At 46.9% G+C, this 68,970-nt stretch overlaps 1 protein-coding gene, 1 long non-coding RNA gene and 1 pseudogene across 2 annotated transcripts; all 3 read right to left on the minus strand.

Annotated features, from left to right (window-relative positions):
* Nucleotides 1-13,771: 13,771 nt before the first annotated feature.
* LOC148140054 (E3 ubiquitin-protein ligase TRIM39-like) lies at nt 13,772-19,271 on the minus strand (annotated as a pseudogene).
* A 1,503-nt stretch (nt 19,272-20,774) lies between these two features.
* On the minus strand, nt 20,775-22,186 carry LOC148140055 (uncharacterized). Its single transcript, XR_015752946.1, has 4 exons — nt 21,920-22,186; nt 21,594-21,827; nt 20,998-21,020; nt 20,775-20,897 (listed from the first exon to the last, which is right to left on the minus strand). It is a non-coding gene; the product is annotated as an uncharacterized LOC148140055 (long non-coding RNA).
* Nucleotides 22,187-46,831: 24,645 nt separating this feature from the next.
* LOC148140056 (zinc-binding protein A33-like) lies at nt 46,832-56,285 on the minus strand. Its single transcript, XM_087979234.1, has 6 exons — nt 55,653-56,285; nt 55,467-55,562; nt 55,143-55,376; nt 54,018-54,040; nt 53,817-53,920; nt 46,832-47,552 (listed from the first exon to the last, which is right to left on the minus strand). The coding sequence occupies exons 1-6, from the start codon at nt 56,061-56,063 to the stop codon at nt 47,032-47,034; spliced, it is 1,389 nt and encodes a 462-aa protein (XP_087835360.1). The 5' UTR covers nt 56,064-56,285; the 3' UTR covers nt 46,832-47,031.
* Nucleotides 56,286-68,970: the final 12,685 nt, after the last annotated feature.

Here is a 68,970-nt window from a genome sequence, read left to right on the forward strand (position 1 = left end):
AAACTTCCATCAAATGGCTCTCCTTGACCACATCTTGCCCCTCCTGGATTTTTTTCAGTAGTATCCCTACCAATCATGTGAGACTCACTGGTCTGTAATTCCCGGGTTAATCTCTGACAACCTTCTTGAAAGGTGGAACCACCTTAGCTAATCTCCAGTACACCGGCATCTTCTCTGTGGCCCAAGAGGAATGCAACATTGGGGATCAGAGCCCCTGTAATTTCCTCCCTGCTTCTCACAGCAACCTCAGATATATCTTGTCTGGACCTGGGAATCGTCCACTGTCAAAGAATCTGCTTTACCTCCTCCACCCCCCCACCACCCTCCCCCCCCCACCCCCACCCCGCCCCAGCCCATGTAAATCTGCTCATAGGACCTCTTCCCAAATTCTGTATCAACATGCTTCTTCTCCCAAGTGAAGTCAGAAGTGAAGTATTCATTTAATACCCTACCAATGTCCTTTGGCTCTACACATAGAGTGGCTGCTTGGTCCCAAATGTGTCTTCTTTCCCTGGTTGTCTTACTGCATAGAAATGTGAGGTAACATATTATAGCCGAAGAAGTGTGGAGAGACAAAACAGGCTCAATGGTACAACTTTGAGGAGAGTACAGCAGCAGAAGGACCTTGGGGGTCATGTGGACGTTTCTCTGAAAGTTGCCAGGCAAGTTGAAACATTTGTTCACGCAACTTGTGGGATCCTTTGGTTTATAAATAGAGGAACAGAGCATAAAAGCAAGGACGTGATGTAACACTTCTACAAATCATTGGTCAGATCACATTTAGAGTATTGTGTTCAGTTCTGGGCACCTAATTTAAGAAAGGATGTTAAAGTCGTGGAGAGTTCAAAGGCAATCTACTACGGAATGAGGGATTTTACGAGTGAAGGAAAAGTTTAGTGAAATTGGTCTTCTCCTTGACGCAGAGAAGGTGAAGAGGTAACCTTTTTGTTGGGTGTTCAAAATAATAAACAACTTCCACAGGGTTTAGGAGGATATTCTGTTTCCACTGGATGGAAGAGAGAGAGATGGAGGACTACGGAGACAGGGCTGAAGATTGGAATTAACTGCTTATCCCTTTTGGAGTCAGTGAAGACATGTGATTCAAATGGCCTGCTTCTGTACTGTAATATCCTACAATCTAAGGTATGTGTGGAGAACTGATGTGTGTGTGTGTGTGTGTGTAGCTCTGTGTCTGTGTGTGTACATGTGTGTAAGCTTTTGTGTGTGTTGGGGGGACGTGAATATATGGGGAAGAGTGAGTTGGGGGAACGATGTATGTATGTCTGACCCAGTTCAGTTTCTTGTCAATGTTAACATCCAGGATATTGTGGTGATGGTGATGAATTGCATTACCATGGATGTCAGGGCTGATGTATAGATTCTGTCTTGTTGGAGATGCTCACTGCTTGTCACTTTTTTGGGCATGATCATTACTTGTCACTCATCAGTGTTAATATTGTCTGGTTTTGCTGTATCTGACCATGAACTGCGTCTCGATCGGAGTGGTTGCAAATGGTGCCAGAAATTGTGCAATCATCAACAAACTGCCCCGTCTCTGGCATGAATGAGAGGGAACGTTCCCAACGAACAAGCTGCAGATCGTTGAGCGTACGACACAGGAATGAGGAGCTGATGTTGTGATGGCCAGTGATGGGAATGTTTGAGCTCAAAATAATCACAGCTATTCTCAAATGTGTTCAGTACAATTCCAACCAGTGGAAAACTTCTCCTGATTCCAGTCTGACTGAGGCTTCTTGGTGTCACACTCGGTCATATGCTGCCTTGATGGCAATGACATTCAAGGCCATATTAATCCAGGTTTCTTGATAATTGAGTACCTAAATATACTTTTTGATATTTGCATACATAACAATTTAAATTATAAATTATAATCAGCACAAAGGTACTTATCTGACTTTTATTAGGTTTAATAGCCCACCATTTCTGTCCACATTGGAAACAGTAAAAGGATGTTGGATTTTTCAATGGACCAGACACCATCTGTTAGTGACAGCTGATAACCAGTTTCATCACTAATCCTGTAAATATTAAACAGTTTATCATGAATTCACCGCAAAGACTCACCAGAGTAATTTCATCAATTTTCAATCCTTTTCAAGAAAGTGCATGTCTTACCTCCTCTTTCAAGATGCTTCCTCCTGAAATAAAAATAAACACAAATCTGAGTTGACAGAGACTGACTGTCCACATCCAGAAAGCAGCAAATACACTCACATTAACACTAGCTGCTAAGTTATAGTTTTTAAGACAACTAATTAATGGTGTGTGAGTGTCACTGGCTCAGCCAGCATTTATTGCCCATCCTCAAGATGGACAAGGGAGAGCCAGTGGATATAGCGTACCTGGACTTTCAGAAAGCCTTTGAAAAGATCCCACATAGGAGATTAGTGAGCAAAATTAAGGCACATAGTATTGGGCGCAATGTACTGACTTGGATTGAAAATTGGCTGAATGACAGGAAGCAAAGAGTAGTGATAAACAGGTCTCTTTCGGTGACCAGTGGGGTATCACAAGGTTCGGTGCTGGGACCACAGCTGTTTATAATATACATCAACAATATAGATGAAGGCATTAAAAGTAATATTAGCAAATTTGCTGATGACACAAAGCTGGGTGGCAGGGTGAAATGTGAGGAGATATCATGAGAATACATTGTGACTTGGATAGGTTAGGTGAGTGGATGGATGCATGGCAGATTCAGTTTAATGTGGATAAATTTATGGTGGCAATAACAGAAAGGCAGATTACTATCTAAATGGAGTCAAGTTAGGTAAAGGGGAAGTATAACGAGATCTCGGTGTTCTTGTGCATCAGTCAATGAAAGCAAGCATGCAGGTACAGCAGGCAGTGAAGAAAGCTAATAGCATGCTTGCCTTCATAACAATAGGAATTGAGCCTTAAGGATATTTAAAGATTCTAATCCACTGCCTTCTGAGAAAGGGAATTCCAAAGACTCACAACCCTAAGAGAAAAAAACTGTTTCCTCATCTCTGTCTGAAATGTGCACTCTTTTGTTTTAAACTCTGAGTCCTAATTCTAGATTCTTCCACAAGAGGAAACAACCTTTCAACATTCGCATGATCAAGTCCACTCATGGATTTACATTTCAGTTAAGCGCATCAGCACTCTGAACTTCAGAAAATACAGGCCTGTACATCAGGTCCTCATGCAGCAATCACTCGTTCCAGTTGTTATTCATGTAAACCATTTCTGATCTGTTTCTAATGCATTAACATCCCTCTCTGAGTACAGTGGCCAATAATGTAAACAATGCCCAAGATGCAGCTTCACCAATGTCCTGGGTAACTGAACCTCCTCTTGCATTCAACTCCCCTCACAATAAATCATAACATGCTATTAACTTTCCTGATTACTTCGGGGTTGTACCTGAGTTTCGCCCTTCTGTGTTTCATGAATAAGGACACCCAGAACTCACTGCATCTCTTTGCAAACTCTCATCATTTAGATAATATGCTTTTTTTAATGCTTCCTGCAAAAATGGACGATTTCACACTTTCCCAAATTCTACTCCATTTGTCAGATCTCTGTCCCTTCACTTAACATTTCCATATACTATATCAGCTCCTTCACAACTCACTTTCCTACCTATCTTTGTGTCATCAGTAAAGTTAGCTAACAGGCCTTTCATCCTTTCATTTAAACCATTCACACAAATTGTAATGTACTGAGGCTCCAGCACCATCTCCTGTAGCACATCTCTTGTGACATCCTGCCAGTCTGAAAAAAAACCCATTTACTTCTATTCCCTGTTTCCTGTAAGATAACCAATTTCTTATCAATCGCAACAAGTTACACCCTACACTGTGAACTTCTATTTTCTATAATAACCTTTGATGTAGCCCGGCTCAAATTCTGGAAATTTAGTTACAATAATTTACGAGTTCTCTTTTCCCTGGAACACAAGTACTTCTTCAAAGAACTCCAATACTTTAACTTGACATCCTTTTGGCTCACTTAACGCACCTGCTTGAACATAAGCAATTTCATTCAAATGCAAGATCTTTTCAATCCTGGAAGTCCTGTCAAAGTTCTTGACGGACTTTGGACCCTGAGCAAGTATTGCCTCAGATTTAAAATTAACATCTTTGTTAGTAACTCCGTCCATGGCCTTGTCCATTCCCTATCTCTGTCACCTCCAATCACATCAACCCCTGAGTTTCTCTCATTCTGGCCTCTTTGGTTTCCCTGGGTTCAATTATTCCACCAGTGGCGTCCATGATTTTGTGTGAATCTCTGAAATTCCGATCCGAAACCTCTTCTCTATTCCTGTCCTTTCTAATGACCCTTTATGCTTGGGTGTCAAATATTTCTTCTTGAAACTATCTGATTTATCTCAGGACATTTTATTGCATTAAGCGTGTTACAACGGTATTGAGGAATATAATTAAACGGGAGTGTATAGACAGTGTAATTTGCTCAAACTGAAAAATCTATTAGTTCTTGGCTTTAGTAGTGGAGGCAGGACGGATTGAAACAATAGGTTCTCTAAAGCTCTCGCTCTCGCTTCGCCGGGTCCTCCAAGCTCATCCCTCGTTCACTCCCATTGGTTGGAGGACCAGCCCGTGACTGCAGATAGAGCGGTTTCAAAGGCAGAAGGCATTATGGTTATTCCATGAGCCATTAGCGATTGTTTTACCTGCAGCTGTACCTGATTTGAGGAAATGGTTGGAAAATGGGAATGCAGAATAGCGAAGCTAAAAGTCAATCTTCAACGAACACCATTCTGCATTTCTGAAGTTCTTGGCCAATCTAGGCAATCCATCTCATCCAATTAATCTGTAAAAGAACAATTCTTTTTCTCTCTGTAACCAGAGCACTGGAGAAACAGCAGCTGTGGCAGCACTTGGAGAGAGATTAAAAATGGGCCCAGAAACCATTTGTCAGAACTGAAATTTCCCTTTGCAATTGTCATTCTGCTCCAGTTCGTAGCTTGATCAGAATTCGATAATAAAGGCGATTTGTATTACCCAGATCTCCACGACAGGTAGAAAATCATCTATCTTCATGAGCAGAGATCCTTTGACGTTCCAATATTTTGAATTTCACATCCCATCACTCTGTGCAATCTGCCAGTCTGATCACAGCTCTCTGCGCTTCTGCTATTTAAAGACTTTACAGTCTCAAGTTTTCAACATTGAATTCGAAACCTTGAGAAACCGATCACACATTGTATATTCTCCATATTTCTTCTGCTCTCCCTGCACCTTCTATTGATATTCAGCGAACATTCCATATTCATGCCAGGAACTGTGATTGAATCTGGAGAACTGGTACAGATTGCAACTATATTTAAATACACTCCCGACTGCTCACGAGCTCGATAATTAATCGCAGTTCCAGGCAGAAATGACAGATGAAGTTGGGAACTGAATTATTAATAAAGATTATGTCATGTGTTGGCATTGCAGAACCAAGAAATTCTTCGAATATTTCAAATCTGAAAAATTTGAATTTCAAATTAAATGTTACAGACAGTCAACAAGTTGTCTGACACACAAGATTACTAAATGAATGGAAGAGATTACCTGGTTAAACAGGGTGACAGGGTCAACTGAAGAACGTGATAATCATTTTGATCAGACTCTAAAAGAGCATTGTTAACCTAATGACACAGGAACTTCCTCCACTCTGAAGACCCTCTGAGCTCCCTGCAGTTCTCCAATTCCCCTTCCTATACACACTTGCCAAATCCCTTCTCAGGCACTATGCTTACCATTATTTGTAGCCATGATTTGCAGGTACCAATTTTGGACTGGAGTGTACAAAGACAATCACCCGATGAAGGAGCAGTGCTCCAAAAGCTAGTGCTTCAAAACAAACCTATTGGACTATAACCTGGTGTTGGGTATTTTTTACCATTATTGGTGCCTTTATTTCCAGCTGCCAAGGAGTCAAGCTTCGGAATTAATTCCCAAAATCTCTCCAACCTTCTTTAAGATGTGCAAGATAAAATATACCTCTTCAAGTCAATGTTTCAAGCATCTGCGAGGCACTTTGGGTGGATTAATATGTGAAAGTAAAACAAAGAACTGCAGATGTTGGTTATCTGGAACAAGACGAGATGCCGAATTTCTCCACGTTTTCTGTTTTTGCATATTCTGTTAAAGTTTGTATGTAAGTGCAAGATATTGCGTTATGCTGAGAGGAACAGATGTTCTGAATTTTCAGACCATGACGACCACAGAGATTTTCAGACTGGCAATTTAAAGCAGCCATTTAACTTTCAATCAGGATTAGATCCTTGTTCGATCCTAATCTCTGATTTGACAACTTCGTTGTGCTGGCTAACTCTAACTCCAGTTGCAAAGGAATTTGTGTTCCAGGTCTGGGAGCTGTGAACCATGTCGGAGGCCGCCTGAGACACATTCCTTCCTCACTCCTGGAGCTGAGGACCAGCTGGTGAACGTGGAAACACTGCGCATGCTCAAGATTATTTCAAGTTTTTGTCTCGAACCAGATCACCTCGGGCCAGGGGGTGATTGACGGCAGACCCGGACAATAGAAAGAGAGGTGGCGTTCGGAGTACCCAGAGGGAGCGGTTCTCCAACCAATCGGAGTGAACGAGAGGCGTGACTACAGGGCGAATCTTGATCTTCCTCCCGCTGGAGTTTGCGCACAGACGCAGTGTTGCTGTGAGGTGTGTTTGTAGCTGTGTTGAACGGGCGATTAGTGCAGAAGAAGTGGGAGGAACTTTAACAATAGATGCCATGACAGCTCAGATAGTACATTGAAGGTGTGAGGTTAAAGTCTGTCTGTCTGTGTCCCAATGTTCAGACTGATTCTATTTCTAAAGAAGAGATTTACAGAATCTTACAGGGATTCATGCAGTTTTTGAGCAAACTAAAATGTAATTGTAAGAAAAGAAAATATCGACTGGGAGGTTCCGTAAACAACTTGTGTACAAGTGTGCTTCCAGATTTGAACTTCCTTCTCCCGCTTTTACAGCAAACGGAAAAAACCGGCCGCGGGCCTCAGATGATGAGGTTACTGCCACCATCTTTATTGGGGGCAATGATCTGCGGGTCTGGAGGATAATATTCACCGTTCTCTAAGGGAAGGTATGGCAGGGTATATGCGTAGCCTGCCTTTGTCACTGCAAACTCAAACCAAAATAAATGTTTGTCTATTGTGTCAGTGGTGGACTTTCTCATTTTTTTAATGTTTCCCGTTTTCCAGCTGTTCCTTCACCTGCGAGTAACCTCTCCCAATCAGCTTTTGAAAGTTCTTTGAAAGCCTAATACCGTCAAAATTAACCTTATCCAATTTAGAAATGCATCTTTTAGATCAGGAATATCATCTTTCATCACTATTTTAAAACTAATAGACTTATGATCATTGACCCCAAAGTGCTCCCCACACGCACCTCAGTCACTTGCCGAGCCTTATTTCCGATGAAAAGGTCAAGTCTTGTTCCTTCTCGAGTCAGTACATCCACATGCTGAATAAGAACATTTTCTTGTATACACAAAACATTCCTCTCCATCCAAGCCCTTAACATAATGATAGTTCCAGTCTATGTTTGGAAAGTTAAAATCCCCTACCATTAACATCCTATTATTCTTATCGATATCTGAGATCTCCTTTCAAAATGACTTCTGAATTTCCTGCTGACTTTTGTGGGACCTGTAAGACAATCCCAATAAGGTGATCAGACCCTTTGTTATTTCTCAATTCTACCTAAATAACTTCACTCAACATATTCCCAGGAATACTCTCACTATCTACAGTACATATTCTGTTATCAGTAACCAAACATGTCACTCTGCACACCTCCCCCCACCCCCCTCACACACACACACACACACACACACACCCACCCCTCTCCTTCCTTCACATGAGCATCTATATACCCTGGAACATGAAGTTGCCAGTCCTGCCATTCCTGGTATGGTATCTCAGTGCCATATTCACAACTATTTCTGGTATCATGCTGTTATTTTAAATGATTGATCCATTCGAATTTTTATTTAGAAAATGGCTGCCAGCATGGAGTCCTAATTAAGCACCTGGAAGATTCTCTGGAACATCTAGGAACTATCAGAGGAGCCACGACCACTTTGCATGTCGAGTAGGAAGCAATTTCATGATTCTGCAAGGCCTGAGTGAGTGCCATTTGCCTTCTGTGCAAGAGTAGAAGCAGAAATCAGGGGGCTGGAAATTGAAGAAATCGTAAACCAGTCCAGTTTGCAGGATGGGCTGTGTCAGTCTTAACAATTGTGAAGCTCGAAAGATCAGATCAGTTTTGTGGGGATTTTAAGCAAATGATAAACTGCTTCTCACAGCTGGATAAATACCCAGTCTCTCACATAGAGAATTTATACACAAAGCTGGTGAGGATGGGGGTGGGTGCTGCTTCTGTCCTTCACAAAGCTGGACATGCTTACATTTATGGTAAAATGGGGATTCCCAGAAGTATGCTACAATTAATACCCATAAGGGTCTGTATTAATATGTGAGACTGCCATTTGGGGTGTCATAAGCCTGTGCCTTTTTTTTAGCAGACCCTAGAGTACATTTTACAAGGTCTATTCTAGGTTGCCATTTATCTGGATGCGATGCTAATAACAGGGAAGAACAATAAAGAGGACTTACATAACTTGGACGTAAACTGTAAACATTTCCCCAAGGCACGCATATGCCTTAGAAAAGAAAATTGTATGTTTCAGGCACCCCAACTACCTACTTGGGCTGCAAAGTTGACAAGACTGTGTTACAGCCATTGGAAGGAAAAGTGAGAGTAATCAAAGGTGCCTCAAATCACATCCCTGTACTGGAGTTTCAGTCTTTCCTTGATTGATGAGTGATTACAGAAATTTCATATGTAATCTGGACTCCATTCTTCTCCTCTTACATCTGGCATTGAAAGAGGTCAGCCTTAGAAATGGTCTCATAGTCAAGAGTATCCTTTAGGGAAGAGAATAAACAGCTATCATCAACTAAGGGGTGTTGGTAGCCTATGATCCCAAACAAGATCTGGTGTGATGCTACCTCTTCCACCAGATCTTGAATTTGACACTATTGGGGTAGTGTGGCTCACAGATTGGTTCAATGGATAGGAACAGCCAATAGCCCATGCTTCCTGGACGTTAGCTGATAAGAGTGCAAATAGACCCAGATAGAGAACAAAGGTTTGGCAGTCTTCTTTGGTGTGAGAAAGTTCCACTGATACCTTTAAGGACGTAAATTTGTGACAGTAATGAACCAAAACTCCTTGCTTGGGCTATTCAAAGAGGAAAAGACCACATTTGCCTTGGCTTCAGGTCAAATTCAGCAGTGGGCTGTCATTCTAAATGCATATAATTACAGTTGGAACACCATTCAGGAAGCCAAGTAGCAAAAGCAAATGCATTGAGCTGTCTCCCACTGTCAGATATACCAGCAACGGTGCCACCACTGGAAGAGTTTGTTCTGGTTTTAAGCTTTCTGGACACCCTTCCAGTCACCACTGAAAATACCTGACTGTGCACGCAAAAAGATCTGGTGCTGTCAAAATTAGAACAGCTGGTATTGATGGAGGCAACAAAAGTGCCACAACAACCTGAATTGAAACCTTTCTAGACCCAGTGAGACCAGATCACCTGAGTGGATGGCATTTTATTATGGGGAGCAAGGGTGATTGTCCCAAGCAAAGGCTGAACTCCATCAGGGTCACCTAGGGGTGTCCAAAATGAAGATGTTGGTGAAAAGTGATGTCTGGTGGTCAGGATTAAATGCAGAGCAAGCCACATTAGTGGGCAGTTCCCAGAATGCCAACAAGGACAAAAAGTACCACCAGCAGCTCCATCATATTTGTGGGAATGGCTTAGACTCAGTTACACATTGAGTACACAAGTCCTTTCATGGCCTTAATGTTCTTAGTCATTGTGGATGTCCATTTGAAATATTTGGATGTGCATAGAGTTTAACTGTCGATGATGGGAACAATGGTAGAAAAGCTGTGAGAACTTTTTGCAGTACATGGGCTCCTGGAAGTGCTGGTCACAGACATCGGGCCATCATTTATCAGTTGGGAATTTGAGTATTTCCTAAAGTTTACTTAGATTTAGATTAGATTACTTACAGTGTGGTAACAGGCCCTTCAGCCCAAAAGTCCACACCAACCCACCACTACAGGAAATTTAGCATGTCAAATTCAAACTGCACATCTTTGGAGGAAACCAGAACACCCGAAGGAATGTGCAAACTCCACACAGAGAGTCACCTGAGGCAGGAATTGAACCCAGGTCTCTGGCACTGTGAGGCTGCAGTGCTAACCACTGTGCCACCCATAAGTTGAATGGCTTTTGATATGTAAAGTCAGCTCCATACTATCCATTGTTCAGTGGTCTGGCAGAAAGAGCAGTCCAAACATTGAAAGCAGACTTGAAGAAACAACATATAGTTTCACTAGAAACCAAACTGTCCCGATTCCTGTTATAGGACCAACCCTCATACAACTACAGGGATAGCTCCAGCAGAGTTGTTAATGGGAAAAAGACTCTCCAGCAGGTTAAATCTGATCTCCCCAGATCTGAGTTGAAGGGTGAAATGGCATCGGGAACACTAATGCCAGTCACAAGACTCCTCTAAATAAGAGAGGCAGTTTACTTCAGGGGATGAAATTTGGTGCTGAAACCACTGAAATGGCCCTGTGTGGGTAAGAGTTAATGCAAGGTCAGGTTCCATGTTGTACAAAGTTTGGGTAGATAAGGAAGTTCTGAACAAGCACCTGGACCACATGAAAGCTGCAAACTTACACGACAGATCCAACAAGGCTATCCCTCCATCTAATTCCAAAGAAGTCTTGGCATTTGAGATGGCCATGGTGGATATTGCAACCTTGATGTCTTTACCACCTGAAGGATCATAGAATTCCTATAGCATGGAAACAGGCCATTCGGCCCAACAAGTCCACACCAACCCTCCAAAGGGCATTCCACCTAGACCCATCCCCATACCCTATCTCTGTAATCCTGCTTTTCCCATGCTATGGGCAATTTAGCATGGCAAATCCACCTTACTGTTAACCTGGTCCAATCAGGGATCCCTAGATGATAGATATAATTCGAAGTTCTTCTGATCCTGGGCCTGACCAAACTGGCCAGAAACAGGTCCAGGCAACGGGCCGTGGAGGGGGTCGTTAGGGCCGACTGCCTGCCCCTCTTCTGCGGTTACATTAGAGCCCGGGTGTCCTTGGAGAAGGAGCACGTGGTGTCCACCAACACCCTGGAGTTGTTCAGGGAGAGGTGGGCACCGGAAGGGAGTGGAGTGCATTATTTCCCCCTCCAACTCTATTTTGATTTAATCCCTGCCCTCCCCTTCACTGTTTGATCACACAGCATTGCCCTTTGATGTGAAGGGCACTGCTTGTCACTGGCCACTCGGGTGTTTTCCTAACTTCCTGGTGGTGGGGATTGAATAAAGATTCGTGCATCTTGTGTCTTTCACTGTATCTCACACCTGCACACACACAACATGGGTGCTGGGGAAAAAATAAGCAATACCGCAGTTAGGCAGTATGTGGGGGTTTAAAAAAAACAGGAGTGTCAGACATCCTGTTCACTCAGAAAAAAAATAAATAAACAGAAGTTCTTCTGATCCTGGGCCTGACCAAACTGGCCAGAAATAGGTCCAGGCAGCGGGCCGTGAAGGGGGTCGTTAGGGCCAACTGCCTGCTCCTCTTCTGCGACTACGTTAGAGCTTGGGTGTCTCTGGAGAAGGATGATGCGGTGTCCACCAACACCCTTGCACTGTTCAGGGAGAGGCGGTTGCCGCAGGGAGTGGAGTGTATTATTTCCCCGTCCAATTCTATTTTGATTTAATCCCTGCCCTCCCCTTCACTGTTTGATCACACTGCATTGCCCTTTGATGTGAATGGCACTGCTTGTCACAGGCCACTCGGGTGTTTCCATTCTTCCTGGTGGTGGAAATTTGAATAAAGGTTCGTACACCTTGTGTCTTTCACTGTATCTCACATCTGCATACACACAACATGGGTTCTGGGGAAAATATAAGCACTACCACAGAAAGAAAAGAAAAAAAGAGAACAAAAAACAGAAGTGTCAGGGGTGTGCTCACTCTAAGAGCTGCCTAAAAAAAACTAAAAAAAACATGAGTGTCAGGCATCCTGCTCACTCTGACAGCTGGCTCTGAGGTAGTTGGAGCTGCATCAAGGTAAAAGAAAAACAAGGAGTGTCAGAGATTCTGGCGCTCTGACAGCTGGCTCTGAAGAGGCGGCGCTAAAGCCAAGGACTGTTCATGTGTAAAGAAGGCGTGACTTGGTGATGGGATACAAGACTCTTGTAGAGTTATTTCAAATGTCAAGATTTCAGCAGATGACAGCTGAGAACCAAGCTGCTAAAAAAAAATAAACAGAGGTTCTTCTGCTCCTGGGCCTGGCCAAACTGGTCATAAACAAGTCCAGGCAGCGGGCTGTGATGGGGTCATTGGGGTCAATTGTCTGGCCCTCTTCCGTGGTTATATCTGAGCCCAGGTGTCCCTGGAGAAGGAGCACGAGGTGTCCACCATCAGCCTAGAAATTTTCAGGGAGAGATAGGCACCACAGTGTGTGGAGTGTTTTATTTCCCCCTCCAACTCTATGTTGATTTAATCCCTGCCGTCCCCTTCACTGTTTGATCACACAGTATTGCCCTTTGATGAGAAGGGTACTGCTTGTTACTGGCCACTCTGGTGTTTCCTTTCTTCCTGGTGATGGAATATAAAGAATGATTTCCACACTTGTTGTTTTTTACTGTGTCCGACACTAACAGCCACGTGACATGGGTGCTGGGGGAAAATCAGCACTCTCGCTGTCAGGCAGTAACGTGGGAATAATAAGAGATAAAAAAAGAACAGGAATGCCATTCAGTTCAAACTGACAGCTGGCACTGAGCTAGGTGGATCAGTGTCAAGGACTCTCCTCATGGAAATAAAAAGTGACTTGATGCTGGATATCAGCCTCAGTCGAGGTATTTCATTGGGAAACTGAGATCCACCATGAAAGGTGAGATGAAATCAAACTGGAGTTGGAGGGAGACATAATGCACTCTTGCTGCTGCTGCAGTGAAAAAATTTCAAGAAAGAAAAAAGGAAAAAAAACAGAAGTTCTTCTGCTCCTGGGCCCGGCCAAACCAGCAATAAACAGATCCGGGCAGCATACTGTGGAGCTGGTTGTCAGGACCGATTGCCTGCCCCTCTTCCATGGTTATATCTGAGCCCAGGTGTCCCTGGGGAAGAAGCACGCGGTGTTCACCAATACCCTTGAGACTTTCAGGGAGAGATGGGCACCATAAGGAGTGGAGTGTTTATTTCCCTCTCCAACACTATTTTGATTTAATCCTTTCGCTGTTTGATCACGCAGCATTGCCCTTTGTCGAGAAGGGCAACCTTTCCTATATTTTAAGAGGATTTGGGACTCACCTCTTACTTTCACATCAACTGATATAAGACTTTCCACTTTTTTTCCAACAGATGATACAAGCAGCTTAATAGAGGATGCTATGTAAATGCAGCTTTGTCACACTTCAGTGTTTGGACTTGCCCCTCAGGATTTCATGGTCTGGGTGCAGCATGTGAGATGGATACACAGAGAAATCCCAGCTCCAGGCTGGGAAACAGGCGAGGAGGTGGAACTAAGGGGTTTGACTGAAGCAGTGAATAAGTGAAAGAAAGAGAGGCACAGGAGATTTAATTTACTATTTATTTTAATACTGTGACACATGCATTTTCATTAAATTTATTTACAGCTTGATTAGGATTTTATAAAATATAACTGGAAATTCAATGATACATTGAGTGAAAACCTTTCGTTAGTGCTGTTTTCTGACCCCCAAACCCTGACTTCTGACCCTGAACCTAATACTTTAATAACACCCTGACATGGGGAAATGATGACTCTTGATTTCATCACTAGACTATTAATCCGAAGTTCAGGTAATGTTCTGGGGATCAGATTCAAATCCACCAGATGGTAGAATTTGAATTCAATTAAAAAGAAAACTGGTGTCAAAAAGTTATTGATAACCATGAAACAATTTGCATCTGGCTCACTAATGTCCTTCAGGGAAGGAAGTCTGCCATCCTCACCTGGTCTCCAGATCCATAACAATGTGGTTGAATCACAACTGCCCTTTGAAATAGCCTAGCAAGCCATTTAATTCAATAGCAGTTATGGACAAGCATAAATGCTGGTCAGCCAGAGATGCCCATGATTCAAGAATGCACTGACATCAGGTCACTATGAGGTCAGGAATGTTGTGACCTCAAGTTCCTGCTCCTTTCTCAGATCCAGATTCAAACTGGATCAGATTCTCAGAAACTGGTTTAAGTAAGATGTTTCAAAGAAAGGATAAAGTTTCTCAGTGAATTTATTTCCAGTGAAAGTATGGAGATGGGACTTGGTGTCTACATTGTAAAATGAAACTGTCCCAGATTCATAACTGAGATAAACTCCCACATTCCTGGGGATCAGGGAAAGGGAATGGAGGGTGGAAGTTTATATTAAACTGACCCTCAATCTGCCCAATGGTCCAGAATCAATTCTCTGGGCTCAGACTGACCCATTTCTTCCTCTCCACAGATTCCGAGGCTACTCACAGACTCCAGTACCGATTCCTCTCCACCTCCACGACCCAGTAGTGTTTCCCTAATGTGAATCCCTCTGACCCCAGGGCACAGGGACAGTTTGTAAACCTGTTCTCAGTGACAGGGAGACTCCTCTGGGTCCCAGTCCACCTCAAACTCTTCAGATCCTCAGACACCTCAAGCCGTGGATTCACAGTTTCCACATCCAGGGTCACTGAGACTAAGAACAAAATACCCCAGAAAATTAGAGGCTGTCTCTTGGCTTGTGAGGGAGGTTGTGTGTGATAGTGTATGCATATAGGGGAGGAGGGGCGGTGTCATTTGACAGTGTGATGGAAGGGGTGTGTGTGTGTACGCGCGTGTGCGCATATGTTGTGGGCCGTGTGGTTGTGGGGAGGTGCAATCAATTTTGTTCAGCATGAGTTCCCTCTGAGAAAGCCAAACTGACCCACACAGTCACACCTTTCCTCTCTAGGTTGAGATTAATTCTCTCCTTCAGAGTTTATCCAATAGTTTCCCCACACTGATCTGAGACTCACTGGTCTGTAATTCCCTGATTTACCACTACTATCCTTCCTGAAACGTGTAACCCGCATTAGCTTGTCTCCAGTTCTTTCGCACTTCCAATGTGGTCAGAAAGGAATTTTAAATTTGAGTCAGAGTCTTTGTAATTTCCTTCCTCACCTCCTACCGAAACCTGGGATACAACCCATCTGAACCTGGTGATTTGTTCATTATCAAAACCTCCAATATCTCCTTGCCTCCGAAGTTAGTCTCCTCAAGAACCCCACAGTCCCTGCTCCTCCAACATCCTCCTCCTCCTCCTGAGTGAAGGCAGAGTGAAGTTTTTGTTCTGTCACCATAGGCTTAGCGGACCATAGGGCCTGCTCTCTTATTAGAGAAAAGTGACTGGTGGTGATCTAACCTGAGGGCCATCAGACATCAGGTGAGGGAAGAGGTTGAGCAGGAAAGTCCTACATGGTAACCTTAAAGTGGTGATGGGAATTGAACCCATGCTATTGGCATCACACTGCTCTGCAAACCAACAATCCAGCCAACTGAACTACTCATGAACACGCCACCAATGTCCTCCATTGTGTATGGTATTGTCCTCCATTGTGTACCATACACAATGTGCCAGGTTAATGGATGCAGTGGGACTGGCAGTCTGAGGTGTATTTATTTTAGTACAACAAAGGAGTACAACGGGTAGGGCAGATAAGCATAGAGCCTAGACTAATATATGTATGTTATGGCAATACAAAGACTTGGTTTAAAAATGTGTTGCTGGAAAAGCGCAGCAGGTCAGGCAGCATCAAAGAAACATGAGAATCGACATTTCGGGCATAAGCCCTTCTTCAGGAATGAGGAGGGTGTGCCAAGCAGGCTAAGATAAAAGGTAGAGAGGAGGGACTTGGGGGAAGGGCTTTGGGAATACGATAGGTGGAAGGAAGTTAAGGTGAGGGTGATAGGCCAGAGGGTGGGTGGGGGCGGAGAGGTCGGGAAGAAGATTGCAAGTCAAGAAGGCAGTGCTGAGTCCGAGGGTTGGGACTGAGTTAAGGTGGGGGGAGGGGAAATGAGAAAGTTGGAGAAATCTGCATTCATGGTTGGAGGGTTTCGAGGCAGAAAATGAGGCACTCTTCCTCCAGGCGTTGTGTTGGCATGGTCTGGCAATGGAAGAGGCCAAGGACCTGCATGTCCTTGGCAGAGTGGGAGGGGGAGTAAAAGTGTTCAGCCACGGGGCGGTTGGGTTGGTTGATGCGGGTGTCCCAGAGGTGTTCTCTGAAACATTCCACAAGTAGGCGGCCTGTCTCCCCAATGTATAGGAGGCCACATCGGGTGCAGCGGATGCAGTAAATGATGTGTGTAGGGGCAGGTGAATTTCTGATGGATAAGGAAGGATCCCTTGGGGCCTTGGAGGGAAATGAGAGGGGATGTGTGGGCGCAAGTTTTGCATTTCTTGCGGTTGCAGGGGAAGGTGCCAGGAGTGGAGGTTGGGTTGGTGGGAGGTGTGGATCTGACGAGGGAGTCGTGGAGGGAGTGGTCTTTCTGGAACGCTGATAGGGATGGGGAGGGAAATATATCTTGGTGATGAGGTCAGTTTGGAGGTGGCAGAAATTATGAAGAATGATATAATGTATCTGGAGGTTGGTGGGGTGGTAGGTGAGGACCAGTGGGGTTCTGTCCTCGTGGCGATTGGAGGGGCGGAGTTCAAGGGCAGAGGAGCAGGAAGTGGAGGAGATGCGATGGAGAGCATCGTCGATCACATCTGGGGGGAAATTGCGGTCTTTGAAGAAGGAAGCCATCTGGGTTGTTCGGTATTAGAATTGGTCCTCCTGGGAGCAAATGCGGCGAAGGCAAAGGAATTGGGAATATGGGATGGCGTTTTTACAGGGGGCAGGGTGGGAGGAGGTGTAGTCTAGGTAGCTGTGGGAGTCAGTTGGTTTATAGTAAACATCCGTGTTGAGTCGGTCGTCCGAGATAGAAATGGAGAGGTCTAGGAAGGGGAGGGAGGAGTCTGAGACGGTCCAGGTAAATTTGAGGCTTGAGTGGAAGGTGTTAGTAAAGTGGATGAAGTGTTCAACCTCCTCGTGGGGAGCACGAGGCAGCACCGATACAGTCATCGATGTAGCGGAGGAAAAGGTGGGGGGTGGTGCCAGTGTAGCTGTGGAAGATGGACTGTTCCACATATCCAACGAAGAGGCAGTCATAGCTGGGGCCCATGCGGGTGCCCATGGCTACTCCTTTGGTTTGGAGGAAGTGGGAGGATTGGAAAGAGAAGTTGTTCAGAGTGAGGACCAGTTCAGTCATTCGAAGGAGGGTGTCAGTGGAAGGGTACTGGTTGGTTCGGTGGGAAAGGAAGAAGTGGAGGGCTTTGAGGCCTTCATGATGGGGTTTGGAGGTGTATAGGGACTGGATGTCCATGGTGAAGATAAGGTGTTGGGGGCCGGAGAAGCGAAAATCATTGAGGAGGTGGAGGGTGTGGGTGGTGTCCCAAATGTAGGTGGGGAATTCTTGGACTAAGGGGGACAGGACCATGTCAAGGTATTTAGAGATGAGTTCGGTGGGGCAGGAGTAGGCTGAGACAATGGGTTGGCCGGGGCAGTCAGGTTTGTGGATTTTGGGCAGGAGGTAGAAACGGACGGTGCGGGGTTGTGGGACTATGAGGTTGGAGGCGGTGGATGGGAGATCCCCTGAGGTGATGAGGTTATGGATGGTCTGGGAGATGATGGTTTGGTGGTGGGAGGTGGGGTCATGGTCAAGGGGGCAGTAGGAGGAGGTGTCCGCAAGCTGACGTTTAGCCTCAGCAGTGTAAAGATCAGTGCACCAAACTACTACCACGCCTCCTTTGTCTGCTGGTTTGATAGTGAGGTTGGGGTTGGAGCGGAGGGAGTGGAGGGCTGCACGTTGCAAGGGTGAGATGTTGGAGTGGGTGAGAGGGGTGGACAGGTTGAGGTGGTCAATGTCGCGGCAGCAGTTGGCTATGAAGATATTGAGGGCGGGTAAGAGGTCAGTACGGGGTGTCCAGGTGGATGGGGTGTGTTGGAGGTGGGAGAAGGTGTCGTCAGAGGGTGGGCGGGAGTCCTGGTTGAAGAAGTAGGCGCGGAGGCGAAGGCAGCTGAAGAAATGCTCGATGTCTCGCCGCGTGTTGAATTCGTAAATCCAGGACCGTAAGGGGATGAAGATGAGGCCTCTGCTGAGGGCTGATCTTTCATCCTCAGTGAGGGGGAGGTCTGGAGGGATAGTGAAAACACGGCAGGACTGGGAGCTAGGACCAAGGACCTGGTGTGGGACTGGAGCTGGGAGTAGGTGGCGGGGTTAGGTGTGGGGGCGGAGCTACACGTGGGGGCGGGGTTAGACATGGGGGTGGAGCTAGGCATGGGGGCAGGTTAGGCGTGGGGGCGGGGTTAGGCGTGGGGGCAGGGATCAGCGTGAGGGTGGGGATCGATGTGGGGGCGGGGTTAGGCGTGTGGGTGGGTATTGGTGTGGGGGCGGGGTTATGCGTGGGGGTGGGGATCGGCGTGATGGCGGGGTTATGCGTGGGGGTGGGGATCGGCGTGATGGCGGGGTTAGCCGTGGGAGTGGGGCTTGGCCCGAGGGCGGAGACGCATGCGGCGTGGTTGTTGTGCAGGTGAGTGACGTCAATAGGGGTGGAAGTAGATGCGACGACAGCAACTCCGGAGCGGAAGTGGCTGCGGCAAATGCAGAAACGGTGTTTTTCCCATTGGTTGTGGACCCCTCGGAGGCCGTGAATCTGTCAGCGATGGTCTTCCTGGCGATTGTGGTGGCGGTTGTCTGGGCGGCGATCGCGGAGGCTGCATGGCCGGTGGGGGCGGAAGTGACGTCATTGTTCGCGGCGGCGGTTGCTGCAGCGGCCATGTAGTTAATGGCAGCCGAGCGCTTCTGGAGGTCGATGGAAGATTCTGGAACGGGTGAGGAATCCGGAGTGTTGGGGGGGGGTGGGTAAGTCCATGAAAGTCTTTGATACTTACTGTCTTTAATTCCCGATATGGCTAGGAAGAACTGTTTGTTTAGTGTATGGATTCTTCTGTGGATAAAGAACAGTAGAGATCCTTTCCAGGTCTGTGAGAGTGTTGTCCTGAGCTGGGGTAGGTCTAGTTGCAGGGAATGTAGGTAGCGGCGCATGGCTGCAAGCGTGGAGCGGAGGATCCGGAGGGAGGGCTGTTGCTGAAGGCTTCGGATTTGTTGTAGGTACTGGTTGTCCTGGTTGGGTCCAAATTTTGTTGGTCTGAACGTAGTCCAGAGTCCACGCGGAGTCAGTCGGTTCCGTAGACAGGTGCTGAGGAAGGAGATGTGGCTGTGGTAGCGAGTCTGTTTGAGGACGTGGCTGAAGAGCTTCAGGGCAGAGGAGATGACCTGGGGTGTGCAATGAGAGAGGGACTCACTGAGATCCTTGTAGAGGGAGGAGGAGAGCTTCTTCAAGGAAGGCATTCTTGCAAAGGGCTTGTGCCTGAAACGTCGATTCTCCTGTTCCTTTGATGCTGCCTGACCTGCTGCGCTTTTCTAGCAACACATTTTTAAGCTCTGATCTCCAGCATCTGCAGTACTCACTTTCTCCCAAAGACTTGGTTTAGACAAGGCAGGACTGGCAGCTCAACATTCCATAGTTTCAATGTTTCAGGCATAATCGAGAGAGGTGTAAGAAGGGTCAGGGGCTGCATTACTGATCAAAGCTGAACTAAACACAATCATCTTGAAGGGTTCACCTAGTTAGGAATATGAAAGATGCAATCACTTTGGTGGGGTTATACTATAGGCCTGCCAACAGCCAGCAGGAGGTAGAGAATCAGATATGTTGGTAAATCATGGAAAGATGTAAAAATAGCAGGCTTGTTGTAACGTGTGATTTTAACTTCCCAAAGGATTCCCTCAGGCTTAGATGGGACAGAATTTATTAGGTATATCCGGGGGAGGGGTGTCTTGAAACAATAGGTAGTTCGTTTAACTGGGGATAATGCCATACTAGACATTGTATTGGAGAATGAGCCTGGCCAGATGATCAAATTTTCATTATCTCTTCCAGATCCAGTGGGCAATCATTTTGGAACAATGATCGTAATTCCTTAACTTTTAAGTCAGTTATGAATAAGGATAGTTACGACCCTCAGGTCAAAGTGAAAGTTTGGGTGAAAGTGCAAAATTGGGGGCGTCCTAATTGCAACAGCATTAGATAGGAACTGCATGAATTAGATTGGGTGGGCAGCAGTTTGAGGGCAAGTCCACATCTGGCACAAGTGGGGGAATTTGAAAAGGCATATATAAGACTTCAGAACCAATATGTTCCTATGAGGATGAAAGATAAGGGCCACAAGATTCATGAACCCTGGATGACAAGAGATGTTGAAAATGTAGGCAGCTGAAGGTGTGGGATAATTTCCTCTAAAAATGTCCTAGATCTGAAATGATTGATCTCAGGCAATCACAATCATGCTCGATTTGGCTCAAATCGGTGGAGAATTTAGCCTTGATTCCTTTTGACTCTAGTTTTGTGAGGGCTCCTTTATGCTACACCAAGTCAATTAACAGTCAAAGTGATTACTTGTCCAGTGTTCTTTGTATACTGAGTGCTTAATTATGCTGCCTTTGGTAATTGTATACGTAACAGTCTGAAGTTCAAAATATAAATCAGGACATAGGAACTTATTTGAGCTTTACCAGGTTTAATGGCATCCAGCATTTCTCTCCACACTGGAAACGGTAAACTGTTGAATTTTTCAGTGGACAGGACACCATCTGTTAATGATGCATCATTGACAGCCTCATCACTAATCCTGTAAATATAAGACATTAATTGGTTATGAAGTCAGTGTAAAGACTTTTCTGAGTAATTTCACAAGTGTGAACTGAGTTGCAGTAAACTGCATGTCCTACCTCGTCTTCCGAGATACTTCCTCCTGAAATAAAAAAAACACAATCTGAGTTGACAGAGACTGACTGTCTATAACCAGAAAGTAGCAATTACACTCACATTGTTACAAGCTGCTGGGAATTGTCAATTCTGTTTGTTGCAGACATTGAATAGAAAGAGGATGTGACACAAAGGACATTAAATACCAAGATAATGTATAAAAATTTAAAACAATTGCAAAGGATTAAAGGAAACATTAATATATTTTACTGGCATAAAGATCTGATTCGAATGTTTAAAATTAAGAAAGTGGTCAATTCAATTGATTCAGTGAAAATATTTTCACTTCAAAGAATTCTGAAAATGGATCTGTGAACATCATCCAGCTACAATAAATCCAACAGGGTGTTCAGGAAAAAGATCTTCATCAAGAAAGTGATGAGAATATGGAATCCACTGTCACAGTATGACTGAGGAAACTGTATGAACAGGAAAGTAGAGAAACCCATGAGAGAGAATGGAGCAGAGGGAGATAGTGACAGGGGGGATGAAGGAGGATGGGTGTCTGAGTCATGCTGGGACTGTTCAGTCACACTTTCACTGAAATATAATCCCTCACCTTCAGAAATAGCACTCTGTCTTTTTGTTCCAACTATTTCTCCAACCTTGAGAGTTTCTTTTAAATAGAATTTAAATTCTCTTGAAATTCACAAAGATTTTGCTCCATTGCTTTGAGAATGCTTTCCTCTTGTTCCCTGAGATCTCGGAGTAAACTCTGCTCCTTCTCAGTGAGAATCTGGTGCATTTTAGTGAACTCGGATTTGACGTGGGTCTGCAGGCTGCTGGATTCCTCCTGTCAGAGAAATATAAAAACAAAATGTTACTGTGTTAAAAATAACAAATGAACATCTCAAATTTCAATGTTGAGCTCAGGAAGATTTTTACCTGAATTTGTGAAATCTTTTGTTTCTGCTGCTGCTTCAATTCTAGAGCTGCTAATTTCTTCTTTCAGAGAATCTAAGGAAGACTTCACCCGATCCTGAGATTGGGAGACAAATTCGGGAAGTAAAATTTTTAGACATTATCATGTGATGAAATAATCAAGGATGAAATCTGTTCCCTTTTACCTTATAGATTTCAACAGCTTCTTTAATCGGGATGAAGTGGTGCTCCCTGTGTTTCCAGAAATCTCTCCAAACCAGACTGATCAGTTTCTTGTCAGTTTCACAAAACAGCTTCAATTCTTTCTCATGTTCCTCACAATGAAACATACTTTCCTTCTCTTGCAGTTTCAGACATAATTTTTGAGCTATTTTGGCCAGATTCGTCAAAGCCTGATTTACCTTGAGGTTTCTTTGTGGAAATTCCTGATTCCATTCTGGGCAGGAGTTTATCTCCTGGTTTTCCCAACTTTGGGTGATACAGGAGCGGCAGAAATTGAGCCCACAATCCAGTGTAACCGGATCGATGAAGAAATCCTGACAAATGGGACAAATTATCTCCTCGGTTAAACTCTCTCCCTGCTGTCTGGAAGCCATGTTCACCCTCAGCACTTCCGGACTCAAACCGCTCCCAGTTTCAGTGTTACTGCGCTGTTGAACACATTCAGCTCAGTCACTCCCTCAGGGAATTCACTGCATATATTCAAGGAAATTTGTCTCTATCATGAACACTCTGAGAGGTGGAGACAGTCCCCAGAGCAGAATGAGGAATAAACAGCGTTAGAGCAGCGACAGGGAATCCCTGAAGCCGGGAGGTGAGAGGGAAAGTAGGATGGGAATGGTGTAGGTGGGTGGAGAGAGGATGGGAGGGAGTGGGGATGTTGTCCTGGGAGTGACTGGCAGCCTGCTGCTCTCCTTCATATCCTTCAGTCCCAAAGCAGCCCCAGGCATGGATGGCCAAGTTGTGTTTGTCTTTGTGGGAAACACAAGCTGAAACATATTGTCCAGTGCCTCCTCACCTCTCCCTTACAATCCACCAGGATCCTCTCAATCCTCACTTCGGGAGTCACTGCACAGAACTGAAGAGCCTCATCCCTGGTCCCATTCTGGGAAATCTCCCCTTGCACCATCCCTTCGGCCTTGACATCCTTCCAAAAGGGCAGGCCCAGAACTGGCTGCAGCTTGGACGGGAGACCAGTGGGAATCCTGTCGGTGCCATTTCTCCAGGCTCACTGCTGGTTCCCCCTAAGTACAGCGGGCAGTCCAGGGAATTCCCCCTGGGGACTCAAACCCCAATATTTTCAATCAAACTGAGCCTACTGCAGCAATTCTCCGTCAGATTGTATCTCCCTCTCCCGGAGAAGGGGCAGGGGGAGTCTCCACGAGAGTCTCCTTCTCTTTAATAGGCACCGCATTTTCCCAGAGCATGGTGGGAATGTGGGACTCACTGCCACATGGAGTTTTTGGTGTTGCCTGGGTGGCCCAACCCGGAGTAAGAGAGGAGTTTTCCCAATAGGGGATCCCACAGGCAGTGGAGTCAGATCAGGCCCTTCACAGGACGGGGAATGCAGGCGGGGATTTAGGAGAAATGGTCTCCCTGACTCCCAAATCGATCCGAATATAGAAGGATGTATCTCCATCCATGATGGGGTGGGTGTTAAATGGGCTATTGATTGTGACAATGACTTCTTCCATTTCTGAATGAAATGACCTGATGATGCCGATTCTGAATCATTGTTGTAATGTCCTCAATTGCCCTTTGTTCATGATCTCAGTCCCTGTTGGAGGCAGCTCTATTGTCACAGAATTATATGAAGATGCTTGAAACGCTTCCGTTGAAGTCGTCTCCTGGGTTCCCAGTTGAGAGTGACTTCTCGCTGCTGGAACATACAGACAGTTTGATGTTTGAACAAAAAGACCCAATGTCCAGTGTTGGTTTGAAATACTCACAACAGCGGTCACTTTGGTCAAGGCTCCATTTGAACCATTTCTCTCCCTGTAATGGGATTTTTATTCATATCACTGTCTACTTTCTCCAATTCAAAACCCAACTGGTAACCTCACTCTATTCAGTGAGAGGAGCTGAAGTCCCTCAGAGGGTGAGTCTGGTGACTAAATTATGGGTGGCTCAGTGGTTAGCACTCTGCCTCACAGTGCCAGGGACCCGGGTTCAATTCCAGCCTCAGGCGACTGTCAGTGTAGAGTTTGCATGTTCACCCCGTGTCTGCGTGGGTTTCCTACAGGTGCTCCAGTTTCCTCCCACAATCCAAAGATGTGCAGATTAGGTGAATTGGCCATAATAATAGGTGCATTAGTCCAGAGGGAAAAGGGTCTGGGTGGATTTCTCTTCGGAGAGTCAGTGTGGATTTGTTGGGAATCTAAACTAATCTAATCAGCAGCAAGGAACTGGCCAAGGCAGAGAATGTATGTGCCTGTTTTCACTGGAGAAGATGCAACTGAAATTCTTGATAGAATTTAGGGGAGGGTAGAACTGATACAAAACTAGGGGTCAGTGAGCTGCAACACGGCACAAAAAACCCACCCTTCCTGTGGAACAATAAATCCCAAACCACATGATGTGCAACAACTTACTTTAACCCAAGAATACAGAGTACAAGGAGCAGGAAAATGGTGATGACTCAAATCTCTTTTACTGTCACTTGTTCTCCAGTACAAAAGTACAGGAATACAGTGAAAAATCTTTACAATGGCTGCATTTTAATAGCGCCATTGGAGGCACAAGTAGCTAGATATAAATCTTCGAGGAAGATAAATATTGTTATACAAAGAGGATTGAAAGGAAAGCAGTATCATTACTTACACAATGTGAAAGAGATATAAAGTATGGTCCAGTTTTGAAAGGGATGTCAATTATATTCTAGTAAAGAATTCCAGAAGCAGCAACTCAGCACATGGCGCCAGGCCCAACATCGTTCCAACCTCTAGTCCGCTTCTCACCAGCACTTAACAGCAAGGTCAGTCACACTGCATTGGGATTCACCTCCACCTCTTTCCGCCCCGGGATTCCCAGGTACCGATGTTCACGACTCAGCCCCTCTGTCGCTCCGAGTATGTCAGTCCTCCTTCACCCCGGAGTTCGGCCCGTCTATCACTTCTTTCTCCGGAGAAGTTAAGAGTTGTGGGGACCGGAGGGGCGTGGGGGGGGCTGCGGAGAAAAGAAATACTTCAAAGAGATGAAAAAAGTAAAAGGGAATTGGCAAGCAGATGTGCTCTGGTTGGAGCTTCTTACCCTGCCACACCTGAACTTGTATACGACAGGAGTCAGAGCTCAGCTGAAGTGGTGTGTGCAGTTCTGGGTGCCACATAATGAAGAGAATGTGAATGTATTGGACAGAGAACAGAAGAGATTTGCAAGAATGGTTCCCAAAACAAGAAATTTCAGTTATCAAGAAAGATTCAGTTGGGCATGGGTTCCTTGGAGAGAAGAAGTAGAATAGGAGATTTGATGGAAGTTTTCCAAATTATTCAGAGGTTTGGAAAGAGTAGACAAGGAACACTCTTCCCAGTGTGAATGGACCAAGAGCCGGGGGCACCGTTTTAAAGGAATTTGCAAAACAAGCAAATTCAAGATGAGAGGAAAGATTTTGACTCAGTGAGTGGCTCAGGCCTGGAATGCACTGCCTGGGGGTGTGGTGGAGAAAGATTAAATTTCCACATTAAACAGGGTGTGGATAATTATTCAAATAGAAACAATGTACAGGGTTATGAGGAAATGAGAAGGTAGTGACACTGAGTTAAAATGCTCAGGGAGCACTGATGGGCTGAATGGTCCCTTCCTGCACTGTACCAATTCTGTAATTAACCACATCCACAAAGTAAAAGGGGAAGATTTTTGAAGGGTCAATGCCCCTGACAGGACTCAGTGGGAATGGTTTGTTTGAACATATCAGACATTGGGACAGCATAAGGTGCTTGTGGAAGCTGTGCCGGGCAGGATGACCGCTGAGAGTCTCGCACTCCTCAGGGATACGGTCGCCTATGTGCAGGACAGAGGGTTGGACACCTGCCTGATCAGCCTGGACCAGGAGAAAGCCTTTGACAGGATATCACACAGGTATATGAGAGATGTTCTCTCCAAAATGGGCTTTGGAGATTGAATCTGCGATTGGATCAGGCTGCTCTACACCAACATTGTCAGTGCAGTCTCAATCAACGGGTGGGAATCAGATAGCTTCCCAGTCAGATCTGGAGTCAGGGCAGGGCTGCTCTCTCTCTCCTGCCTTGTTTGTGTGCTGCATAGAGCCATTTGCCGAATCCATCAGGAAGGATGCGAGCCTGAGAGGGGTGACTATTCCTGGCAGTGGGGGCCTGCAGGTTAAGGCTTCCCTGTACAAGGATGACGTCGCCATTTTCTGCTCGGATCCGCTGTCTGTGCACAGACTCATGTGCATTCGTGACCAGTTCGAACGGACCTCAGGAGCAAAGGTAAACCGAGGCAAGAGCGAGGCCATGCTCTTCGGGAACTGGGCCGACCAATCCTCGATCCCCTTCATCATCAGGGCCGACCACCTGAAGGTGCTGGGTATTTGGTTCGTGGGGGCTGGGGCGTGTGCCAAGTCTTGGGAGAAGCGTATCTGCAAAGTGAGGCAGAAACTGGGCAGATGGAAGCTACGGTCGCTCTCCATCGCAGGAAAAAACCTGGTCATCAGGTGTGAGGCACTGTTATTGCTGTTATACATGGCACAGGTTTGGCCTATTCCCAGAACCTGTGCCACTGCAGTCACCCAGGCCATTTTCCAATTTCTATGGAAGTCAAAGATGGACTGGGTCCGAAGGGACCTGTTGTATAAATATCTGGACAATGGGGGAAAAAATACACCCAATGCCACCCTCACCCTGATGGCCACCTTTGTGTGTGGCTGCATCAAGCTGTGCGTGGATCCCCGGTACGCAAACACCAAGTGTCACTGCGTACTGAGGTTCTACCTGTCCCCGGTGTTGCGAAGGATGGGCCTGGCCTCGCTGCCGCGGAACACTCTGAGTAGTTGGACCGTTCTGTACCATCTGTCCTTCATGGAGAAGTTTATGAAGAAAAACACCTTTGACCACTAGTCCATCAGGAAGTGGTCAGCATGTAGTGTCTTTGAGACCCTTCAGGAAAAGGAGAGGGCGGATACTATTGAGCGGTTCCCTGAGCAGACTGTCAAAGCCATTTGGCAGAATGCCTCATCGCCAGAACTTTCCAACAAGCACCAAAACATGGCTTGGCTGGTGGTGAGAAGGGCTCTGCCTGTGAGATCCTTCAGTCTGGGCCACCTCGAAGTGGCTGCAGTGGGGCGGGTTCAGACTGTAACACATCTCCTTCTGGAATGTTCCTTTGTAAAGGAAGTCTGGAGGAAGATGCAGTCGGGGTTCATCCTGAGCAGCTCCATGACACGGGACTCTGTGCTTGACTCTGGGCAGAACCCAACTGCTTTTGTGACTGTGTACATTGAAAGATATTTTCATAAATACACTATATTTTTTAAAGTTAAAACAAAATCAACCAATTGCAGCTCAGCTGAACTGACGACCCTCCCACAATCACAATCCAGGATGATCCCAAGATCCTTTGATAATGCAGCGTCTCAGCTCAGTCCCGTCCTGGGAGACCCACCTTCTGGATCAGGGAATCACCCTGTGCCAGGCGATTTTCTTTCCCCACTGCACCTTGGCAGCAGCTGCCCTGAGCTGTAGTGCGTCCCTCAGCACGTAGTCCTGGACCTTGGAATGTGCCAGTCTGCAACACTCGGTCAGGGTCAACTCCTTGTTCTGGACCAACAGGTTTCAGGCAGATCAAGGATTCTCTTTCACCAAGCAATATTTTGTCTTTAAATAGAAACCCCATTGGGTCATATTTAACCTCATGGCTCCCACCATGTTCCTCCTTTTTACTTCTGTCTCCTTTTCCAGTCGCTGTGTTTGAATCTGAGACTTTAATGTTTCAGATTGCCTCTCCCTCCTGTTCCCTTATACTGACAGGAGCCAGCTCCAGGCTCTGTTCAGCTGATCAGAAACATTGGAGAAAGTTCTCACCTTTTCCCTGGACGATGCCCAGCGGCTCCCCGTTCGACTCCTTGTGTTTGTTTGGGATCTTTCAGCGGGAATGATATCCACACGATCCCACCTCTTCCTGAAATTAAAGAGGATCTGGGATTCAGTTCTTACTATTGGTATTTTGTTGACGATTTTCCACGTTTTCCATCAGATGTGTAAGGAATAAACATGATCGCAGCAACAGCTCGACCCTGGACACTTACTTTTCAGTGAATTTACAAATTGATCGATGATCCTCGGAGCCTTTTCAGACACACGGTACAGGACCGCCCCCGCCTGGCAGGAGACGGTACTGCGGCCGAATATCATTCAGTACCAATTCCATCCAGCAGATGGCGGTGACACACAAACAAATCCTGGGGAACGTTGGAAATCAGAAATAAAATCAGAAAATGTTGCAAATCCTCAGCAGATCAGACAGCATCTGTGCACAGAGAACCGGAGTTAACGGGCAGTTAAACTGTTGTGGTTCTGTTCGCCGAGCTGGGAATTTGTGTTGCAGACGCTTCATCCCCTGTCTAAATGACATCCTCAGTGCTTGGGAGCCTCCTGTGGTGTTTTCTCCGGCATTTCTAGTAGTTTGTCTCTGCCGTTTCCGGTTGTCAGTTCCAGCTGTCCGCTGCAGTGTTCGGTATATGTAGTGTACAATATCCCATGCAAGGACTGCACAAAACACTATACAGGACAAACAGGAAGACAGCTAACGATCCGCATCCATGAACACCAACTAGCCACGAAACGACATGACCAGCTATCCTTAGTAGCCACACACGCAGATGACAAGCAACATGAGTTCGACTGGGACAACACTACTATTATAGGACAAGCCAAACAGAGAACAGCCAGGGAATTCCTAGAGGCATGGCACTCATCCACAGATTCTATCAATAAGCACATCGACCTGGACCCAATATACCGGCCACTGCAGCGCAGAGCTGGAACTGACAACTGGAAGCGGCAGAGACAAATCACTATAAATGCCGGAGGAAACATCACAGAAGCGCTTCACAGGAGGCTCCCAAGCACTGAGGATGTCACCTAGACAGGGGACGAAACTTCTGCAACACAAATTCCCAGCTCGGCGAACAGAACCACAACAACGAGCACCCGAGCTACAAATCTTCTCCCAAACTTTGGGCAGTTAAACTTTGAGGATATTGCATATCCTGACAGAGATTCTGTGTAATGATCCAAGCATCTCAGGAGAGGATGCCATGCAAATGCAGCTTTGCCACCCTTCAGTGTTTGGATTTCTCCCTCAGGATTTCATGTTCCGGGTGCAGAGTGAGAAATGGAAACACAGAGAAATCCCAGCTCCAGACTGGGAAACAGGTGAAGAGATGGAGGATGGGACTGAAGCAGGAGTAAATGAAGGATGGAGAGACACAAGATATTTAATTTACTTTTTATTTTCACCATCTGACGTTTATATTTGTATCTGATTTATTGACAGTTTGGTTGTGATGTTACAAAGTATAATCTCAGAATTCAATAACACATTCAGTAACATCCTGTTGTCAATGGGAGGTTTCTGACCCCAATCCCTGACCCAGACCCTAAACCTGGGAATCACTGTGACGTCAGGGAGGCCCCACCCCTTGTACTGCTGATTCTCAGAAACTGGTTTACATCCCGGGTCCTGAAGAAAGGATAAAGCTTCCCAGTGAATTTATTCCCAGTGAAGGTGTGGAGATGGGACTTGGTGTCCACGTTGTAAAATGAAACTGTCCCAGATTCATAACTGAGATAAACTCCCACCTTCCTGGGGATCAGACTGACAGGGAGAGGGGATTGAGGAGAAGAGTTTATATAAAACTGATTCCCATCCTGCTCCATGGTCCAGAATCCACTCTCCGGGATCAGACTGACCCATCTTTTCCTCTCCACAGACTCTGAGGCTACTCCCAGATTCCAGCCCTGATTTCCCTCCCACCTCCACCTCCCAGTAATGTCTCCCCGATGTGAATCCCTGTGATCCCAGGGCACAGAGACCGTCTGTAAACCTCTTCCCGGTGCCAGGGAGACTCCGCGGGGTCCCGGTCCACCTCAAACTCTTCAGATCCTCAGAGACCTCGAGCCGGGGATTCGCTGTTTCCACATCCAGGGTCACAGAGACTGGGAGAGAAACACAGAGAATTAGAGACAGTCCCTGGGTATGGGTTGTGGGAGGGCTGTGTGTAGGGGGGAGGGCTGTGTGTATAGGGGGAATGTTTGTGTGTGGGGGGAGGGGGATGTGTGTGTGGGGGTGTGGGCGGGGTGTTAGAAATGGGGAAAAGTGTTTTTTTGCAGATATAGAAAAAGCATACAGAAAAGACGTACAGCAAGAGAACTATTAACTCTGCAGGTATTTAGGGAAGAGTATCTCTACTTTTCATTGTATAATTGTGGTTAATTAAATACTAACTTTGGTGTTAATTATTATAGCAAATAAGTTCTTTTAAAAAATTATGTTTTCAGCGAAAAGCTGAGATAACCGAAATGTTTGGGCTATACAAAATGATACAAGTTAATGAAATGTCCCAGGATGGAATGTACCAGCAGAATTGATACAAAATGTTAAACCAGATCTAGATGTACTGTTGACAAAATAACGTGTGTGTCAGCACTTCCAGAGAGGAAGGGTGCCAACCTGGGGAAGGGGGAAGTAATAAGGGTGGAGCGCAGCTGGGCAGTGGTATGGCACAGTAAGAGAGATTGGGTAATTAGAAGTCTGGAGAGATGACCTCACTCAACTCAAAGGGTATAACTGTACATTAACCTGAGTTCTAATTTGCTTCATTTGCTTTCTGCAACTGAAGTCCTTTCTTGCAAGATCGTAGAATAAATTGTCTTGTTTCCAGCTTTGGTGGTCTCGTATAATTTTATTGAATTTTGCTTCAATGGGGGGGGGAGTGAGGGGGCTTTACAACATTGGGCCACTTTAATGGGAATCACTTTCCATTCCAGATTTAGACGTTGATCTGTCAAATCCAGGCCTGGTGCTGGGATCCCCTGGTGAAGCCTGAGGGCCATCCAGGGAACAGGAGCCTGGCCTGGCTCGGCTTGGTTCTGGATTCCCCTGTCCTGGAGAAAGGGGACATGCCTCATCCTCTTCTCCAGCTGAAAGCATTGGGCTCGAAAACCCCAGGCCCACATGTCCCATTCTGAGCAAGGCCCAGGGACAGGGCACTCGGGGCCCAGGATGACTTGGGGAGGCCTGGGTTTGCCCAGCTCGGCTCACACAGCGGGATCCATTTATTTGTGAAAAGAACAGGCAATGAAGGGAGAAAGAGCAGAGACTGGTGACGGGGGTCACTGGGCGGGACATTGGTCTTAGCCTCGAACTCACATCCTGGTTGTGAGCCTGGATTTACCGTTGTCTGTCTGTTGTCTGACCAAGGTCATGGGCTCAGGGACAGGAGAGCGGAAAGTGGCTGCAGATGTTCCTAAAGGGACTGGATAAAGTGAGTGGAGCAGATTCACAAATGGAATCATGTTCTTTGGGAATAACATCGACTTGAAGCTGTGAGGTTTTTTTAGTGTTGGTGTGTATCCATCATGTAATAAGGGAAGCTCTGTCTTTGTTGTTTAATCTGTTTGGTATTTCTTCCTGTGTTAAAATGGAACCAGTTGTGAGGTGGAGCAACCACCTTGAATTCCTGCCTTTGCTCTTTTTTTTCTCAGAAAAGTGACAGGGAGATCATTGACAACCTGAGAGAGGCCACTTCTGAGAGGAGACACTTCAAAGGGGCTCACCCTGGGCACTGACCACCCTCCCCGGAATGGGGCTTGAACCCACCACCTTCCCACTTCGAGGGGAGAGAGCTTGACCCTTGGAGACCCCCTCTCTCACTGCGCCTCAGGATGGGCACTTGGAATTCTCCAGCTGTTAACAGGAATAGGATATTCCCAAGGTGCAGTTGCAGTGGGACCATTTCCCTCAAACCCAAAGCCACCCTGAATCCACCTCTGCTGGTGACAGAAAGCACAGCGTATTCCCGGGAAGTCTCACTTTCCCTGTTTGCAGGTTCCTGGAAAACACACAGGAATTAGTGGAGAGAAAAGCTGAGCCTTCACAGAAAGTGAGATTGGGTTCAACTGCTCCCCTGAGCTCAGTGCAATGAACCTGATCAATATCTGTCCCCGATGCTGAAGAGAAACTCAGAAAGGAAATGGTCAGCTCACGCCCACCCTCCTGTTATTTGGATCGTGCTGTGCGCAGATAGGGCAGACTGTGGCGCCACCTCAGAGTGATATCAAGCAACATCTGAACCTCCCCCACAGCAGATGAACAATTCAGAGACCTGACAGAGAGTGATCCAGTGGGAGAGATGCTGGGCTCAGGGTTGGAGACAGTGTTCCTGTCTGTATTCCCATGTGGAGCTCTCAGATTGCAGAGGGACTGAGCAATCTCAGACTCTGATGAAGGGCTTTTGCCTGAAACATCAATTCTCCTGCTCCTCAGGTGCTGCCTGACCGGCTGTGCTTTTCCAGGACTACACTCTCGACTCTGATCTCCAGCATCTGCAGTTCTCACTCTCGCCCAATCTCAGACTGTGATCACCTGCCAGCAGCTTCCTCTGATTTCTGTCTGCAGTCTCTCTCTCTCTCTCTCTCTCTCTCTGTGAGCCTCCCAAGCTGGCCCACGGTCAATACAACGGGAGGCTATGGTTTCCCAGTTTCACCCAGAGACATCACTGCCTCACCTCGGTCTGCACAGGGGTGACAGGCAGCTTAAGAAGCTCAGCCTGAATAGCCCCATCCCAGCCCAGTCTGAGGGTGGTTGCAGGAACACAGAGGGGAGGGAGAGACCCTGCAGTTTATGTACACCACTGTAAAAGTAGGGTTGTAGGTCAAACGAAGCAGACAACGCTGTTTAATGTGAAATAACAAAGCAGCAGTGAGAACAACAAAAGCAACAAAAGGGAACCAGCACTTTTCAGATAGAGTCTTATTCGTAAAACATAGAAACAGACCCTTCGGTCCAACTCATTCACACCAAGCAGATGTCCTAAATTAATCTAGCCCCATTTGCCAGCACTTGTCCCACATTCATATTCATTCTTCCTATTCACATACCCACCCAGATGCCCTTTAAATGTTGTAATTGTACAAGTCTCATCCACTTCCTCTGGCAGCTCAGTCCATACACTCACCACCCTCTGCATGAAAAAAACAATTCCCCATGGATCCCTTTTAAATTTTTCCCCTCTCACATTAAACCTCTGCCATCTAGTTTTGGACACCCCAGCCCAGGGAAAGGACTTTGACTATTCACCCTATCCATGCCCTTCATAATTTTATAAAACTCTATAAAGTCCCCCTCAGGCTCCGACACTCCAGGGAAAACAGCCCCAACATGTTCAGCATCTCCCTGTAGGTCAAACCCTCCAACCCCAGCAACATCCTTGTGAATCTTTTCTGAACATTTTAAAGTTTCACATCATCCTTCCTATAGCAGGGAGACCAGAATTGAATGCAGTATTCCAGTAGTGGCTGAACAGACTGTACAGATACAACGTGATCTCCCAACTCCGATACTCAATGCACTGACCAATAAAGGCAAGCGAATGGCTCAAACTCCGCTTTCTCAGTGAGAGCACTGTGTTTAGTTCTGTCTGTCCCTTTGAACCTGGTTAACTCTGAGAGGGAAAGTGTTTAAGAGGGACATTGCAATGGCAGCCCACAAGGAGGGGCTTCTTAAACATTCATTTATGGGGATGTGGGCATCGCTGGCTGGGATAAGCTCTCCGGGTTCTCAAGGACCCCCTCCTCGGGGTCTCCCTCTCCACGACCCCCTCCTGCTCCTCCCCATTTTACATTACCACCCCCTCCTTCCCCAAAGCCTCAGCTCCCACAGGTGAGTGATGGAGGACATTCAGTCCCTCAAGTGGTGACTGGGATCTTCTCAAGGTCATCCCTGGGTGGGAGTGGAATCCTTGCAGCCATTCTGGTTCCCCCTCCCCCCTCTCCCCTCTCCAGGGGCACTGAGGCCAATGGGATGCTCCAGATACTGACCACTCAGAGACGAGCTTCCCAATTGGCCTCAGTGCCATTCCCGGGATTTCCCGAGAGATTCCTTCACCCTGACTCGGAGCGGCAGCAATTTATAACGAGGAAAGCTCTGGTGTAAACGGGGAAATGTCAAAACATCAAATTACTTTCCTTTCAACAACAAGGAAGAGCTGCATTTGTGTAGCGCCTATCCCAGCAGCAGACTTGGTGATGTGTTTCCCTTTCTGTCCCTGTTCTTTCACCTGCTTGGGGTGCTCTGGCTCGGCTTCACTTCGGAAGTAGATGATGCGCAGGGCCGTGGTGGGCACTGATAGCCCCAGGCTCAGGAAGACAGTGCCGAGTACAGGGGCCAGGCGGCCACCAGCTCCGTCCACTCCCTTCTCCGAGTCAGGCATGGGACTGGGGGAGCTCTTCTGGCAGCTCATTCCATACACTCACCACCCTCTACTGTACATGAATTGTTACGCCTTAGGTCCCTTTTAAATTTTCCCTCTCACCCTTGACCTATACCTCTAGTTCTGGACTCCCCCAACTGAGGGTAAAGACCTTGACTAAATAGCCTATCCATGCCCCTCATGATTTTATAAACCACCGTTCAAAAAAGGGAATAGGGATAACCCCGGGAATTACAGGTCAGTTAGTCTTACTTCGGTGGGAGGCAAAGTAATGGAAAGGGTACTGAGGGATAGGATTTATGAGTATCTGGAAAGACACTGCTTGATTAGGGACAGCCAGCATTGATTTGTGAAGGGTAGGTCTTGCCTTACAAGTCTTATTGAATTCTTTGAGGAGGTGACCGAGCATGTGGATGAGGGTAGAGCAGTGAATGTAGTGTACATGGATTTTAGTAAGGCATTTGATAAGGTTCCCCATGGTAGGCTTATGCAGAAAGTCAGGAGGCATGGGATAGAGGGAAATTTGGATAGAAAACTGGCTAACCGGTCGAAGTCAGAGAGTGGTGGTAGATGGTAAATATTCAGCCTGGAGCCCAGTTACAAGTGGAGTTCCGCGGGGATCAGTTCTGGGTCCTCTGCTGTTCGTAATTTTTATTAATGACTTGGCTGAGGGAGTCGAAGGGTGGGTCAGTAAATTTGCTGATGAGACGAAGATTGGTGGAGTTGTGGATAGTGAGGAGGGCTGTTGTTGGCTGAAAAGGGACTTAGATATGATGCAGAGCTGGGCTGAGGAGTGGCAGATGGAGTTCAACCCTGGCAAGTGTGAGGTTGTCTATTTTGGAAAGGCAAATAAGAATGCGGAATACAGGGTTAACGGTAGGGTTCTTAGTAAGGTGGAAGAGCAGAGGGATCTTGGGGTCTATGTTCATAGATCTTTGAAAGTTGCCACTCAGGTGAATAGAACTTGTAAGAAGGCCTATGGTGTATTAGCGTTCATTAGCAGAGGGATTGAATTCAAGAGTCGTGAAGTGATATTGCAGCTGTACAGGACTTTGGTTAGGCCACATTTGGAGTACTGTGTGCAGTTTTGGTCGCCTCACTTTAGGAAAGATGTGGAAGCTTTGGAGAGGTGCAGAGAAGATTTACCAGAATGTTGCCTGGAATGGAGAATAGATCGTACGAGGATAGGTTGAGAGTGCTAGGCCTTTTCTCATTGGAACGGCGAAGGATGAGGGGTGACTTGATAGAGGTTTATAAGATGATCAGAGGAATAGATAGAGTAGACAGTCAGAAACTTTTTCCCCGTGTACAACAGAGTGTTACAAGAGGACATAAATTTAAGGTGAAGGGTGGAAGGTATAGGGGAGATGTCAGGGGTAGGTTCTTTACCCAGAGAGTGGTGGGGACATGGAATGCACCACCTGTGGGAGTGGCAGAGTCAGAATCATTGGCGACTTTTAAGCGGCAATTGGATAGGTACATGGATGGGTGATTAAGCTAGGACAAATGTTCGGCACAACATCGTGGGCCGAAGGGCCTGTTCTGTGCTGTATTGTTCTATGTTCTATGTTCTAAGGTCATCTCTCAGCCTCCAACACTCCAGGAAAAACAGCCCCAGTCTATTTAGGATTTCCCTATAGCTGAAATCCTCCAACACTGGCAACATTCCTGTAAATCTTTTTTGAACCATTTCAAGTTAAACAATATCCTTCCTATAGGAGGGAGACTAGAATTGCAGACACTATTCCAAAAGTGGCCTCACCAATATCCTGGACAGTTTCAACATGACCTCCCAACTCCGTTACTCAATGTACTGTCCAAAATAAGGAAAGCATATCTAACGTCTTCTTCACTAAAATATCTACCTGCAATTCCACGTTCAAGGAACTATAAATCTGCACTCCACGGCCTCTTTCCCCAAGCCACCTGCCCCCCCAAGTGTATAACTCCTGCCCTGATTTTCCTTTCCAAAATGTGGCACCTCACATTTATCTAAATTAAACTCCATGTGCGCACTCAGCCAATTGACCCATCTGATCAAGATCCCATTGTACTCTGAGGTAATCTTCTTCACTATCCACTACACCTCCAATTTTGGTGTCACCTGCAAACTTATGAACATGCCTCCTATGTTCACATCCAATGAAAAGTGGTGGACCCAGTATCAATCCTTGTGGCACACCATTGGTCACAGACCTCCAGTCTGAAAAGCAACCCTCCATTACCACCCTCTGTCTTCTACCATTGACCCAGGTCAGTATCCAGATGGCAAGTTCTACCCATATGCCATGTGATCTCACCTTGCTAACCAGTCAACCATGTCAAACGCCTTACTGAAGTTCACATAGATCATGTCCACTCATCAATCCTCTTCTGTACTTCTTCAAAAAACTCAATCAAGTTCATGAGACATGATTTTCGATGCACAAAGCCATGTTGACTATCCCTAATCAATCCTTGTCTTTCCAAATACAAGTAAATCTTGCCCCTCAGGAACTCCCCCCAATAACTTGCTCAGCACTGACATCGGGTTCACTGGTCTATATTTCCCTGGCTTTTCCTTAATACCATTCTTAAATAGTGGCACCATGTTAGCCAACCTCCAGTCCTCCGGCACTTCACTTGTGGTTATCGATGATCCAAATATCTCAGCAAGGAGCCCAGCAATCCTAGCTTCCTACAGAGTTCTCGGTTACACCTGATTAGATCCCAGGGATTTATTCACCATCATACATTCTAAGACATCCCACACCTCCTCCTCCGTAACATGGACTTTTTTCAAGTTGTCACCATCTATTTCACCATATTAGCGAGTTTTGAGAAGACTTATAATTAGCAAGTGTTGAGAAGACTTGTAGCTCAGGTTGAGGTTTTGGATGTAGGTTTGCTCCCTGAGCTGAAAGGTTGATTTCGAGATGTTTCATTACCTTACTAGGTAACATCTTCAGTGGACTTTATGCAAAGCAATGCTGAAACTTCCTGCTTTCTATTTATATGTTTGGGTTGATGATGTCATTTCCTTTGGTGATGTTATTTCCTGTGGTGAAGTAACTTCCTGTTCCTTTTCTCAGAGGGGTGGTAAATGGGGTCTAACTCAATGTGTTTGTTGATAGAGTTCCAGTTAGAATGCCATACTTCTAGGAATTCTCGTGCGTGTCTTTGTTTGGCTTGTCTTAGGATGGATGTGTTGTCCCAGTCGAAGTGGTGTCCTTCCTCATCCGTATGACCAGCGTCTACAGAAAAACAACACATTACGGACCAAATATTGAACTACAGAAGCAATCATTCCAACACCCACAAACGAAGCTGCATCAGAACATTATTTCAATGAGCCACACACACTGCAGCACAAAGGAACTATGCAGAGCAGAGGAAAATCACCTATACTGTATGTTCAAAAAGAATGGGTACCCAATGAACACAGTCCACTGATTTCTCAGTAACAAACCCAAACAAGTAGACAAAACACGTCCAGAAACCCTAGCCACTCTCCCCTACATCAAAGACATCTTGAAAATGACTGCCAGACTACTCAGACCCCTTGGCATCATGGTAGCCCACAAACCCACCAACACACTAGAACAGCAGCTAATGAACTTGAAGGACCCTATACAGACAACAAGCAAAACTAATGTCATTTACAAAATACCATGCAAGGACTGTAACAAACACTACATTGGACAAACAGGCAGAAAACTAGCCATGAGGATACATGAACACCAACTCGCCACAAAATGACATGACCCACTCTCGCTAGTATCCTTACATACGGACGAGGAAGGACACCACTTTGACTGGGACAGTACATCCATCCTAGGACAAGCCAACAAAGACGCACACAAGAATTCCTGGAAGCATGGCATTCCAACCGGAACTCCATCAACAAACACATCGAGTTAGACCCCATCTACCACCCCCTGAGAAAAGAAACAGGAAGTGATTTCACCACAGGAAATAACATCACCAAAGGAAATTACATCACCAACCCAAAGAAACCCAAACATATAAATAGAAAGCAGGAAGTTTCAGCATTGCTTTGCCTAAAGTCTACTGAAGACGTTACCTAGTAAGGTAATGAAACGTCTGGAAATCAACCTTTCAGCTCAGGGAGCAAACCTACATCCAAAATTTCACCATATTCTATATCTTCCATGTTCTTCTCTACAGTAAAGACTGATGCAAAATATTTGTTTATTATAACCCCCATCTCCTGTGGCTCCACACAAAGGCCACCCTGCTGATCTTTTAGGGGCCTTATTCTCTCCCTAGTTACCCTTTTGTCCTTAATATAATTGTAAAATCCCTTTGGATTATCCTTAACTCTATTTACATGTTCCCTTTAGCCCTCCTGATTTCCTTCTTAAGTATACTCCCACTGCCTTTATACTCAACTGAGGATTCACTCGATTACTGCTGTCTATACCTGACATATGCTTCCTTCTTTTTCTTAACCAAAATCTCAATTTCTCGAGTCATCCAGCATTCCCTACACCTACCAGTCTTGTCCATCACCCTGACCGGAACATACTTTCTCTGGACTCTCGTATCTCATTTTTGAAGGCTTCCCATTTTCCAGCCGTCCCTTTACCTGCGAATATCCGCTCCCAATCAACTTTTGAAAGGTCTTGCCTAATACTGTTAAAATCGGCCTTCCTCCAATTTAGAACTTTAACTTTTAGATCTGGTCTATCCTTTTCCATCACTATTTTAAAAAAATAGAATTATGGTCACTGGCTCCAAAGTGTTCCACCACTGACACCTCAGTCATTTGCCCTGCCTTATTTTCCAGGAGTGGGTCAACTTTTGCACCTTCGCTGGTACGTACGTCCATATACTGAATCAGAACATTTTCTTGTATACACTGAGGACTGAGAAGAAGAGAAATACCTTCACACAGAGAATGGGGAGGTTGTGGAATTCACTACCACTGGAAGAGGCTGAGGACAAAACAATGCAGGAGAACCCGCCATTTGGATACAGACCTGGCTCGAAGGTAGAAGACAAGGATGGAGTGGAGAGTTGCTTTTCACACTGGAGGCCTGGGTCCACTACCTTTCATCATTTACATAAATTATTTGGATGTGAATGTTAGTAAATTTGCAGATGAGACCAAAATTGGAGGTGTACTGGACAGCGAAGAACGTTACCTCAAAGTACAATGGGATCTTGATCAGATGGGCCAATGGACTGAGGAGTGGCAGTGTGATAGAGTTTAATTTAGATAAATGCGAGGTGCTGCAATTTGGGAGAGCAAATCAGAGCAGGATTGATACACCTCATGGCTGAAAATGTGTTGCTGAAACAGCGCAGCAGGTCAGGCAGCATCCAGGGCTTATGCCCGAAACGTCGATTCTCCTGTTCCCTGGATGCTGCCTGACCTGCTGCGCTGTTCCAGCAACACATTTTCAGCTCTGGTCTCCAGCATCTGCAGACCTCACTTTCTCCTGATACACCTCATGGTAAGGTCCTAGGAAGTGTTGCTGAACAAAGAGACCTTAGAGTGTAGGCTCATAGCTCCTTGAAAGTAGAGTCGCAGGTGTATAGGATAGTGAAGAAGGCAGTTAGTTTGCTTTCCTTTGTTGGTCAGAGCATTGAGTACAGGAGTTGGGAGGTCATGTTGTACAGGACATTGCTTCAGCCATTTTGGAATATTGCATGCAATTCCTATTGAAGGATGTTGTGAAACTTGAAAGGGTTGAGAAAAGGTTTGTAAGGATTTTGCCAGGGTTGGAGGGTTTGAGCGATGGGGAGAGGCTTAACAGGCTGGGGACGTTTTCCCTGGAGCGTCGGAGGCTGAGGGATGACATTATAGGGTTTTACAAAATCATGAGGGGCATGGATAGGATTTCCTTGGGTTGGGGGAGTCCAGAACTAGAAGGCATAGGTTTAGGTTGAGCAGGGAAAGATATAAAAGGGACCTAAGGGGCAACATTTTCACACTGAAGGTGGTGCATGTATGGAATGAGCTGCCAGAGGAAGTGGTGGAGGCTGGTGCAATTAGAACATTTAATGGCATCTGGGTGGATATATGAGTAGGAAAGGTTTAGAGGGACATGGGCCAAGTGCTGGCAAATGGGACTAGATTAGGTTCGGATATCTGGTCGGCATAGACGAGTTAGACTGAAGGGTCTGTTTCTGTGCTGTACATCTCTATGACTCTAAGAAGGAGTTAGATATAATTCTTAGGGCTCATGGGATAATAAGACCATAAGATATCAGAGCAGAATTATGCCATTCAACCCATTGTGTCTGCTCCACCATTCGATCACGGTTGATACATTTCTGAACCTCATTCTCCTGCTTTCTCCCCGTAACCTTTGATCCCCATTACTAATCAAGAATCTATCTACCTCTGTCTGATAGACACTCAATGACTTGGTCTCCACAGCCTTTTGAGGCAATGAGTTCCCCAGAGTCACCACTCTGTGTTTGAAGATGTTCCTCCTAATCAGTGCGAAAGGGTCATCCCTTGGTGCTGTGCCCTTGGGTCCTAGTCTCTCCTACTCAGAGACACATCTTCACTGAGGTCAGTTCAGAGTCTTAAACTGCATCTGGATCAAAGAGTATGGGGAGGATCTGGGAACAGGAGACTGAGTTGGATGATCAGCCATGATCATATTTAACGGATCAGAATCAGGAGCAGGATCAAAGGGCCAGATGGCCTACTCCTATTTTATAGAACATAGAACAATACAGCGCAGAACAGGCCCTTCGACTCTCGATGTTCTGCCGACCTGTGAACTATTCTCAGCTTGTCCCCCTACACTATCCCATCATCATCCATGTGCTTATCTAAGGATTGTTTACATCTCCCTAATGTGGCTGAGTTGACTACATTAGCAGGCAGAGCATTCCAAGCCCTTACCATGCTCTGTGTAAAGAACCATGCTCTGTGTAAAGATGGGCGGCACGGTGGCACAGTGGTTAGCACTGCTGCCTCACAGCGCCAGAGACCCGGGTTCAATTCCCGCCTCAGGCGACTGACTGTGTGGAGTTTGCACGTTCTCCCCGTGTCTGCGTGGGTTTCCTCCGGGTGCTCCGGTTTCCTCCCACAGTCCAAAGATGTGCAGGTTAGGTGAATTGGCCATGCTAAATTGCCCGTAGTGTGAGATAAGGGGTAAATGTAGGGGTATGGGTAGGTTGCGCTTCGGCTAGTCGGTGTGGACTTGTTGGGCCGAAGGGCCTGTTTCCACACTGTAATGTAATGTAATCTAATCTAACCTAAACCTGCCTCTAACATCTGTCTTAAATCTATTACCCCTCAATTTGTAGTTATGTCCCCTTGTACAAGCTGACATCATCATCCTAGGAAAAAGACTTTCACTGTCTACTCTATCTAATCCTCTGATCATCTTGTATGTCTCTATCAAATCCCCCCTTAGCTTTCTTCTTTCCAATGATAACAGATCCAAGTCTCTCAGTCTTTCCTCATAAGACCTGCCCTCCAGACCAGGCAACATCCTGGTAAATCTCCTCTGCACCTTTTTCAATGCTTCCATATCCTTCCTGAAATATGGAGACCAGAACTGTAAAGTGTGGCCACACTAGCGTTTTGTATAGTTGCAACATGATATTGTACCTCCAGAACTCAATCCCTGAATGAATGAAACCTAACACATCATATGCCTTCTTAACAGCACTACCCACCTGTGTGGCAACTTTCAGGGATTTATGGACATGGACACCAAGATCCCTTTGCACATCCACACTACCAAGATTCTTTCCATTGACCCAGGACTCTGTCTTCCTGTTATTCTTCCCAAAGTGAATCCCTCACATTTAGCTGCATTGAACTCCATTTGCCACCTCTCAGTTTACCCAAGTCCCCCTGCAACCTTTAACATTCTTCCACACTGTCCACTACTCCACCAACTTTAGTGTCATCTGCAAATTTACTAATCCATCCACCTATGCCTGTGTCTAAGTCATTTATAAAAACGACAAACAGCAGTGGTCCCAAAACAGATCCTTGTGGCACACCACTAGTAACTGGACTCCAGGCTGAATATTTTCCATCAACCACCAATCGCTGCCTTCTTTCAGAAAGCCAGTTTCTAATCCAAACTGCTAAATCACCCTCAATTTCATGCTTCTGCATTTTCTCCAACAGCCTACCATGTGAAACCTTATCAAAGGCTTTACTGAAGTCCAAGTATACCACATCAACTGCCCTACCCTCATCTACATGCTTGGTCACCTTCTCAAAAAAACTCAGTGAGGTTTGTGAGATACGACCTCCCCTTGACAAAACCATGTTGGCTATCTGAAATCAAATTGTTGCTTGCTAGATGATTATAAATCTTATCTCTCATAATCCTTTCCAAAACCTTTCCTACCCCTTACCTTACACTAGAAGTAAGGCTCACTGGTCTATAATTACCTGGGTCATCTCTACTGCCCTGCTTGAACAAGGGCACAACATTTGCAATCCTCCAGTCCTCTGGGACTAAACCTGTAGACAATGACGACTCAAATATCAAAGCCAAAGGCTCTGCTATCTCCTCCCTAGCTTCCCAGAGAATCTTCGGAGAAATCCCATCCAGCCCAGGGGACTTGTCTACTTTCACTCCTTCTAGAATTGATAACACCTGTTTATAACTAACTTTGATCCTTTCTAGTCTAATACCTCATACCTCATTCTTCTCCTCTACAATATCCTCCTTTTCCTGAGCGAAAACCAATGAGAAATGTTCATTTAGCACCTCTCTGATCTCCACAGGGTCCACACTCAACTTCCCAATTCTGTCTTTGATTGGCCCTATTCCTACCCTAATCATCCTTTTATTCCTCACATATCTATAGAAAGCTTTAGGGTTCTCCTTTATTCTATTTGCTAAAAACTGCTCGTGTCCTCTCTTTGCTCGTCTTAACACTCTCTTTAAATCTTTCCTAGCTGATCTGTAACTCTCCATCGCCTCATCTGAACCATCTTGCCTCATCAACACATAAGCCTCCTCCTTCTTCTTAAAAAGATATGCAATTTCTGTCATAAACCACGGTTCCCTTACGTTATCACTTCCTCTCTGCCTGACAGGGACATACCTATCAAGGATACACAACATCTGTTCCTTAAACCAGCTCCACATTTCCATTGTCTGCGTCCCCTGCATTTTGCTACCCCATTCTATGCATCCTAATTCTTGCCTAATCACATTATAATTGCCCTTGCCCCATCGATAACTTTTGACCTATGGCAAATACCTATTCCTTTCCATCGCTAAACTAAACGTAACTGAATTATGGTCACTCTCTTCAAAGTGCTCACCTACAACTAAATCAAACACCTGGCCTGGTTCATTACCAAGCACCAGATCCAGTGTGGCCTCCCCTCTTGTCAGTCCTTCGGCATGCTATATCAGGAAACCCTCCTGTACACATTGGACAAAAACTGATCCATCTGAAGTATTAGAGTTATAGCATTTCCAGCAATGTTGGGGAAGTTAAAGATCCCCATAATGACCACACTGTTTCTTTCACTCCTACCCAGAATAATTTTGCTAATCCTCTCTTCCATCTCCCTGGAACTCTGTGGATACCTATACAAAACTCCAAACAGTGTGACCTCTCCTCTCCTGTTTCTAACCTCAGCCCACACTACCTCACTAGAGTCCTCATCAAAAGTTCTCTCAACCACCGTTATACTATCCTTGACAAACAAGGCCATGCCTCCCCCTCTTGTACTGCATTGCCTGTTTGTAATGAAAGATCTAACCCTGGAACCTGTAACATCCATTCCTCACCCTGCTCTATCCATGTGTCCAAAATGGCTATAACATCGAAGTCCCAACTACCTATCGATGCTGCAAGCTCACCTACCTTATTTTGGATACTCCTGGCATTGAAGTAGACACACTTCAAACCACTTCGCTGTCTGCCAGCACATTCCTGTGACCCTGAAATCCTATCCCTCTCCTTCCTACTCTCATCCTCCTGTGCACTGCAACTACACCTGCTGTGGGGATGCTTCCCATCGTCTTGCTGTGCTCGTTTAAACCCACCAAAATAGCACCAGCAAATTTCCCACCCAGGATATTAGTACCCGTCTGGTTCAAGTGAAAGCCGTCCTATTTGTAGAGGTCCCACCTTCCGCAGAGTGAGCCCTAATTATCCAAGTACCTGAAACCCTCCCTCCTGCACCATCCCTGCAGCCACGTGTTCAGCTGATACCTCTCCCTATTCCTTGCCTCGCTTTCATGTGGCACGGTAACAAACCAGAGATAACAACTCTGTTTGTTCTAGCTCTCAGCTTCCACCCTAACTCCCTGAAATCCTGCCTTACATCCCTATCCCTCTTTCTACCTATGGCATTGGTACCTACATGGAGCACGACTTGAGGCTGGTCACTCTCTCCCTTCAGGACCCCAACGATATGATCCGAGACATCATGGACCCTGGCACCTGGGAAGCAACACACCAACCGCGAGTCTCGTTCTTTCCCTACAAATCTTCTATCTGAATCTCTAACTATTGAGTCCCCAATGAGTAACAGTCTCCTCCTTTCCCTCCTTCCCTTCTGTCCAAAAGGAACAGGCTCTGTGCCAGAGACCTGGGCCCCGCTACTTGGCCCTGGTAAGTCGTCCCCCTCAACAGTATCCAAAACGGTATACATGTTTTTCAGTGGAACGACCACAGGGGATCCCTCCACTGACTGTGTTTTTCCCCTTTTGAACAGTCACCCAGCTTTCTTTATGCCTAGGAGTAACTACTTCCCTGTAACTCTTACCTATCACAGTCTCTGCCTCCCGAATTATCCGAAGTTCATCCAGCTCCCGCTCCAGTTCCCTAACACAGTCTTGGAGGAGCAAGAGTTGGGTGCACTTCCTGAAGATGTACTTGGATGGGACAGTAGTGGCGTCCCTCACCTCAAACATCATGCAGGAGGAACATTGCTCACCCTGCACTGCCATCCTTTCTAGTCCCCTAATCACAAAGCAAAAAAGAAGAGACGCTTAGCTGAGGTGTCCCTAGTCTTTAAGTTTAGAGGAGGTGGTTGGGTGGGATGTCTTACAAAGGTAGGGTCTCAGGTTGAGAAAACACTGACTTATATAGCTGAACGGAAATAAAAATAAGAAGTCCCTCCTTTCCCAGAAACCTCTGCTCTCTGACTTCAAATTTAAAAGCTCAAATCAGTAACTCCCAGCAGGCCCCTAGTGCATGCTCCCACCCTTCAAGTTGCTGCTGCCGCTAAAGAACACAAATTTGTTTGTGTTTCTCATAAGATCATGTCTGTTCTGATTCTACCCTCTCATCCACGCCACTGTCTACCCAGGATAACCTTTCACTCCCTTGCTGAACAAGAATCGATCAGCCTTTGCCTTCACACTATTGAAGGGCTCTGCTTCCAGCTGCTTTTTCAAGGAGTGATTTCCAAAGGTTCACATCTCTCTGAGAGGAAACATCTCATCTCTGATTCAAATGGCTGACTCTGATTTTTAATGAGTGACTCCTACTTCTAGACTCTCCCACAAGTGGAAACATCAATCCCACACCCAACCTTTGAAGGTGCTTTAGGATCTTTCAATCAACTCATCTCTTTTCTTCTACCCTCCCGTGGATACAAACCCAGTCTGCTCAATGTTTCTTCACACGATAATCCACTCATTCCAGCTATTAGTCTGGTAAACCTTCTGTGAACCATTCCAATGTATTTACATCCTTCAGCACAGGGATCAATACTGTAGACGATACTCCAGATGTAGCCTCATAAACACGCTCTACAGTGGAAACAAGATATACCTACTCTTAAACTCCAAAACTGCCCCCAACAACAAAGGCCAAAATTCTGCTCCTTGCTGAAGCTGGATGCTAACTCTCTCCATTTCATGGACATGTCCTCTCAGACTCCTCAATGCCGTACTTTATTGGAGTCTCGGCCTATTTAAACAACAGTCTGCTTTCCGATTCTGCCCCAGCCAGGCCCTGAGTTTCCTGCACTCACTGGTCCCTGTCATTCCAGCATTTCGATCAAACGCATTCCCTTTCACTGCTGTAGTTGAGCAAAGACTTGATTACCTGTTCATATCCAACGGATCAATAGATTCATTGATCAAGTAGCAGATAGGACCATTCAGCCCATCAAGTCTGACCCCAACTTTCATATCAAATCATAGACTATTACAGTCCAGAAAGAGGCTATTTGACCCATCGTGTCTGTCCTGGCTCCTGAAAGAGTGATCAGACAATCACCTGATGAAGGAGCGTCGCTCCGAAAGCTAGTGTGCTTCCAATTAAACGTGTTGGACAATAACCTGGTGTTGTGTGAATTTTAACTCAGCTCAGTAGAGGATGCTATGTAAATGCAGATTTGTCACCTTTCAGTGTTTGGATTTCTCCCTCAGGATTTCATGTACTGGGTGTAGAGTGAGAAACACAGAGAAATCCCAGCTCCAGACTGGGAAACAGGTGAAGAGATGGAGGATGGGACTGAAGCCGGGAGTAAATGAAGGAAGGAGAGACACAAGATATTTAATTTACTTTTTATTTTCACCATCTGACATTTATATTTGTGTCTGATTTATTGACAGTTTGGTTGTGATGTTACAAAGTATAATCTCAGAATTCAATAACACATTCAGTAACATCCTGTTGTCAATGGGAGGTTTCTGACCCCAATCCCTGACCCAGACCCTAAACCCGGGGGTCACTGTGACGTCAGGGAGGCCCCACCCCTTTAACAGCTGATTCTCAGAAACTTGTTTAAATCCCGAGTCTCGAAGAAAGGATAAAGTTTCCCAGTGAATTTATTCCCAGTGAAGGTGTGGAGATGGGACTTGGTGTCCACGTTGTAAAATGAAACTGTCCCAGATTCATAACTGAGACAAATTCCCACCTTCCTGGGGATCTGACCGTCAGGGAGAGGGGATGGAGGAGAGGAGTTTATATAAAACTGACCCCAATCCCGCTCCATGATCCAGAATCCATTCTGCGGGATCAGTCTGACCTCTCTCTTCCTCTCCACAGACTCTGAGGCTACTCCCAGATTCCAGCCCCGATTCCCCCCCACCTCCACCTCCCAGTAATGTCTCCCCGATGTGAATCCCTCTGATCCCAGGGCACAGGGACAGTCCCAGTCTGTAAACCTCTTCCCGGTGTCAGGGATACTCCTCCAGGTCCCGGTCCATCTCAAACTCTTCAAATCCTCAGAGACCTCAAGCCAGGGATGCGCTGTTTCCACATCCAGGGTCACAGAGACTAGGAGAAAAACACAGAGAATTAGAGACAGTCCCTGGGTCTGCGTCAGTGGGAGGGGGATGTGTGTGGGGAGGGAAGGGGATGTGTGTGGGGAGGGGAGGGGAGGGGGGATGTGTGTGTCTCGGGGGGAGGGGCATGTGTGTGTCGGGAGGGGGATGTGTGTGTGTTGGGAGGGGGATGTGTGTGTGGGGGGGAGGGGGGATGTGTGTGTGGGGGGAGGGGGGATTTGTGTGTGTGTGGTTGGTTGGGGGGGAGGGAGGATGTGTGTGGGGGGGGAGGGGGGATGTGTGTGTGTGTGTGGGGGGGGAGGGAGATGTTGGTGTGGGAGGGGGAGGGAGATGTGTGTGGGGGGGAGGGTGATGTGTGTCAGGGGGGCAGGGGGATGAGATTGTGGGGAGGGGATGAGGTTGTGGGGAGAGATGTGTGTTTGGGGGGGAGGAGGGGAGGGGGGAGGGGTATGTGTGCGGGGGAGGAGGGCAGGGGGGTGTGTGGGGGGGGAGGAGGGGAGGGGGATGTGTGTGTGGGGAGAGGGGGATGTGGGGGGGGGTGGGGGGAGGGGGATGTGTGTGTGGGGGAGGTGATGTGTGTGTGTGAGAGGGGGATGTGTGTGTGTGGGGGAGGGCGATGTGTGTGTGGGGGGAGGGGAATGTGGGGAGAGGGGGATGTGTGTGTGGGGGGAGGGGGATGTGTGTGTGGGGGGAGGGGGGATGTGTGTGTGTGGGGGGAGGGGGGATGTGTGTGTGTGGGGGGAGGGAGATGTTGGTGTGGGGGGGAGGGAGATGTGTGTCAGGGGGGCAGGGGGGTGAGGTTGTGAGGAGGCGGATGAGGTTGTGGGGAGGGGTGTGTGTGTGGGGGGAGGAGGGGAGGGGTGTGTGCGGGGGGAAGGAGGGGAGGGGGGTGTGTGGGGGGGAGGAGGGGAGGGGGGTGTGCGGGGGGGAAGGGGTGTGTGCGTGCTGGGGGAAGGTGTGTGTGTGTGTGGGGGGGGGGAAGAGGGTGGAAGGGGTGTGTGTGGGGGGAAGGGGTGTGTGTGGGGGGAAAGGAGTATGTGTGTGGGGGGGGAAGGGGTGTGTGTGTGGGGGGGTGAAGGGGTGTGTGGGGGGGATAAGGGGTGTGTGGGGGGTAGGGGGGATGACTGAGTGGGTGTGGGTGTGTGGGAGGGAGTGTGAGGGGTGTGTGTGTGGGTGGGGGCATGTGTGGGGGGAGGGGGGTTGTGTGTGGGTGGGGGGATGTGTGGGGGAGAGGGAGGATGTGTGTGGGGGGAGGGGGGATGTGTGTGTGGGGGAGGGGAGTGTGTGGGGGGGATGTGTGTGTGGTGGGGATGTGTGTGAGGGGGAGGGGAATGTGTGTGTGGGGGGGAGGGGGATGTGTGTGGGGGGGGAGGGGAGTGTGGGGGGAGGGGTGTGTGTGGGGTGGAGGGGTGTATGTGTGGGGGAGGGGTGTGTGTGGGGGGGAGGGGTGTGTGTGGGGGAGGAGGGGTGTGTGTGGGGGGGAGGGGTGTGTGTGGGGGGAAGGGGTGTGTCTGCGTGTGGGTGGAGTGGGGGATGTGTGTGTGGGGGGAGTGGGGGATGTGTGTGTGGGGGGGAGTGTGTGTGTGTGGGGGGAAGGGGTGTCTGTGGGGGGAGGGGGATGTGTGTGTGGGGGGGGAGTGGGGGATATGTGTGTGTGGGGGGGAAGGGGTGTGTGTGGGGGGGTAAGGGGTTTCTGTGTGGGGGGGAAGGGGTGTGTGTTTGTGGGGGGGATGGGGTGTGTGTGTGGGCGGGGTGGGGTGTCTGTGTGGGGGGGATGGGGTGTCTGTGTGGAGGGGAAGGGGTGTCTGTGAGGGGGGAAGGGGTGTGTGTGTGGGGGGAATGGGTGTGTGGGGGGAGATGGGTGTGTGGGGGGAGGGGAGAATTGTCTGTGGGGGGAGGGGGGATGTGTGTGGAGGGATGTGTGTGTGTGGGGGATGTGTGTGGGGGGGGGAGTGGGTGGGGGGAAGGGGTGTGTGTGTGGGGGTAGGGGTGTGTGTGTGGGGGGGTAGGGGTGTGTGTGTGGGGGGGTAGGGATGTGTGTGTGGGGGGGGAAGGGGTGTGTGTGGGGGGAGATGGTATGTGGGGGGGGAGGGGGGATGTGTGTGGGGGGATGTATGTGTGTGGGGGGGAGTGGGGGATGTGTGTGGGGGGTGGGAGGGATGTGTGTGTGGGAAGGAGTGTGGGATGTGTGTGTGTGGGGGAGAGTGGGATGTGTGTGTGGGGGGGAAGGGGTGTGTGTGGGGGGGGAAGGGGTGTGTGTGTGGGGGGGAAGGGGTGTGTGTTTGTGGGGGCGCAGGGGTGTGTGTGGGCGGGGTGGGGTGTCTGTGTGGGGGCGATGGGGTGTCTGTGTGGAGGGGAAGGGGTGTCTGTGGGGGGGGAGGGGTGTGTGTGTGGGGGGAATGGGTGTGTGGGGGGAGATGGGTGTGTGGGGGGGAGGGGAGATGTGTTTGTGGGGGGAGGGGGATGTGTGTGGAGGGATGTGTGTGTGGGGGGGATGTGTGTGTGGGGGGGGGAAGGGGTGTGTGTGTGTGGGGGGGGTAGGGGTGTGTGTGTGGGGGGGGTACGGGTGTGTGTGGGGGGGTAGGGGTGTGTGTGTGGGGGGGAAGAGGTGTGTGTATGTGTGGGAAGGGGTGTGTGTGGGGGGGGAAGGGGTGTGTGTGGGGGGGGATTGTGTGTGGGGGGAGTGGGGGATGTGTGTGGGGGGTGGGAGGGATGTGTGTGTGGGGAGGAGTGTGGGATGTGTGTGTGGGGGGGGGAGTGGGGGATGTGTGTGGGGGGGGAAGAGGGGGGAAGCGGTGTGTGTGGGGGGAAGGGGTGTGTGTTGGGGGGAAGAGTGTGTGTGGTGGGGAAGGGTGTGTGTGGGGGCGAAGGGGTGTGTGGGAGGAGATGTATGTGTGTGGAGGGGAGTGGGGATGTGTGTGGGGGGAGGGGGGATGTGTGTGGGGGGGGAGGGGGGATGTGTGTGTGGGGGCGGGGGGATGTGTGTGTGGGGGGGAGTGGGGGATGTGTGTGTGGGATGGAGTGAGGGATGTTGTGTGGAGGGGGGGAAGAGAGGGAGATGTGTGTGTGGGGGGGAAGGGGTGTGTGGGAGGGGATGTATGTGTGTGGGGGGATTGGGGGATGGGTGTGTGGGGGTGAAGAGGGGTGATGTGTGTGTGTGGAGAAGTGGTGCGTGTGTGGGTGGGAGGTGGTGTTCGTGTGGGGGGGAGGTGGTGTGCGTGTGGGGGTGGTAGGTGGTGTGTGTGTGGGTGTGGGAGTTGGTGTGTGTGGGGGTGGGAGCATGTGTGCGTGTGGGGGGGAGGTGGTGTGCCTGTGGGGGAGAGGTCGTGTGCATGTGGGGGTAAGATGGTATGCGTGTGGGCGGGAGATGTTGTGCGTGTAGGGGGGAGGTGTGCGTGTGGAGTGGGAGGTGGTGTGTATGTGGGGGGAGGGGTGTGTGTGCGTGGGGGGGAGGGGGGATGTGTGTGTGGGGGGAAAAGGTGGATGTGTATGTGGGGGGAAGAGGTGGGTTGTGTGTGTGGGGGAAGGTGGGATGTGTGTGTGGGGGGAGGTGGGATGTGTGTGTGTGTGGGGGGGGGGGGGGGGGGGGGGAGGGGAAGAGGTGTGCATTGGCGCCACCTCGAGCTCCCGCGATGAGGTTGAGCAATTCATCAACTTCACCAACACATTCCACCATGACCTTAAATTTACCTGGACCATCTCTGACACCTCCTTCCCCTTCCTGGATCTCTCCATCTCCATTAATGATGACCAACTTAACATTGACATTTTTTGCAAACCCACCGACTCCCACAGCTACCTGGATTACACCTCTTCCCACCCTACCTCTTCCCACCCTACCTCTTCCCACCCTACCTCTTGCAAAAATGCCATCCCGTATTCCCAATTCCTCTGCCTCTGCCGGATCTGCTCCCAGGAGGACCAGTTCCACCACAGAACACACCACACGACCTCCTTCTTTAGAGATCACAATTTCCCTTCCCACGTGGTTAAAGATGCCCTCCGATGCATCTCGTCCACATCCTGCACCTCCGCCCTCAGACCCCACCCCTCCAACCGTAACAAGGACAGAACGCCCCTGGTGCTCACCTTCCACCCTACCAACCTTCGCATAAACCAAATCATCCGCCGACATTTCCGCCACCTCCAAACAGACCCCACCACCAGGGATATATTTCCCTCCCCACCCCTTTCTGCCTTCCACAAAGACCATTCCCTCCGTGACCACCTGGTCAGGTCCACGTCCCCCAGCAACCCACCCTCCCATCCTGGCACTTTCCCCTGCACCGCAGGAACTGTAAAACCTGTGCCCACACCTCCTCCCTCACCTCTATCCAAGGCCCTAAAGGAGCCTTCCACATCCATCAAAGTTTTACTTGCACATCCACTAATATCATTTATTGTATCCGTTGCTCCCGATGCGGTCTCCTCTACATTGAGGAGACTGGGCGCCTCCTAGCAGAGCGCTTTAGGGAACATCTCTGGGACACCCACACCAATCAACCACACCGCCCCCTCCCACTCTGCCAAGGACATGGAGGTCCTGGGCCTCCTTCACCGCCGCTCCCTCACCACCAGACGCCTGGAGGAAGAACGCCTCATCTTCCGCCTCGGAACACTTCAACCCCAGGGCATCAATGTGGACTTCAACAGTTTCCTCATTTCCCCTTCCCCCACTTCACCCTAGTTCCAAACTTCCCCATGACTTGTCCGGACTTGTCCTACCTGCCTATCTCCTTTTCCACCTATCCATTCCACCCTCTCCTCCCTGACCTATCACCTTCATCCCCTCCCCCACTCACCCATTGTACTCTATGCTACTTTCTCCCCACCCCCATCCTCCTCTAGCTTATCTCTCCACACTTCAGGTTCACTGCATTTATTCCTGATGAAGGGCTTTTGCCCGAAACTTCGATTTCAAAGCTCCTTGGATGCTGCCTGAACTTCTGTGCTCTTCCAGCACCACTAATCCAGAATCCTTCAACCCATTGGTCTTGCACTGCTCTAGCTACAGGAATCCCACTTTCCAGTTCTTGGTCCAGAGTTTTGAATGCTATGACGTTTCACATGCTCATTCATATACTTTTATAAAAGTTGTGAGATTCCCCCTCTCTTGCCCTCCCAGGCAGTGAGTTCTAGATTCCCATTACCCTCTGGGAGAGAAAGGGTTTCCTGAAAAACTCCTGAAACCGCTTGCCCTTCATCTTAAAACTAAATCCCCTCATTATTGTCTCTGCTATTAAGGAGAACATCTGCTTCCTCTCCCTCCTCAGTCTTCCCTGCTCTAAAGAAAACAACTCAAGCCTATTTCTTCATAACCAAAGTGTTCCAACCCAGACAACATCATGGTGAATCTCCTCTGCACCCCCTCCAATGCAATCACATGCTTTCTATTGTGAGGAGACCAGAACTGCACACAGTACTCCAGCTGTGGCCAAACCAAAGTCCTGTACAGCTTCAACATAACCTCCCTGCTCTTATCATCTGTGCCTCAACTGATCACAGGGAGCAACTTGTTAACTGCCCTATTAACAATGTTAATTCCATGTCAAAAAATAGTCCATTGATTATGAAGTGTTCAGGAATTCCCAGGAAATAATATGGAGCTATGTAACAGCAAGGTCTTTCTCAGTCTCTTATCAACACATTTTATTTCCCTGTTTCACTCTCCTCTTTCAGCTCTCACACAAAGCTACAGCCATTTTCACTGATCTATGGATAAGCACCGTGAGATCCCTCTGAGATTGACAGTGTCCTGTCATTCATTGACTACCCCCTTGTCTTGTTACTTCTTCCAAAGTGCATCACCTCACACTTTTCAGGATTAAGTTCCATCTGCTATTGATCTGCCCATTTGACCAATGCATCATGATCAAACAACCCCATCTCTGACATGATGCTGGGGGGAGCATTCCTGCTGAAGTAGGTTGTTGGGCCGAGGACACAGGCGTGAGGAGCTGCAGTTGTGAAGGCCAGCGGTGGAGATGATCGACTTCCACATAATCACAACTATCTTCCAATGTGTTCAGTACAATTCCCACCAGTGGAGAATTCCGCCTGATTCCCATTGACTCCTGTTTCACTGGGGCTTCTTGGTGTCACACTTGGTCACATGCTGCCTTGATGTCAATGACATTCAAGGCCAGATTAATCCAGGTTTCTTGCTAATTGAGTACTTAAATATACTCTCTTTGATATTTGTATACATAACAATTTAAATTATAAATTATAATCAGCACAAAGGAACTGATCTGACCTTTATTCGGTTTAATGGCCTCCACTATTTCTGTCCACACTGGAAACGGTAAAAGGATGTTGGATTTTTCAGTCGACAGGACATTATCAATCGTATCGCTAATCCTGTAAATATTAAACAGTTTATCATAAATTCACCAGAAAGACTTTCCTGAATAATTTCATCAATTTTCAATCAGTTACAGGAAACTGCCTGTCCTACCTCCTCTTCCGAGATACTTCCTCCTGAAATAAACCAAACACCAATCTGAGTTGACAGAGACTGACTGTCTATATCCAGAAAGCAGCAATTGCACTCACATTGTTACATCTTATTAAGAGCTGTCATTTTTAAAAAAAACTAATATATGGGATATGACGAGATTAGATTTTTAAATTAGATTATCTTACGAACAGTGTGGAAGCAGGCCCTTCGGCCCAACAAGTCTACACCCAGACCCATTCCACTGCATTGTGGGAGGAATCCGGAGCATCCTGAGGAAACCCACGCTGACACGGGAGAATGTGCAAACTCCACACAGAGAGCCGCTTGAGGCAGGAATTGAATCCGGGTTTCTGGCGCTGTGAGGCAGCAGTGTCACCAGTTCAATCAACATTCCTTACCCAACCGAAGAGTGATCTAAATTGCTGGGTCTGGAGGCATATGGAGACCAGACCAGGGAAGGACAGTAGATTGTCTTCCCTGATGGATGTTAGTGAATCAAATGGTTTTACAACAATCGACAATGTTTACATGGTCACCATTAGGTGACCCTTTCTATAAAATGTCAGGTATTTTTTGTTGAAGTTAACTTTCACCATCTCTGAAAACTAGTCCAGCAGCATTACCACTACACCCACCATCTCCCCTGTTCTCATTGTTGCAAACATGGAATAGAAAGAGAATATTACACGAAGGATACTGAAGACTGGGAGAAAATATTTTAAAAAGCAACAAGTGCAAAAGTTAATTGTTGATATTAAACGACTCGATAAAACAGAAGATCTGATTCAGATGTTGAAAAGATGACAGAGTGGATTTGCTGGATTCAATGAAAATGCTGCCACTTGGAGGGAATCTGAAAATATGGATCTGTAAAAGTAATCATGGGACAAATAAATCCAAAGGGAAGTTCAGAAACAATTTCTTTGTCAAGAAAGTGATGAGAATATGGAATCCACTGTCACACAGTGTGATTGAGACAAATGTATTGAACAGGAAAGTGGAGAAACCCATGAGGGAGAAAGGAGCAGAGGGAGATAGTGACGGGGGAATGAAGGAGGATGGGTGTCTGCATCATGTTGGGACTGTTCACAGTCACACTTTCACTGAAATATAATCCCTCACCTTCAGAAATATTACTCCGTCTGTTTGTTCCAGCTGTTTCTCCAACGTTGAGAGTTTCTGCTGAATAGACTTTAAATTCTTTTGAATTTCTTGAAGATGTTCTTCCATTGGCTTGAGAATGTTTTCCTCTTGTTCCCTGAGATCTTGGAGTATACTCTGCTCTTTCTCAGTCAGCATCTGGTGCATTTGAGCAAATTCGGATGTGATGTGGGTCTGAAGATTTCTGGATTCCTCCTGTGAAATGAAACACCAACACAATATTTTTCCATGAAAAAACACAAATGGTCAAATCTAATGTTGAAGCCGAACTCAGGGAGATTTTACCTGAATTTGGGAGATCTTCTGTTTCTGCTGCTGCTCCATTTCTAGAGCCGCTGATTTCCTCCCTCTGAGAGAATCCAAGGAAGATTTCACCCGATCCTGGGATTGGGAGAGAAAATAATAAACTTAAAGAGTTAGACCATGAAAATGTGATGGAATAATCAGGGAATGGAATGTGTTTCCTTCTACCTTGTAGATTCCAACAGCTTCTTTAACCGGGATGAAGTTGTGAGATTTGTGTTCCTGGGAATCTCTACAAATCACACAGACCAATTTCTTGTCAGTTTCACAAAACAGCTTTAGTTCTTCCTGATGCTCCTCACAGTGATGGTTACTTTCCTTCTCTTGCAGATTCAGACTTAATTTTCGAGCTTTCTCAGCCAGATTCGCTAAGACCCGGCTGTCTCTGAGGTTTCTGTCCGGAAACTCCTGTCTACATTCCGGGCAGGAGTTTATCTCCTGCTTTTCCCAACTCTGAGTGATACAGAAGCGGCAGAAGTTGTGTCCACAATCCAATGAAACTGGATCGGTGAAGAAATCCAGACAAATGGGACAAATTACCTCCTTGGTCCAACTCTCTCCCTGCTGTCTGGAATCCATGTTCACCCTCAGCACTTCCTGGTTCCAACCACTTTTACTTTGCTGTTATTGCTTTTGTGAACACGTTCAATTCAGTGAATCCTGAGGAAATTTGACAGAAGACTCAAGAAATTATTATTGAGCACCAATCTATTTCCCACTCACTGTTCTTTGTCAACGTGAAATGTAGGGTAGAGATCAGGAAAAACACAGTGAGAACTCTGAAGGAGAACATACGGAAGGTTAAAATCCATAGAGATAAAAGTCTAAGGAATGTTGGCAGAGGGAGGGGCTGGAAGGAGGGGAGGAGTTTACATTTTAACCCTGTAAGTGACAGGATTGCCACAATTGTCTTTCACATACTAACACCTCTCAGTGATTTCTTTTATTAATTCACGTGTGGGATGTGGGCATTGCTGGCTGAGTCCTTAAGAAGGTGGTGGTGAACTGCCTTTTTGAACCGCTGCAGTCCATGTGCTGTGGGTTTACTCACAACACCATCAAGAAGCAAATTTTGCGATTTGGACCAGGCAACAGTGAAGGAACAGAGATACAGAATGGTGAGAGGCTCAGAGGGGAACCTGCAGGTGGTGGTGTTCCCATGTACCTGCTGCTCTTGTTCTTCTGGATTGAAGTGGTTCTGGGTTTGGAAGGTGCTGCCTGAGGACGTTTGGTGAATGTTTGTGGGTGCATCTTGTAGATAGTACACACTGCTGCTACTGAGTGTTGTGGTGCAGGGAGCAGATGCTTGTCAATGTGATGCTCTTCAAATGGGCTGCTTTGTCCTGGATGGTGTCAAGCTTGTTGAGTGTTGTCCCCAGGCAAGTGGGGAGTGTGCCATCACACTCCTGATTTGTGCCTTGTAGATAGTGGGCAGGTTTTGAGAAGCTTGTTTCGAGCTTCTGACATGTTCTTGTAACCAAGGTGTTTACACTGGCTGGGAGGACGAGTCCTGGAGATGAGTCTCGGACAAGACACCAATGTGTGGAGGCAGCAAGGCATTGTGGTCTGAATCCTGGTGGGCAGAGACTCAGAGAGAAAGGACTATAACTCGAGTACTTTAAAGATACTTTTTATTAACATTCTGGAATTTTAAACCCTGTATTCCCATGTTCACTCTTTTTCACTATTTCAATTCTGCAACAATATTTAAAGTATCTGTACTAATGTACCCTGTACCTAAGATGGTGCTAAGAGATGACATTACAACGTTTCACTGCACCCACTCCGGTGCACGTGACAATAAAGGCTTGTCTTATCGTTTCAATTCTTTTCTATTCTATTCTTTCTCTCAGGTGTGTCCTGTCCAAAAAACAGAAACATGACAAATCCCATCCGGATAATCACTGGCACATCAGGTTCCTCTCAATCCTCAGTAAAGTGATGGCAGGAACCATTCACAGAGAGAGCAAGCTGCACTCACTCAGCAATATCCCACTCACTGACGCTATATTTAGATTCCACCAAACCAACTTTACCTCCGATCTCATTAGATCATTGGTTGAAAGAGCAGAATTCCAGAAGGTGGGAGTAACTGCTCCCAGTGTCATGGCAGCTTCTGACTGAGGCTGGTACAAGGAAATCTAGCCAATGGCAATCAGGAGAGAGATTCTCTTCTGCCTCACAGCTCGCACAAAGAAAATAGATGTTGAAGGTCATTCCATTTAACTTGAGGACCTCCTTAGAGTAGATAGTATTACACAACCTGTTCAGAGACATCATTACTCACCCCTGCAGTTGGAGGGTTTGAACACAGTCCTCCTGGATCAGAGGTTGGACACAACCATTCCACCAGAAGAACCCATCAGTTCCTCAGAGCAGTGTCCTACGAACAGCTATTTTCACCCCCTTCATCAATGAACATCCCTCAGTCATAGGATTGGAATGGAAATATTCATAGATGATTGTACAGAGTTCAGTCCCATTCCCACCCCCTCAGACACTGAAGTGACCTGTGTCAGTATGTGGCAGGAACTGGGCAATGTTCATGCTTGGACTGACAACATAGTAATTCACACGTTCACCACCGAATGGCAGAGACTGACATAAGAGGAGAATATCTGGCTTTCCCCCACATCATCATTTCAAAATACCCCCAACTGTCCTTGATCCTACCATCACATTGAAAGTTAACCTGAACATCCACAGAAACGCTGCAGCTACAAAAACAGGCTGGAGGTTCAGAATTTTACAGTGAGAAACTCCCCAAAATTTCTCCACCATTTACAATGTACAAGTCAGGAGTGTGATGGGAAACTCTCCAATTAATGAGATGAGTGTAGCTCCAACATCTTTCCTTCAAATGTCAGAATATTTAAAGCAGGAACAAGCAGGCTGCCTTACCAGCATCCAGACACCATGATAAACATTCAGTCCTTCCAATACTGCTGCACATGGCCACAGTGTGTGTCATTTACAAGATGCACTGCAATACTTGCCAAGGCTTCTTTAACTCTACCTTCCAAATCTGGAGCCCAGGAGCTTGATTAAATAAAGATTTGGGTGGCAACAAGTAGGTCATTGGTCTGCAGATTGGTCACCAGCTATTGATGACAAAGGCATTTTGCCTGACAACAACTCTGTGATTGGTTCTCAAGTCACTGAACATCCTGGGAATGCAGGTCAAAAGGTGTGGTGCTAGAAAAGAACAGTCGGTCAGGCAGCATTCGAGGAACAGAAGAATCAGCATTTCGATCATAAGCTCTTCATCAGGAAGAGCTGGGGCTGCAAACACGATAGTGAGACACCATCAGACACCCACCTACTCAGGAGCTGTCTCTGTTATCTGCTGTAAAAGCCACTTAAATTTGAAATAGAACCAGTTTAGTTTCCTTCAGCAGCTGCTGCAAGCTGTGCCTTTTAACTGAAAAGTCAGGGAGTTTTTAATAAATATTAACCAGCCACCCAGTGCCTCCTGCAAACCATTGTGAGCTTGCGGAGAAGGAAGACTGAGACACAGCATTATGATCAGAAAAAGAATCATCTCAGCAAATCCTGTGAACAGAATACACTGACTGGTTTCCCAATCTTCCTCTGTCCAGAACACCCATTTTTATCTATTTGAGAATGAGAGTGTATGTGTATGTATGTGTGTGTCTGTGTGTGTTGTGTGTGTGTCTGTCTGTGTGTGCGTGTATAGGTGTGGGTGTCTCACAGGTCACACAAAGAATGATGGCTGTGGTTGACAGCAAATCAGTTTAACTCCAGGAGTTCCTCAGGGTTAAAATCCTGGATGTTTTCTTCAGAATCTCAGAATCTCCACAGTGTGGAAGCAGGCCACTCAATGCATCAAGTCAACACTGACCCTTGAAAGAGTATCCTACCTAAACCCACCCCATGTCTGTAACCCAGTATCTCCTTTGGCTAATCCACCTACTTGCAATCCCCAGACGCTTGGACAATTTAGCATGGCCAGTCCACCTAACCTAAACATCTTTGGGCTGTGGGAGGAAACTGGAGCAGCCAGAAGAAACCCACATAGACACAGGGGAGCACACAAACTCCACACAGACACCCACCCAAGGGTAGAACTAAACCCAGATCCCTGGCGCTGTGAAGCAGTCGGACTAACCACTGAGCCAAGGTTTGTTTCTGGGATTTGGACATTACTGCCTTTTTCAGCACTTATTGCCTATCCCTAATATCCCAGAGTCACCTTACAGCCAACCTCATTACTGTGGGTATAGAGTCACATGCAGGCCACAGGGTTATAGAGTCATAGAGATGTACAGCATGGAAACAGACCCTTCGGTCAACCCGTCCATGCCGACCAGATATCCCAACACAATCTAGTCCCACCTGCCAGCACCCGGCCCATATCCCTCCAAACCCTTCCTATTCATATACCCATCCAAATGCCTCTTAAATGTTGCAATTTTACCAGCCTCCACCACTTCCTCTGGCAGCTCATTCCATACACGTACCACTCTCTGTGTGAAAACGTTGCCCCTTAGGTCCCTTTTATATCTTTCCCCTCTCACCCTAAACCTTTGCCTTCTAGTTCTGGACTCCTCGAACCGAGAGAAAATATTTTGCCTATTTATCCTATCCATGCCCCTCATTATTTTGTAAACCTCTATAAGGTCACTCCTCAGCTTCCGAAGCTCCAGGGAAAACAGTCCCAGCCTGTTCTGCCTCTCCCGACAGGTCAAATCCTCCAACCCTGACAAAATCCTTGTAAATCTTTTCTGAGCCCTTTCAAGTTTCACAACATCTTTCTGATAGGAAGGAGACCAGAAGTGCACGCAATATTCCAACAGTGGCCTAACCAATGTCCTGTACAGCTGCAACATGACCTCCCAACTTCTGTACTCAATACTCTGACCAATAAAGGAAAGCATACCAAACACCTTCTTCACTATCCTATCTACCTACAACTCCACTTTCAAGGAGCTATGAACCTGCACTCCAAGGTCTCTTTGTTCAGCAACACTGCCTAGGACCTTACCATGAAGTGTATAAGTCCTGCTAAGATTTGCTTTCCCAAAATGCAGCACCTCGCATTTATCTGAATTAAACTCCATCTGCCACTTCTCAGCCCATTTGCCCATTTGGTCAAGATCCTGTTGTAATCTGAGATAACCCTCTTTGCTGTCCACTACACCTCCAATTTTGGTGTCATCTGCAAACTTACTAACTGTACCTCTTATGCTCGCATCCAAATCATTTATGTAAATGACAAAAAGTAGAGGACCCAGCACCGATCCTTGTGGCACTCCACTGGTCACAGGCCTCCATTCTGAAAAACAACCCTCCACCACCACCCTCCGTCTTCTACTTTGAGCCAGTTCTGTATCCAAATGGCTAGTTCTCCCTGTATTGGAGAGTCAGAGAGATCCACAGCACAGAAAACGCTCCTTTTGTCCACAGTGTCTATACCGGTCAAAAACAGCCACCTGACTATCCTAATCCCATTTCCAGAACTTGTCTCATGGCCTTAGAAACATAGAGCTGGCATCAGAAGTGCACAATACTTCTTAAATGTTATGAGGGTTTGTGTCTCTCCCACGTTACAGGCTGTGAGTTCCAAATCCCAACCATTCTCTGGGTAAACACCTTTATCCTCACATCCCCTCGACCATCCTCTCTCTCCCCTTAAGTCTATGCTTCCTTTGTCATTGAACCATCCAGCAAGGGAAAAGGTTCCTTCCTGTCTGCCCGACCTATTCCCCTCAAAACTTTATACGTCTCAATCTCATCCCTTTCAGTCTCCTCTGCTCCAAGGAAAACAAACTCAGTCTATCCAGTCTCTCTTCAGCACTAACGCTCTTCAGCCCAAGCAACACCCTTGTAAAAAATCAGAAAGTGCGAGAAAAGCTCAGCAAATCTGGCAGCATCCGTGGAGAGAGAAACAGAGTTAATGTTCCAAGTTCATTGACCCTTCATCAGAGCAGCTGAGAAATGGTAGTATTTATGTTGATGGCAGGATGTAGGGTTGGGATGTAGGGCTGGGTTTTGGGTGTTGGGGATGGGTGTAGGGTTGGGGTGTGGGGTGGGATGTGGGTGTGGTGTTATTTGATAAAAGGAGAGAGATGGTGGATTTAGACAGTACCCAGAGCCAGAGAGAGAGAGAGAGAGAGAAATTAAAGGGAAGCAGACAAAAGGATTGCTGGTAGTAAACAGGGGAATAAATAAATGATGAATGCTAATGGACACAGTGAATATGTGAAAATGAGTTGTATGTGCTGAGTGTAATCCACAGGGAATAGGACACAGGGGTGTGGGGATGGGGAATGAACATGGAGGAAGGTATTCATGCTCTGAAATTGTTAACCTCGATAATACACCCTGAGGGCTGTAAGGTACCGGGGTGTTGGTGGCGGGGGAGGGGGGGGGGGCGAAGATGGATATGGGTTGAGGTGGTGTTTCTGCAGTTTGCATGAAGCCTCACCAGAGCACTGCAGCAGGCCTGAGCCAGAAATGTTGGTGTGGGAACACTGGGGTCTTGAAGTGGCAGGTAACTGGGAGTTCAGGATCACCGAGAATACAGAGGTGTTCTGAGGAAGGGTCACCGAACCCAAAACATTTACTCTGATTTCTCTGCATAGATGCTGCCAGACCTGCTGAGCTTTCCCAGCAATTTCTGTTTTTGTTTCTGATTTCCAGCATCTGCAGTTGTTTTTGGTTTTTTATGCTAACATGCATTAGTTAGTTGAAGGCAAAGTGTACACTAATATTTTATTCCAAGATTGCTCCATTGTGGAGAGGACAGACAGGTTCTTGCTGCAGTAATATGGAACAGTTTATAACTTTTATCAGCCTGGCCTTTACTTACACTGGGTGTGGTTTGTTGAGATGCTGATGAGATATACTTCATCAGGCAGTGTAAAAGGTTCAGAAATCCTCATAAAATAATGACCTTGGTGTGTCACCTTGCTTAGGGTAGTGTTAAAGTCACATTGGAATCAAAACAGTCTCCATTTGAACAAACTCTATTTCGGCTTGATTATATCATCCAGTCTGATGGTTCAACGTAGAGCTGAGGAAGTGTTGCATCTGGAGAACTGTGTACAGTTTTGGGAAAACTGCCAGTGCACACAATTGACAACACAAATGTACACAGTGTGAGACCCTTTGGGACTGTCTGACTAAGTCACTCAAGAGATGGGCCATTGTCAGTCCTGGGGGTTGACTGGTGTGAGAGGGAAGCTGGGAAACCTCACTGTGGGCATTGGAGGCAGGATGCTGAGGTAATTGTAATTGTTGAGGGGCAACTCATTGCATACGGGGAGTGACGATAGGACTTAGAAATGAAAGGGGTAATGTTGGGTAATGTGGGTGGGGGGGTGGTGTCATTGACATTCAGCCCCACCCTGGCTTCCACTGGTGGACTATGCAACATGAGATGTAGTGTGTTGACTCTATACCCCTGGGGCTCGAGAGGGGTAGGTGATCAGGGGGTGTGGGGAGTAAAGTGGGTAAATAAAGACTTTAATAAACCAGCTTTAGGGGACCCTCAGAAGGTCAAAGCCTGAGGGATTGATGGGGAGGATGACGAAGAGGGGACTGTTTACATTTGGGACTCACTGATACAAAGAATCTGAGCCTGAGACTCATTGGTGGAGCAGCGAGCACTATTTCAGCCCCAGAAGTTTCGAATATGGATTCAGGATGAACACCGAAACGACTGGAACAATTGTAATCAGAACAAAAACATTGGAGGAAACTCGAGTGGAAATTGAAGTGGATGTGTCATGCTGCAGCCTTTTGTTGATTTTGGACAAATGATTACCAGAAGATGACAAATAGAAATTAGACAAAGTTAGAGAAAGCCAGAGTACTTTTGTGAGGCTCAGGGATATAGTAACAATAAGAAAGCCCCAGATTTGTAGCAAGGAAATACTTATATGATTTGTCGGTCCCGCCGATTACACCAAACAGTTTCACGGCTCCAAGCGAAAGACACTGGGATTTGGCGACCATCTTTGATGAATTGGCCTGGCCTCCCGCACATGTGCAGTAGCCTTTGCAGCAGGAGAGAGCAACCCTGCCCTGGCAATATGGAGGAGAGCAAGCTCTCCAGCATGGAGGAGAGTGTGAGCCCAGGGGTACCAAGGAGAGGGTATGCCCTGCAGTGTGGAGGGGAGAGCGAGACCAGCTATTCAGGATGGTGACGTGTGGCCTATCTGCTCCAGGCCAGCTGTACTCTTTTCATTTTCTCTCTCCTTTTCACCTTTTTCTGTTTTTCTTCATCGTACTGACATCACATAGAGGGCGGAGTAGGGTGATGGTACCAGAATGAGGACTCCTGGCTTCATAGACCTGATGTGTGGAGTCATGGAATTTGCGGTAAGACATTGGCAGCAGCAATGGCAGAGCGGGGACTCCTGGCTACAGCAGACCTGGAGCAGGGACCTTGCAGAGACGTTATATTAGTCATGGAGCCATGTTTGGGACCTGGCCAATGAGAATGAACTCTATTTAAGTTCTTTCTTTTTAAGCTTTTGTAACTTAAAATGGTGCTAGATTGTGACAAGAAAACACTTTTCATTGTATCCCCCGGATACATGTGACAATGAAAAAACCTCACTAACCCACACTCTACACACTTTCACGTCTGTCTCGGAAACCTGGGAGATAAGTAAAGCTCTGTGGAAGCAAATAGCGACCTTTAAAATATGGAAGCTGAGACACAATAGTAGTTACTGGATTACTTTGGCAGTGTTCTGGTACGTATTCAACTTAAATTTCAACCTTTGATCTTGTGATTGTATTGAGCAATAATTCCTATCTATAAAATGCTGTCAGTGCAGTAACATGTACCAAAGTACACCACAAGATTATTATCAAACAAAACTCGAGATTGAGGAGTAAAAAAGGGCTGGTCACTAAAATCTTGGTTGAGAGTTTTAAAGGAATATTTGGAAGCACTAGCGTTTGGAGCACTACTCCTTCATCAGGTAGCTGTGGAGCAGGACCATAAGACACAGGATTGAGAGCAAAAGATCACAGTGTCATGCAACTAAAATGAAATATTGAACAAACCTGGATTGCTGTAAAATCTTTCATCTTTTGAAATGGTTTACAGGTTTTGATTCATTAATATGTAAATCCCAAAACTTTTTAAAGTCACATTCTTCAGATAACTTCAGGTTTTATATAAAAAAATGTGTATCAGACAATGCATTAAAGGTGTGAGATTAGAGTCTGTCTGTGCCCCAATCTTGAGTCAGACTGGTTCTATTTCCAACGTGGAATTTCTAAAATATTACATGGATTGACTGCCTGCGGTTTTTGTGCTTTTTGAGAAAAATGGAATGTATCTGCAAATATAATTCTGCAAATACAAATTCACCCCATAGATTTATATACGTGTGTGCGTGCATGGGAAAGAGAGTGTGCAGGTCGCGTGTGAGTGCGTACATGTGGGTGTGAGTGCGCATGAGAAACAGTGTGTTTGCTTGTGTGCATGCTTGATAAAGTGTGAGTGTGCACATGTGTGTGTATGTGTGTGATGAAATATAAGCCTGTGAGAGGGTGTGTGTGTGTGTGTGTGTGGGGGAGTGTATGTGTGTGTATGACAGAGGGTATGTGTGTGTGAGTATGTAAGAGTGTGTGTGTGTGTATGTGTGCCTGTGTGTGTGTGTGTGTCAAAGAGAGTGTATCATGTAATAGAGTCACTTGTTGTGTGACATGAACCCAAGGTCTTGGTTGAGGCCATCATCATAGGTACTGAACTTGGCTAACAGCATTTGTTCAGCCACTTGGCGTTGTTGCATATCCTGAAATTCGCCTTGGAGGATGGTCACCCAAAGGTCTGAGGCCGAATGTCCCTGATCGCTGAAGTGTTCCCAAATGGGAGGGAAAACCCCTGCCTGTTGATTGTTGTGTGATGTGCATTAATTTGTTGTCTTAGCATCTGTTTTATCTCACCAATGCACCATGCCTTGGGGTATCCCTGCCTGCAGCGCATGAGATCGACAACATTGCCCGAGTCACATGAGTACTTGCCATGTGCATGGTGGGTGGTGTCCCCATGTGTAACGGTGGTATCCATGTCAACACTCTGATACATCTTGCAGTGGTTGCCAAGGCAGGGTTGTATGATGTTGTCCTGAAGGCTGGGTAGTTTGCTGTAGATAATGGTCTGTTTAAAGTTTGGTGGTTGGTTAAAGGCATGAAATGGAGGCATAGGGAGGGTCTTGGCGAGGTGCTCATCCTGATTGATAATGACATAGTTTCTCCGCTCCCGGGAAGTACCATTGTGTGAATTTTAACTTTGTCCACTCCAGTCCAATACCGGTTCCTTCACATCATGTTTTAAAGGATAATGAGGGAGAGAGGGGGTGAACTTTATGCAGGAAGAAAGTTTTTTTCTCACAAGACATTCAAAGGGTTTTCGCTGAAAATGTGTGGCTGGAAAAGCGCAGCAGGTCAGGCAGCATCCAAGGAACAGGAGAATCGACGTTTTGGGCATAAGCCCTTCTTCAGGCCGAAACGTCGATTCTCCTGTTCCTTGGATGCTGCCTGACCTGCTGCGCTTTTCCAGTCACACATTTTCAGCTCTGATCTCCAGCATCTGCAACCCTCACTTTCTCCCATTCAAAAGGTTTTCACCCAGAGCAGTTGGCAGAGGCCGGGGATATCAGCGGAGAGCACAGTGCAGCATTAGATTCCTCACCTTAAACCAGGAATGGAAAATGACCCAGTAAGATCACAAAATCCTCCAAACTTCCCATTTGTCACATGACCACAACCAACTCCCAAGTGGTTTGGAGATGAGGTGTTGGACTGGGGTGTACAAAGTTAAGAATCACACAACACCAAGTTAGAGTCCAACAGGTTTATTTGGAAGCACTAGCTTTTCATCAGGTGATTGTGGAGTACACAATTGTAAGACACAGAATTTATAACATACACACACACACACAATCCAGGTTGGGAATCTGAGAGGGAGAGGCTGGGAATACAGAGGTCATTCATTCCCCATGGAGAGAGAAACCAGAATCACAAACTGGGTCCAAACTCTGGCACAGAGTCATAGAATCATAGAGATGTACAGCACAGAAACAGAACCTTCGGTCCAACTTGTCCATGCCGACCAGATATCCCAACCCAATCTAGTCCAACCTTCCAGCACCCGGCCCATATCCTTCCAAACCCTTCCTATTCATATACCCATCCAAATGCCTTTTAAGTGTTGCAAGTGTACTAGCCTCCACCACTTCTTCTGGCAGCTCATTCCATGCATGTACCACCCTCTGTGTGAAAACATTGCCCCTTAGGTCTCTTTTATATATTTCCCCTCTCACCCTAAACCTATGCCCTCTAGTTCTGCACTCCCTCATCCCAGGGAAGAGACTTTGTCCATTTATCCTATCCATGCCCCTCGTGATTTTATAAACTATTATAAGGTCACCCCTCATCCTCCGATGGTCCAGGGAAAACACCCCTCGCCTATTCAGCCTCTCCCTGTAGCTCAAATCCTTCGACCCTGGCAACATCTTTATAAATCTTTTCTGAACCCTTTCAAATTTCACAACATCTTTCTGATAAGAAGGAGACCAGAATTGCGCACAATATTCCAACCAATGCCCTGTACAGCTGCAACATAACCTCCCAAATCCTGTACTCAATACTCTGACCAATAAAAGAAAGAATACCAAACGCCTTCTTCACTATCCTATCTACCTGCGACTCCACTTTCAAGGAGCTATGAACCTGCACTCTTTGTTCAGCAACACTCCCTAGGACCTTACCATTAAGTGTATATGTCCTGCTAAGATTTGCTTTCCCAAAATCCAACACCTCGCATTTATCTGAATTAAACACCACCTGCCACTTCTCGGCCCATTGGCCCATCTGATCAAGATCCCATTTTAATCTGAGGTAACCTTCTTTGGTGTCCACTGCACCTCCAATTTTGGTGTCATCTGCAAACTTACTAACTGTACCTCTTATGCTCACATCCAAATCGTTTATATAAATGACAAAACGTAGTCAACCCAGCACCAATCCTTCTGGCACTCCACTGGTCACAGGCCTCCATTCTGAAAGGCAACCTTCCACCACCACTCTCTGTCTTCTACCTTTGTGCCAGTTCTGTATCCAAATGGCTAGTTCTCCCTGTATTCCATGAGGTCTAACCTTGCTAACCAATCTCCCATGGGGAATCATGTCGAACACCTTACTGAAGTGCATATAGATCACGTCTACCGCTCTGCCCTCATCAATCCTCTTTGTTACTCCTTCAAAACACTCAATCAAGTTTGTGAGACATGATTTCCCACGCACAAAGGTGTGTTGACTATTCCGAATCAGTCCTTGCTTTTCCAAATACATGTGCATCCTGTCCCTCAGGATTCCTTCCAACAACTTGCCCACCACCAACATTAGGCCCACTGGTCTATAGTTCCCTGGCTTGTCCTTACCACCCTTCTTAAACAGTGGCACCATGTTAGCCAACCTCCAGTCTTCCAGCACCTCACCTGTGACTATCGAAGATACAAATGTTCTAAACTTGGAACTGAAAGATCAGTCAGCATCTGAGGGGACTGGGAGGCAAGATTATGGGGCAGTGAAGAAATAAATAGATGGGGAATAATGTAGAGGGAGTTAGTGGGGTAGATGAGTGGGGAATAGTACAGAGAGAGTTAGTGGGTAAGTGAGCTGTGAGCTGCAGGAGCTGCTGCCTGGAACGTTGTTCCATTAGTGGGAGGTGAAGCTCCATTGCTGGGTTTGTAATGGATTCCAGCCTGTAGTTCCCTCCTCCCAGGTGTAGGGGGAGACTGTGAACCTTCTGAGACCAGGGAGTGTCGAACACTCGGATTCACCACCATCTGATCCCCTGGGCAGCACCTCTTTCTCCATTCGCCCTTTCTCCTTCACTTCAGTTGCTTTTCCACTCCCAGCTCATTGGCCTCAGTTCCCCAAGGGGCCACCAGCTTCACTCTCACTGAGGCCAAAGGGGTGTCGAATACTCAGATCCACTACCCCACCTCCCCAAAACATCTTAACCTGGTCCTGGGATTGACCCTTGGCAGAATGCTCATTGTTCCTTGATTTACAGACTTGTTCTCACCGGCTGATCCATCAATCACAGGCTCACTCTCTGCACTGATTCTTCAATCACAGGCTCATTCTCTGCAGTGATCCACCAATCGCAGGGTCACCCTTTGCACATCCACCAATCAGAGGCTCACTATCTGCACTAATCCACCAATCACAGGCTCCCTCTCTGCACTGATCCTCCAAGCACAGCTTCAAACTTTCTGACTGACCATCCAAACACAAGTTCCCTTCTTCTGCCAAGTCACCAAGGACAGCCTTGCTCTCTCCTGAGATTCTCCAATCACAACCTTGCACTTTCCACCTCATTCTCCAATCACAGCCTCACTCGATCCACCCCTTCTCCAACTTGAGCCTCATACTGTCTATTCATCATCCAATCACAACCTCAGATCCACTCATCAATACCAAACCACAGCCT

This window comes from Chiloscyllium plagiosum, unplaced genomic scaffold, assembly GCF_037043375.1.
Source record: "Chiloscyllium plagiosum isolate Xiang-an unplaced genomic scaffold, Cpla_swu_hap1 HiC_scaffold_35, whole genome shotgun sequence".
Classification (NCBI taxonomy): Eukaryota; Metazoa; Chordata; class Chondrichthyes; order Orectolobiformes; family Hemiscylliidae; genus Chiloscyllium; species Chiloscyllium plagiosum.

What these genes read in the sequence shown, in the direction of transcription:
- LOC148140056 (XM_087979234.1), bottom strand. Translation starts at nt 56,063, where the DNA reads ATGGATTCCAGACAGCAGGGAGAGAGTTGGACCAAGGAGGTAATTTGT. An exon ending in AAGCTGTTGGAATCTACAAG is followed by an intron (nt 55,563 to 55,652) that starts GTAGAAGGAAAC and finishes TCCCAATCCCAG; the next exon opens with GATCGGGTGAAATCTTCCTT. An exon ending in AGAAGATCTCCCAAATTCAG is followed by an intron (nt 55,377 to 55,466) that starts GTAAAATCTCCC and finishes TTCATTTCACAG; the next exon opens with GAGGAATCCAGAAATCTTCA.